General features: G+C 37.6%; 1 protein-coding gene across 3 annotated transcripts; it reads right to left on the bottom strand.

Annotated features, from left to right (window-relative positions):
- Positions 1 to 33059: 33059 nt before the first annotated feature.
- On the bottom strand, positions 33060 to 69783 carry FHL5 (four and a half LIM domains 5). Of its 3 annotated transcripts, XM_029224117.1 has the most exons (7): positions 69061 to 69226; positions 59249 to 59256; positions 45806 to 45966; positions 44772 to 44943; positions 42599 to 42768; positions 37971 to 38157; positions 33060 to 33384 (listed from the first exon to the last, which is right to left on the bottom strand). In XM_029224117.1, exons 3-7 carry the CDS (start codon positions 45959 to 45961, stop codon positions 33221 to 33223), a joined length of 849 nt encoding a protein of 282 aa, XP_029079950.1. In that variant the 5' UTR covers positions 45962 to 45966; positions 59249 to 59256; positions 69061 to 69226; the 3' UTR covers positions 33060 to 33220. The 3 variants fall into 3 exon arrangements, with proteins under 3 accessions (XP_029079950.1, XP_029079949.1, XP_029079948.1); XM_029224116.1 differs by lacking the exons at positions 59249 to 59256; positions 69061 to 69226 and adding an exon at positions 69637 to 69783 and having other exon boundaries at positions 33158 to 33384; positions 45806 to 45973; XM_029224115.1 differs by lacking the exon at positions 59249 to 59256 and having other exon boundaries at positions 33158 to 33384; positions 45806 to 45973; positions 69061 to 69303.
- Between the last annotated feature and the right edge of the window lie 2306 nt (positions 69784 to 72089).

Genomic DNA, 72089 nt, shown 5'->3' with positions numbered 1-72089 from the left:
TTGTCCTCCGTCCTGAATGTGAGAATGTGCTCCATCTTCCCAAGGTACTAAATCTGGCTGTGGGGGTGTGGTTCCTGCTCTGGCTCTGGCTGAGCCAGTGGGCAGGTACCAGGAGCCTGTGCTCACCTCCTGTGCAGCAGGCAACACCTCAGGCTGTTGCAAAGGCCATGGGCCTATTGATATTTTAAGTGTGTGTTTATATAGGTGCGTAATTGGCTGTACGCCTGAAACTAACACAACATTGTAAATCAACTGTACTCCAATAAACAATAAAAATTAAATTTAAAAAATAGAGTGAAAATGGCAGGAAGGAAATGATAACACATGAAATGCAAGAATGTATTTTATAATTGAGAAATATAAATATCCAGATTTAAAGGATTTACCAATTCGCCACTACCAAGAATGAAAATGACTCACGCTAGGACACTTCATAATGAAATTTCAGAGCACAGATAAAGAAAATTTCAGAACACTGATATAAATATCTCCTAAGTATTAGAAAAGACCACATGTAAAGGACTGGGTATCAGCATAGAATCAGATATCTCAAGTCTGGAAACAACAAGACAAAAGAAGATGGCTTTCAAAATTCTGAAGGAAAGTCTATCTACCTACTTGTTAGCTATCATCTATCTCCATCTATCTTTCTGAGAACTTTTACTCGTACTGCCAACGAAAAGTAGGGAAGATGAAGACCTATTCAGAAGGTTTGCCTTCTATGCAAACTTTCTTAAGCTATTAGTGGAGGATGTGTTCCAGCAAAATGAGGGAATACATCAAGAAAGAGGAAAATATAGAATCTAGGAAACCATGTCTCTAACAAAGGAGAGTAACAAGGAGATGTGCCAGGATAAAAGCTGTTCAGCAAGCTGAAAGAACAACCAGTCTTGTTTGGAGTAGGAGAAATGGAGGCCTTAATGATGGAGCAATCCAGAAAAAAAAAAAGTAGACCCAGTAGGTTGCATGAAATTGTAGATAGCAAATTAGAGATAAAGTATTAAAGATATTTACATGGAAATTATGTAAGAAAATTGTCACAATAATAAACTCCATAAGATAGGAAATAAAGTCTTGATAATCCTTTTCTGTATAGAAAATTATATTTCCTAAATCATATTAATGAATTGATTCAACTAGTAGCTTTTAACTATATTCAAATAATAGGAGAGGGGAAGTGGAGGTATAAGAAAATGCACATATATCATATATGGAAATCAGTAATATATAAACTGTTGACATAATGTGTAAACTGCCATAAATCTAGATATAGAAGTATGAGCATATGTAGCAGAGACTTCTAGTTGTCACCCAGTAGCCTGTCTGCCCTTCTTCAATAGGAAGAGTTGACACACGACTGGCCAGTGCAAGCCCTACGTCTCCATCCTCACTGTGGCTTGGATGACGTTTTGTTTAAGGAGATGTATAGACACATTTTAAGCGACAGCCACCTGGAATGTCTCATAAGGGAGAATATGCTCACGTGCCCTCATGTGCCCTTTGCTCCCTCTTTGCTTCTTTCTCCCTCTTGCTTCCTGAAACATGGACTCTACCTCAGACCAGGAGAACAAAGGCCATATTCTAATGGTGGTGGAATGTGAGCTGGGAAGATTCTGGGTCCCTATACTGCAAATCTTTTAAGTGAGAGAAAAGCAAACAAAACTCCCTTTGCACTTATTTGAGGGGCTGCTTTGAGCTTTGAAGAGCCAAACCTAACACTATTTTAGTGTGTGATGAGAAATATGGAGTTAACATCCAGAAGAATCAACTGAAAGGATGAAGAGTGGTTGTCTTTGGGGAGGAGGCCTGGAGCTAGGGAGGGACAAAGCGAGGAACTACAGTTTTCCATTACAGGTTTCAGTAATAATAGGTTGAAAATGAAATTGCCACTTTTGTATACTAGAATTGGTTGAACATCAGCAACTTCATATAGTTCAATCGAATAGATTTTTGTCAAGCTAGATGCATGTATTGGTATGATTAAAACATTTGAAATGACAAAAAAGAAAGATGAGACTGGGAAGGTAGACAGGAGTCCTCTTGAAGGGCCTTGTATATTGTGGCAAGGAGTTTGTAGTTGAATGTGATCAGATTGGTAGTGTGGAGATGACTCCCACATGGAGAGGAGAGCTGAAAGGGCAAGAATCAGCAGCTATAACAAAAATGAAAGAGGCTTTTATGGTAATCACGTGACAGATAATGAAGACTAAACCAAGGCTAAAGAAGAGAGCATCAGCTCAAGAAATATTAGAGTTAGACCCAACAGAGCTGCACTACCAACCACAAGAGGGTGGGAGATGGAGGAGAGGTAGTACCACTAAGTGGTTCAGACCCTGTACCTGGAGTCCTTCCATCTGTGGCTGTCGCTCCATGTTTCACTTCTTTTTTCTTTGAGAATATTTTTATTTATTTATTTTTAATTGGAGTATCATGTTGTGTTAGTTTCTGCTGTAGAACAAAGTGAATCAGCTACATGTATACATATCTCCCCTCCCTCCTGAGCCTCCCTGCCACACCCCCGCATCCCACCCATCTAGGTCACCACAGAGCACCAAGCTGAGCTCCCTGTGCTCTACAGCAGCTTCCCACTAACTGTTTTACACGTGGTAGGGTATATGTGTCAATGCTACTCTCTCAATTCGTCCCACCCTCCCCTTCCCCCCTTGTGTCCACAAGTCTGTTCTTTATGTCTGCATCTCTTTTCCTGCCCTGCAAATAGGTTCATCAGTACCCTTTTTCTAGATTCCATATACATGCTTTGATATTCGATATTTCTTTTTCTCTTTCTGACTTACTTCACTCTGTGTGACAGACTCTAGGTTCATCCCCATCACTCTCCATGTTTGACCTTGACAAGATTCTGCAAAGATTCTATGCTTCCCGTTCCCCCTCTGTAAAATGGATATAATAGGAGTACCTTTTCTTGGAGTTGTGGGGAAGGTTACATGCAAGAGCACATGTGGAGCATTTAGCACACTGCCTGGTGCAGACTGAGTGTTGAATAAATGTCAGCTGCTGTTGTTACTGCAGGTTGATCTATTTACAGCGGGGAAGCACAGAGCAGGCTCAGACTGGGGAGTGGGAAGATCTTGAACTCTATTCTGGAATGTGGAGTTTGAGGTCCTGACTATCCAAGCGGTCTGTCCACTGAAGAGGATTTACAGGAGAAAAGTTGGACTACACACAGGAGTCATGGGTATCTAGGTAGAATTTGAAACTATGGGAACTAATTAATTCTACATCTGAGAGCCGTGTGCAGAGTGAGTAGAACATAAAGGAAGGAAGGAAAGAAAGGAAAGAAAGAAGGAAAACCAATATTTACAGGGAAGGGAGGCTTAAAAGAAATTAAGAAGGAGACATCAGCAATTTGGGAGGGGAACATAGGGGAAGAAACACTTTCAAATAGTCTTTGAGCATGCTCAAACACAAGGCTTTGGGCATGTCCATTGGCTTTAGTACCAAGGGGGTTGATGCAAACCTTGTGTTCCAAGGAGCACAAAGCCAGAGGGCAGAAAGCAGAGGCACTGTAGCATGAAGGAGGCAAACCGAGCCCCTGGGCTTTGACTACTCTTTCTAGAAGCTTGTCTGGGAATGAAATAACTGGGAGAGATTTGAGAATGTGTACACATGCAAATAAATATCAGAAAAGAGGAAAAAAATATGGGAAAGAGTACACATGAGAGGGCAGGGTCCCTGAGGATCTGTTCTCTGATTCTTCTGTTTTGCTTTCTCAGATAAGTAGGATTTGTAAATTCAGAAAGATGAATCATTATTTTTGGCACTTACTTACATAAGATCTCTCTTAAAGCCCTCATGGGAGCACATGTTTCGTCCTGTTATATATCCTTTTTCTGTATCGTTTCTTAAAATAAATAACATATTCAAAGGAACAGTGAGAGAGAAATCAATCTGCAGTGACATCACATGACCAGGGATTATTCTCTGTGTACAAACAGAAATAGCTCTTTTTAATAGCTTTTCCTATTAACATGCCACCTCTTGGAAGAAAAAGAAAGTGCTGTGCCTCACAGTTGGAAAACTGTTTTCTATTTTAACTTCCCCAAAAAGGTAATTGAGTGATTTCATCTGTCTATAAAAGCAGCAGGTGTGTGTGTGTGTTTAAGAGACTTGGGAGTTGAACTTAAAAGTCTTTCTGTAATTAAAGATATTTTTAAACTGTCAGTGAAAACAATCATAAATATATTTGATCTCAGGACGTGACAGAGGCATTTCTAGTAACAAAGAGTGCGTGCCTGCAGCCCCTGGGAGGGGCTCCTATGCTGAGCTCTGCCCCTGCAGCCCTGCTTCAGAGCCACTATAAATAGAGACAGTGCACACGGGAGAACCAATATACTTTTCTGTATCAGCTTCTGATTGATCCCAGGAAATGAACTGCTATTAAAGCTGATGACGAGAACTGGATGATTATTTTCAAATTATTTTAAATAGGTTTTCAACGCATACGCTGCTTGACATGTGAGGAAAATGTTATTTACATATATATAACTTTGAGAGAACTGAGGAAAAGCTCAGTGAGAGATAGCCTTCATGATTACCAAGCCCATGTCCTTCTAGGCCAGATTACTGCCATGTGTGTTCCTCATGTGAGTTCTGATTATTTGCCAGACACCGTGCTATGCACTTTAAAAGCGTTTACAATTGTTAACATTACAGTCCTATGCCATAGATACCAGTATCACCCCATTTAGCAGAGGAGGAATTCGAACCTCAGTTAAATGACTTTCCCACTTTTTGAGATTGGTATGTGGGATTCAGAGCTACTAGTGGGGAGACCAGTCTTCCTAACAGTTTGAAAATTGAGTGATATTTTGGGGCAAAACAACCAAGATTAAAGAAAATATCCTCATTTTATGAAATTGGTATATTGCTCAAAAGTTGTGGGCCTGGATGTATATATAAATTTTATAAATGTCTACAGCTCTATTTGAAAGGGGCCCTGCTGTGAACACTGAGTAGTGTTCTATAAGCAAAGAGTATAAATGATTATTTCCCAAATAAACGCACTCGTATGGAACTAACTGCACAAATGGGGACCTCATTGCTTCAAACCGTGTGGCTAAGATGTGGACTCCTGTCAGTTGAGTGTCACGGCACCTGGTGGCCACTAGAGATGGGGCCATGCGCCACCAAGGGCATGGAGCTGGCCTGGGCCTGCGAGCAGCACGCCATCTCCTGTGCCCTTCTTGGTAAGGGTGTCTAGCGAGGACTCCTATAATTCCTGCTATGTTTCCATGATTCCAAATCTTTTTTGAAATATTTTTGTAAACATCCCATAGTTTCCTAAGAAAATGTTATGTGCTCCTATTATTTCTTGTTATTTTTATATTATTTCAGATTTATAGAAATATGAGAATAGTTCAAAGAACTATGTCCATACCTTTAACCAGATACACCAATTGCTTACATTTCCCCCATTTTCTCTATCATTTTCTCTCACTCTCTCTAAATGCTTATTTTTTATTCTGAAACACTTAAGAATAAATCTCAGACATCATGCCCCTTTGTCCTAAAGATTTTAATGTGTATATCCTAGGAACAAAGATATTCTTCTACCTAACCCACATAACTGCGATTATAAAATCAGGACACTTAGGCTTCCCTGGTGGCTCAGTGGTTGAGAGTCCGCCTGCCGATGCAGGGGACGTGGGTTCATGCCCCGGTCCGGGAAGATCCTGCATGCCGCGGAGCGGCTGGGCCCGTGAGCCATGGCCGCTGAGCCTGCGCGTCCGGAGCCTGTGCTCTGAAACGGGAGAGGCCACAGCAGTGACAGGCCCGCGTACCACAAAAAAAAAAAAAAAAAAAAAAAATCAGGACACGTAACACTGATACATTCCTATTATCTAATGGTGTATATTCAAATTTTATCAGTTGTCCCAATTATGTTCTTTATAGTTATTTTTTTCCCAGTCTAGGGTCCAATCCAGGACCATGCATTGTATTATGTCTCTTTCATCTGGAACTGTTGCTCAGTCTTTCTGTGTCATTCATGATTTTGACAATCTAGAAAAGTACAGGCAAGCTCCTTGATGGAATGTCCCTCAGTTTGGGCGTGTTTGATATTAACTCATAATTGGACATTAGACCATGTGTTGTTAGCAAGAATTCCAAAGAAGTGACGTATCTTTCTTGGTGTTTCACAGCAGGTAGCACAAGATTCATTTAGTCCCATTACTGATGACCTTGATTTTCACCACTTAGTAACATGGTATCTACCAAGTCTCTCCTCTGTAAAGTTATCTTTTCTCTCTTTGTCATTAATAAATAATTTGTGGGATCATCCATTGACGATTCTTGGCTCAATGAATTATTACTGTGGTATTCCAAAGTGGTTACTTTCTAAATTTTCTTGCATAGCAAAGAATTTTATCCCCTGTTATGTATTTATTCACTTATTTATATCAGTTTACATGAGTTTGGACTCATGGACTTTATTTTGTTCAATAGGATGCAGTATTTCATTATCATTATATGAGGTGATGGGTGTGTTAATTAACTTGATGCGGGAACCCCTTCACATAGTATATCAAATCATCACATTATACACTTTAAAATCTTACAGTTTTTCTGATCAATGATGCTTCAATAAAGGTGAAAACAATACATTCTCATAGCATGGAATTTGATTCTAATATATACAAAATCAATTATGAATAGTGAGTGATCTTAAAGAGTGGTATCTTTGTTTTAATCAGTGTGCCACTTCTCAAACAATCTACTCATATTTCTCTTTTTTAAGCTAGTATAAAGTTCACCACTATCAGTAGGGTGATTCTCCCTTTTAGATTTTAGGTTCTGCTAGATTCACATTAGTCACACCTTCTGTAAGATTTTTCTATTTTCTTTGCTCAGGTACCCTCTTAACCTCAAAGAACAGCTTGAGAGGTCAGGAATGGATTAAAATATATGTTGATAATAGTTGCTTCTAATAATTATTCATTTCTCTGTGTACTTCAGTCCAATAAGTATTATGCATTTGGTCTCTTAACAGCCTGTTTTGTTTGGGATGTCTTCTGGTCAGTCTCTCTTTACAAATCCTATATTGTAGAATTCTCAAAATTAGATCTTATTTGCATGCGTAGAAATCTACAAACTTATGACCAAAAGTGAAATGGCATAAACTTACGTGTGTATCTGTTGATTACCATTGCTTCTAATATTGTCATTGAACAGGAGAGGCGCGGAATGGTTTAACTGAAATTACACCAGGGAAACTCTGTGTACCATGTTCAGAGGCTAAAGAACAAGGAATCTAATAATTGTGAAACTTCATGGAGAAAAATTACCTGGCAGAAAATTAGAGTTTGGAAGGATTTCAAGTTTAGATCATAAGTTTGGAAAACATATGTAGTGCCTTTTTGACTAGGCCTCTTCTTGGACTTAGGAAAACAAGTAGGGTAGTAGGGTAGTTAGGAGTGAAGAAAGGAGTCTGCTGGTTGAGTGGCATTGAACTAGGACTAAATTTTCCATTTTGCATGTTATTTAGGGTTTGTATTCGTTTTGTGCCTAGCCCAAATAAGGCATTCTGTTTCTTGGGGAAGTATTTTCTCTTCTGTAGATATTCTAAGAAGTCTTTATTTTGTTCTGTGATAATTTTAGAAAATAGCCTTGACTCTCCATTAGAGGGAGGTTTACTTGAGTTTGCAAGTTGTTATTTTAGATGGTGAAAGCCACACAGATGTACATCACTGTAAATATGGTCTTAAGTAGCACTTAATCATACTTAGCTACGTCTAATAGAAAAACAGTTTTTGTTTTCTTTTAATTTTAGAGGAATGGTATTTGTTCCCCTGTGGCCTATCTGAAATGGTATTGGTGGAAACACAGCATTCTGTAGCAGGTTCACGTTTATTTGACAGAATGGCTGATCCAGAAGTTTAAATACCTCTGTGCTTCCTACAGCAGTATATAGAAAATGAGTTCAGATGGCTTTCATCTATCTCCAGATGCTGTGCTTCCATTGGTCCTGCATTGATACAGACAACCTAAAAAATAAGTCAAACTGTAGCCATTGACAGCTGCCACTCTGGTCTGTGGGTACATAATGGCTTTCCCGCTCAACCCTGCAAAGCTGGCTGCAGCTCAGTGATTACACATCAGCTCTGAGGCAGAGAGCTTCCGTGTGGAGATGATGCATCACCCAAATTCAGCGGTGCATTGCGCACGCTCATTTTAATCGTTGCCTGTATACTATTGCTGTCATCCTTTTTCTCTTCACAAGAATATGAGTATTTACTTACAAATTTTTAGTTAGAAACAAAGCATCAGGTAAGCAGGGGACTGTTTATTGTTATAGACTGTGAGTCAATTATTTCCTCATTTTTATGAGCAACTGATGACTAGTTTCAAGTTAGAAGCAAATGTTGACTGATGATAATATCTATTAAGCACATGCAAATGGTAAATGCAGTATAAAACCTAGGAAAGCCATAATTCCTGTTATCTAACATTGCATAATCTAAGACTGAAAGATAGTCATATGTTCAGCCTCTGCCTTCCTTACCCACCGGATCCAAAGGAGGCTGGCAGTGAGGCTGTGAGTGAAACAGTCTTCCCTAGTCATTCTTAATTAAGTCAGCTTTTTATTGAGTAGATGCTATCTGAGAATTTTTTGGGGGAGGGGCGGCTTATTACAAGTGGGCCCAAGGGAACTTTTTGGGTGATGGAAACGTCCTATATGTTGATTGTGCTGGTAGCTACATGAGTGAGTACATTTGTCAAAACACATCAAACTATATATTCAAAATGGATGAATTTTAATATATTTAAATCATACCTGGCTCCTAATTCATAAAGCAATCCTGGAAATTAATGTAAAGTCCAACTAACTGATAGAATATTCTTCAAAGGATATGAAAAATCGATTCACAGAAAAGGAAATACAAATGACTCTGAAGAAAATATACTGGTACTAGACTCCTCTCAAAATAAGGAAAGGCAATTTAAAATAACATAATGTAGTTTTTTTTTTTTACATGTAAGTTTGAGGAAAATTATTGATAACAAACACATTGTGTAAGAAAACAGGTGCTATCAAAAGGACAGCATGAAGAATCCTTGTGATGATGGAAGTGTTCTATATCCAGGCTGGATCAATGTCAACATCTGGCTGTCATATTGTGCTATAGTTTTGCAAGATGTTACCATCAGGGGAAACTGGGTAAAGGATACACAGGATCTCTCTGAAGTTATTTCTTAAAACTGCAAGTGACTCTGCGATTACCTCAAACTAAAAAGTTGAATTAAAAAGAGCCCATGTACAGATTAGCATGGGTAATATGCTACTTTGTATATAAAAATTGTGAGAAACAATCTATAATTGTTTTATTGTAAATAAATAATGGAATGCTAGCAAAATTCTTAAGAAATTTAAAAATGTGGGAGGGAGGGATGGAGGGAAAATGATGGGGGGACATGAATAGAAAGGAGACTTTTCACTGTATGTTCTTTTAAATTTCCAATTTATATATGCTTCTGTTTTAGATTATAAAGTCCCATAGGCCAAGTATATGTGTTTTCTTGATACATACCTGTACACTTCTCCATGCTATTAGTTATTTAATAATTTGTTGCACGCTTGCTAACTGATTTATAAACGTGAGTTAGGAGATTTGCCAAGAGGACAAATCTAGTTGAATAAAAATGTAAAACGTGGAGAATGGATTAAATAAAGCTGGAAGCTGAGTGGTGAAGTAGAAGATAGTAAGAAATACGAGAAATAGACACACTTGTGCACACTTACCAAATGTAATTAACTTTTTTCCATCCTCATTTTCTTTATTTGGTATGAACTCGTCATTATGAAGCTGTCAGCTCTGGCTGTCGGGTAACTAAACTTTCTAATTCTTGGGTCAGTGTTCATTTAGTCTATTTACTTCATTGACTCAACCCTTATCTTGATACTGCATGAGTGTGCATGTGTGTGTGTGGGGGGGGGCGGAGAGGTAGTAAGAGAGAAGGAGAAATGGCACATCCTACAGTTTAGTCTTCAGGTTTCTAGTCATTTCTCAATTCACTTTCTATCCCAAAGAGCCCACACGTATAAAACAGATGCCAGGCACCATGTAAGCACTTTCTGCACTTACTAATGTAATACTTGTAACAACGCTATGACGCAAGTTGTATTATTATCATACTCGGTATTATCATACTTTATTTTTCTCACCTATAAAATAGGTGAAGTGAACAACTTTCCAACATCATATAGCTAGTAAGTAATGGAACCAAGATTCAATGCAGGTCTGTCTTATACCAAAGTGTATGCTCTTTGCTGCCCTGCTTATATCTGAATGAGGAGTAATCAGGTGAGCAGAGCAGAGGTGGTGCCGTGATGAACGACATGCAGCATATCTATCTCCAGAAGAGTTCATGGGGAGAGAGGCCAGAATTGGGTAACTCCTTGACCGGATTATAGTAGTCTGTATAATGAAATGCCTGCGATATCATAGATGCTTGGGTCATCATGAAGGAAATGTATACTTTATAGAAAGTATGAAAAACATTTTGTCAAAAAATGGAACGTGGGAGAAAAGAGCAAAACATTTGATGTCCTGTCCTGGGGAAAAGGACATGGTGGTGCCTTTTACTAGTGAAAATTGGTAGTAGAGTTATCTTGGTTAATTAAAAAAGACAGGGAAATACTTCTGTTGCCCGGTTCTGCTGTATGTGTTAGGATGTTATTCAGACAGGGAATGAGGACTGGCTATCCGACAGGAGGGCAGAGTGATGTGAAGTGTATGAGGAGGTCGTGACTCAAGACAGTTAGGATGGCTAAGCTTGTTTTGATGGCATACTTGGAAGGAAAAGGACAGGGCCAGTACAAAGATGAAGAAAACCAGACTCCTAAATTAGAGAAAACGAGGAGGAAAGAGAGAGACCATGAATTGGTTCAATGATAGATTGATAGATTTGAAATAGATCTTTGAAAGAATCAGATGCGTTTGTGTAACGGTTGAAGGTAGAACGTTTCACTGTGCTGAACAATATCAGGGTATAATTTTCAGGTAATTTTAGGCTGGTAGAAATATCACTTTCGTGGAGCCTGCTGTATTTCCCTTCTCCTCACGTCTGGATTTCTGCTGATGGAAGTGCACTCCAGGCACCAGTGCCGTAACCAAGTGCCAAGTCCCATTCCAACTCTAAAATTAACCACAGTGGCCCTTTGGGAACCTCAAGGATAGAGAGACTACAAGTTTAAATTGTCTCCTTTCCTTCCTGCACCTTTTCACTTGGTTAGGCCAGAATTTACACCTGACTCTCTCAGATAATTGTTGGGTGGCTGCCAATCCTAGTAGGGACAGTGGTTTAGAAAAATCCTCTCTCACTGATTTCAGGGAGTTTGCACATACCATGGGGGAAATACGCCTTGCTATAGCCCACCCCTCTGGGAATTCATGGACCAGTGACTGCACATAATGAAGCTCTACCTGGGGAGAGAGCCTCCGTGATAATCTAGTGACCTTCAAGAGAGAAAGTCTGAGCCCAAGGAGCTGCTCTCAAGGTTATGTCCTTGTGGAGAGTCCTTCCTTTTAAAAGTCAGCCTCCTTCCATCGCACTGTCCAGTTGCAATGGGAGTTTCTCCACAGCTTAAAAATTATCATCCGACCCACAGTTTGGGGGATGTGCAGTAGACTTCCAGGGTTCGTTAAATTGCCGTAGCCTAGTATCTCACACAACATGTGCTACTGGCATTTAACCCAGAAGAAACAATTTTTTTTCTAAAAGTAAATGGTTACTAAGGAGATTACAACTATTTGGCAGGAACCAAACATAGTCTAAAGTTTGGACAAAGTGCTAGGGGAAAAAAAGGTAAATTGTGGTGCAGTGCTGAGGCCCTTTATATTCCTCCTGATTAAAATTCGCCTGATAAATTACTTTCTGGAAACAAAATGTAATTCCTCAATGCTAACCTTTAATTCTTAAGAACCTAGGTAATAAATAATGGGACCTAGATAAAATGAGTTCTAAAAATGTAATTTTTACTTTATCTGATAAATTATATTTTCTTAAAAAGAGCCTCTTTAGAGATTCATACTAAAATATTTACAGATGAGGTAGTATGATGTCTGGGATCTGCTTCAAAATAATCCATGTGTGAGGGGAAAGGAATAGGTAGAAGTATAGAAAAAAGAAGACTGGCCAAGAGTTAATAATTAATCGAATTTAGGTGATGGGTACATGAGTGTTCATTGTGCTACCCACTGTACTTTTGCATATGTTTTCCATCATGAAAAGCTGGAAAATGACAGCACGTAATGGTCAATCTTAGAGGCATTTAATTCTTGTGAATTTGACTACTTTCCTCAAGACAGATCATCCAAACTTTCATAGCAACTGTACATCACGCTTACTACTTAGCTCTGCCCCCAGGTCTTTATTTAGCACGAAATGTTGGCACAAAGTATGGATATATTTTCAAGGAGGAAGCTCCAAGGAATTCAGCTTGATTAAGCCAAGTGTGGAGGAATCTATATCATATCCACCTGCGTTTCTAAGGAAGAGCTCTCTGCTGGGTCAAGAGACCTACAAGCTCAGGTGCCAGAAAAAAGTGAGGTTCTAAAAAGAGTGGACAGAGTGTGGATAGAATTCAGTTGTTTTTTTTTTCACACACACTGTATTTTATTTTTACAAGAGATAAATAAACTGACACCAAGCATTGTAAATGGATGACCACAACAAAAGCAACAATGTTTGCAATTACCAAACACAAAACACGCTCATACTGTCATAATATTGACATTCAGTCCAGTAATCCTCCACTGTAACAGCTCCTTGACTTTGCAGTGAAAATTGATTTGTATATTTTTTGCCTCTGAGTCCTTGTGGGATTTTTTTTTTATTCAAAGTCAAAAAGATTATAATCATCCTCATCAGTTCACTCAGTCCCATGTAATTAATTTTTTTTTCATCTTGATCTTTTGTTAGCACTTGTATGAATTCATCAGTTTTCCATTTGAGTTTGGAAAATGCTTATTCATTCAGTTCAGCAGTATAGTCAGTTACCAGAAACGTGTACTTGTCAGAGTCTTTTCCATGAATTCCTAGACGATGAAACCCTTTTATAGGAACATTTTTGCGAAAGCATCAGAGTACCCCCAGAACTGTCTGTAAATGACAAAAGACTTAAAAATGACCACGGTTAAAGATTTGATGAAAGTTCGTAATAATGCAGTTGACAAGGAAATTCAGTTATTTCTGAGATATACATTTTAAAGTAATAACTAGAATTATGACTTATAACATTATACCAGAACATATAAGACTTTTAGAAATTCATGTAATGTCTGAAACATTTATATTCACATATTTCCATACAAATAACCCAAAGAAAGTTTAGTATTAGTTGTTTTTTGTTTGTTTTTTTTTTTTATACTGCAGGTTCTTATTAGTCTTCAATTTTATACACATCAGTGTATACATGTCAATCCCAATTGCCCAGTTCAGCACACCACCATCCCCACCCCACTGTGGTTTCCCCCCCTTGGTGTCCATATGTTTGTTCTCTATATCTGTGTCTCAACTTCTGCCCAGCAAACTGGTTCATCTGTACCATTTTTCTAGGTTCCACATACATGCATAAATATACGATATTTGTTTTTCTCTTTCTGACTTCACTCTGTATGACAGTCTCTAGATCCATCCACGTCTCAACAAACGACTCAATTTCGTTCCTTTTTATGGCTGAGTGATATTCCATTGTATATATATGTACCACAACTTCTTTATCCATTCATCTGTCGATGGGCATTTAGGTTGCTTCCATGACCTGGCTATTGTAAATAGTGCTGCAATGAACATTGGGGTGCATGTGTCTTTTTGAATGATGGTTTTCTCTGGGTATATGCCCAGCAGTGGGATTGCTGTATCATATGGTAATTCTATTTTTAGTTTTTTAAGGAACCTCCATACTGTTCTCCATAGTGGCTGTTATCAATTTACATTCCCACCAACAGTGCAAGAGGGTTCCCTTTTCTCCACACCCTCTCCAGCATCTGTTATTTGTAAATTTTCTGATGATGCCCATTCTAACTGGTGTGAGGTGATACCTCACTGTAGTTTTGATTTGCATTTCTCTAATAATTAGTGTGTTGATCAGCTTTTCATATGCTTCTTGGCCATCTGTATGTCTTCTTTGGAGAAATGTCTATTTAGGTATTCTGCCCATTTTTGGATTGGGTTGTTTGTTTTTTTAATATTTAGCTGCATGAGCTGTTTATATATTTTGGAGTTTAATCCTTTGTCTGTTGATTCGTTTGTGAATACTTGCTCCCATTCTGAGGGTTGTCTTTTCGTCTTGTTTATGGTTTCCTTGGCTGTGCAAAAACTTTGAAGTTTCCTTAGGTCCCATTTGTTTATTTTTATTTCCATTACTCTAGGAGGTGGATCAAAAAAGATCTTGCTGTGATTTATGTCAAAGAGTGTTCTTCATATGTTTTCCTCTAAGAGTTTTATAGTGTCCGGTCTTACATTTAGGTCTCGAGTCCATTTTGAGTTTATTTTTGTGTATGGTGTTAGGGAGTGTTCTAATTTCATTCTTTTATGTGTAGCTGTCCAGTTTTCCCAGCACCACTTATTGAAGAGACTGCCTTTTTTCCGTTGTATATCTTTGCCTCCTTTGTCATAGGTTAGTTGACCATAGGAGCATGGGTTTATCTCTGGGCTTTCTATCTTGTTCCATTGAACTAGGTTTCTGTTTTTGTGCCAGTCCCATACTGTCTTGATTACTGTAGCTTCGTCGTATAGTCTGAAGTCAGGGAGTCTGATTCCTCCAGCTCCATTTTTTTCCTTCAAGACTGCTTTGGCTATTCGGGGTCTTTTGTGTCTCCATACAGATTTTAAGATGATTTGTTCTAGTTCCGTAAAAAATGCCATTGGTAATTTGATAGGGATTGCATTGAATCTGTAAATTGTTTTGGGAAGTTCATCATTTTCAAAACACTGATTTCTTCCAATCCAAGAACATGGTATATCTCTCCATCTGTTTGTGTCATCTTTGATTTCTTTCATCATTGTCTTATGGTTTTCTGCATACAGGTCTTTTGTTTCCCTAGGTAGGTTTATTCCTAGGTATTTTATTCTTTTTGTTGCAATGGTAATTGGGAGTGTTTCCATAATTTCTCTTTCAGATTTTTCATCATTAGTGTATAGGAATGCAAGAGATTTCTGTGCAATAATTTTGTATCCTGCAACTTTACCAAATTCATTGATTAGCTCTAGTAGTTCTCTGGTGGCATCTTTAGGATTCTCTATGTATAGTAACATGTCATCTGCAAACAGTGACAGTTTTACTTCTTCTTTTCCAATTTGTATTCCTTTTATTTCTTTTTCTTCTCTGTTTGCCGTGGCTAGGACTTCCAAAACTATGTTGAATAATAGCGGTGAGAGTGCACATCCTTGTCTCATTCCTGATCTTAGAGGAAATTCTTTCAGTTTTTCATCATTTCACAGAATGATGTTTGCTGTGGGTTTGTCATATATGGCCTTTATTATGTTGAGGTAGGTTCCCTCTGTGCCCACTTTCTGGAGAGTTTTTATCATAAATGGGTGTTGAATTTTGTCAAAAGCTTTTTCTGCATCTGTGGAGATGATCATATGGTTTTTATTCTTCAGTTTGTTAATATGGTGTATCACATTGATTGATTTGCATATACTGAAGAAACCTTCCATCCCTGGGATAAACCCCACTTGATCATGGTGTATGATCCTTTTAATGTGTTGTTGGATTCTGTTTGCTAGTATTTTGTTGAGGATTTTTGCATTTATATTCATCAGTGATATTGGTCTGTAATTTTTTTTTTTTGCCATATCTTTGTCTTGTTTTAGTATCAGGGTGATGGTGGCCTCCTAGAATGAGTTTGGGAGTGTTCCTTTCTCTGCAATTTTTTGGAAGACTTTGAGAAGGATGGGTGTTAGCTCTTCTCTAAATGTTTGATAGAATTCACCTGTGAAGCCATCTGGTCCTGGACTTTTGTTTGTTGGAAGATTTTTAATCACAGTTTCAATTTCATTACTTGTGATTGGTCTGTTCATATTTTCTGTTTCTTCCTGGTTCAGTCTTGGAAGGTTATACCTTTCTAAGAATTTGTCCATTTCTTGCAACTTGTCCATTTTATTGGCATAGAGTTGTTTGTAATAGTTCCTTAGGATGCTTTGTATTTCTGCAGTGTCTGTTGTAACTTCTCCTTTTTCATTTCTAGTTTTATTGATTTGAGTCCTCTCCCTCTTTTTCTTGATGAGTCTGGCTAATGGTTTATCAGTTTTGTTTATCTTCTCAAAGAACCAGCTCTTAGTTTTATTGATCTTTGCTATTGTTTTCTTTGTTTCTATTTCATTTATTTCTGCTCTGATCTTTATGATTTCTTTCCTTCTGCTAACTTTGGGTTTTGTTTGTTCTTCTTTCTCTAGTTCCTTTAGGTGTAAGGTTAGATTGTTTACTTGAGATTTTTCTTGTTTCTTGAGGTAGGTTTGTATAGCTATAAACTTCCCTCTTAGAACTGCTTTTGCTGCATCTCATAGGTTTTGGATCATCGTGTTTTCATTGTCATTTGTCTCTAGGTATTTTTTGATTTCCTCTTTGATTTCTTCAGTGATCTCTTGGTTATTCAGTAACATATTGTTTAGCCTCCATGTGTTTGTGTCTCTTACGGTTTTTCCCCTGTAATTGATTTCTAACCTCATAGTGTTGTGGTCAGAAAAGATGCTTGATATGATCTCAGTTTTCTTAAATTTACTGAGGCTTGATTTGTGACCCAAGATGTGATCTATCCTGGAGAATGTTCCATGCGCACTTGAGATGAAAGTGTAATCTGTTTTTGGATGGAATATCCTATAAAATCAATTAAATCTATCTGGCATACTGTGTCATTTAAAGTTTGTGTTTCCTTATTAATTTTCTGTCTGGATGATCTGTCCATTGGTGTAAGTGAGGTGTTAAAGTCCCCCACTATTAGTGGGTTACTGTCAATTTCCTCTTTTATAGCTGTTAGTAGTTGCCTTATGTATTGAGGTGCTCCTATGTTGGGTGCATATATATTTATAATTGTTATATGTTCTTGGATTGATCCCTCGATCATTATGTAGTGTCCTTCCTTGTCTCTTGTAACATTCTTTATTTTAAAGTCTATTTTATCTGATATGAGTATTGCTACTCCAGCTTTCTTTTGATTTCCATTTGCATGGAATATCTTTTTCCATCCCATCACTTTCAGTCTGTATATGTCCCTAGGTCTGAAGTGGGTCTCTTGTAGGCAGCATATATATGGGTCTTGTTTTTGTATCCATTCAGCAAGCCTGTGTCTTTTTGTTGGAGCATTCAGTCCGTTCACATTTAAGGCAATTATCGATATGTATGTTCCTGTGACCATTTTCTTAATTGGTTTGGGTTTGTTTTTGTAGATCCTTTTCCTCTCTTGTGTTTCCCACTTAGAGAAGTTCCTTTAACATTTGTTGTAGAGCTGCTTTGGTGGTGCTGAATTCTCTTAGCTTTTGCTTGTCTGTAAAGCTTTTGATTTCTCCATCAAATCTGAATGAAATCCTTGCTGGGTAGAGTAATCTTTGTTGTGGGTTCTTCCCTTTCATCACTTTAAGTATATCATGCCACTCCTTTCTGACTTGTAGAGTTTCTGCTGAGAAATCAGTTGTTAACCTTATGGGAGTTCCCTTGTATGTTATTTGTCATTTTTCCCTTGCTGCTTTCAATAATTTTTCTTTGTCTTTAATTTTTGCCAATTTGATTATTATGTGTCTCGGCGTGTTTCTCCTTGGGTTTATCCTGTATGGGACTCTGCACTTCCTGGACTTAGGTGGCTATTTCCTTTCCCATATTAGGGAAGTTTTTGACTATAATCACTTCAAATATTTTCTCGGGTCCTTTCCTCTCTCTCTTCTCCTTCTGGGACCCTTGTAATGCGAATGTTGTTGACTTTAATGTTGTCCCAGAGGTCTCTTAGGTTGTCTTTATTTCTTTTCTTTCTTTTTTCTTTATTCTTTTCTTGCAGCAGTGAATTCCACCATTCTGTGTTCCAGGTCACTTATCCGTTCTTCTGCCTCAGTTATTCTGCTATTGATTCCTTCTCGTGTATTTTTCATTTCAGTTATTGTATTGTTCATCTCTGTTTGTTTGTTCTTTAATTCTTCTAGGTCTTTCTTAAACATTGCTTGTATCTTTTTGATCTTTGCCTCCATTGTTTTTCTGAGGTCCTGGATCATCTTCACTATCATTATTCTGAATTCTTTCTCTGGAAGGTTGCCTATCTCCGCTTTATTTAGTTGTTTTTCTGGGGTTTTCTCTTGTTCCTTCATCTGATACATAGCCCTCTGCCGTTTCATCTTGTCTGTCTTTCTGTGAGTGTGGTTTTTGTTCCACAGGATGCAGGATTGTATTTTTTCTTGCTTCCGCTCTCTGCCCTCTGGTGGATGAGCCTATCTAAGAGGCTTGATGGGAGGGACTGGTGGTGGGTAGAGCTGACTGTTGCTCAGGTGGGCAGAGCTCAGTAAAACTTTAATCCGCTTGACTGCTGATGTGTGGGGCTGTGTTCCCTCCCTGTTGGTTGTTTGGCCTGAGGCAACCCAACACTGGAGCCTACCTGGGCTCTTTGGTGGTGCTAATGACAGACTCTGGGAGGGCTCACGCCAAGGAGTACTTCCCAGAAGTTCTGCTGCCAGTGTCCTTGTCCCCATGGTGAGCCACAGCCACCATCTGCCTCTGCTGGAGACCCTCCATACTAGCAGGTAGGTCTGGTTCAGTCTCCCCGGGGGTCACAGCTCCTTACAGTGGGTCCCGCTGTGCACTCTACTTTGTGTGTGCCCTCCAAGAGTGGAGTCACTGTTTCCCCCACTCCTGTCGAAGTCCTGCAATCAATTTCCACTAGGCTTCAAAGTCTGATTCTCTAGGAATTCCTCCTCCCGTTGCTGGACCCCCAGGTTGGGAAGCCTGAGATGGGGCTCAGAACCTTCACTCCAGTGGGTGGACTTCTGTGGTATGAGTGTTCTCCTGTTTGTGAGTCACCCACCCAGCAGTTATGGGATTTGATTTTACTGTGATTGCACCCCTCCTACCGTCTCATTGAGGCTTCTCCTTTGTCTTTGGATGTGGGGTATCTTTCTTGGTGAGTTCCAGTGTCTTCCTGTCGATGATTGTCCAGCAGCTAGTTGTGATTCTGGTGTTCTCGCAAGAGGGAGTGAGAGCACGTCCTTCTACTCCGCCATCTTGGTTCCTCCCTAGAATTCAGTTTTTATTAGTCCCTATGAGCCTTGGCGTCAAATCCATGTCAGTGTATGTTTATAAAATTTATTCAATTAGAATTCTCCTCAAAAATTCTAAGGGCATGTCAAATTCTCTTGTTTTGCAAAATGCCATGGAGTAATAAGTTCAATTACAGCTTTCTGCAGAAAAGCAAGAGCACTCCCAATGCAGTGATATTTTTTTTTTTTAGAGTTAGTCATTGCTAAAGCACAGTTGCCAGATAGGTTATGTCAATTTTCCAACAAGGTCGGCAGCCCCAGCTTAGATAACAATGTTAGAACCTACTGTTAGTGCAGATGCATTTTTAGATATAGACAGAATAATAGAGAGATGGATGTTCATTCATTAATCATTTAGGAGGGAATTATGGCATAATGGTATATGCGTGGGCTCTGGAGCCAGATGCCAGCAAGAATCTCAACATTTCCTCTTACTGTGTGGCCTTGGGCAAGTTATGACACCTTTTTGTGTCTCATTTTTCCCCAACTCTTTCACAGTGTAGTGGTTTAACTAAGTTAATATTCATAGAGGCTCTAGAACAGAGTTAGCTTTTGCAGTCATGGAGCTTATAGTAAGATAGGCTGTTAAGACCTCAATCCTAGAATGTTGGAGCTTGAAAAAAGACTAGGAAGCCTAGTCTAATCCTCTTATTTTATAGCTTAGGAGGCGTGAACGCATACCAGTGTCCGGGTTCCACCATCAGAGAGCTGGCATCTGGGTTGGGCCCTCGGGTGAGTCTAATGTGCAACCAGGGGTGAGAACGGTGACTTGAAAGTTACAGAAAACTGTTCTACTGGAGGTTTTTCTGCTTAATCTTACTATCTGACATCTGGATGGAACATTCTATGAGGGCTCTCAGCCTTTCACCCAACGTCTGTGCATCCATTCCCACTATGTTAAAGCAAACAACAGAAACATATAATTAGTGTGCTCATACCTAATGTTTATTACTGTGAAAACCTCTGATTTTTCTTTCCCAGCTTAAAAATAGTTGTTTGCTTTAAAATGCCAAGCGTGACAAGAGGGAGGGGATATGGGGATATATGTATAGCTGATTCACTTTATTTTACAGCAGAAACCAACACACCATTGTAAAGCAATTATACCCCAATAAAGATGTTAAAAAAAACAAAACGCCACGTGTGACAAGGCCAGCGTTGCTAAGGGTAGATGTGAAGGCAATTTGCCTAAATCTGAAGCTTTAGGACTAGCCCAGTAATGTCACTTGAGACAGTAACAATTTTCTGCCACCTAGTGGATACTTCAAAGAATAAACCATATTTTTATTTTTAAAAAACTCAACATTATCACAAAGCAATGACTTCTAAGGGTCCTGCTACCAGAAGGAAACGTTTTGGGGTTAGTGAGACAAATAGTTTTCCACACGCTATGTCTGAAATGCAGTCTTCCATTTTTATTCATTTACTGACTTATTTTTTCAATGGAAAAAATTCATTTTCCCATCACTTCTCTTAATATTGCTAAAAAAAATAGTAGATACGCAAAATATAAATCCAAATATGCTAAATTCCTAAAAGTTTACATACTTATCGGCCTGTGGTATAGATATATATGTTTATATTTGGCTCTTTTAAAAATTTCTCCTACTGGAAGAAATTAAAATATTGTCTACACAGAGACTCTAAAGGAGTCTGCAAAAACGCTCTTAGGACCAATAAGGGGGTTTAGTAAAGTTGCAGATAAAAGGTCAACACAAAAAAATCAACTGTATTCCTGCAAGCAAGTAATGTGCAATGGAGAATCAAAGTTTAAAAAAAAATCCCATTTACAAAAGCTCCAAAATAACTAAAGTATTTAGGTATAAATCTAACAAAATTTGTATAGGATCTGTATGCTTAAAATTACAACTAAAAACCTACTGGCAGACAAAGAACTATTCTGCAATTCAGGGAATTATGTACCAGCCAAAATATAAATAAGGCTTAATAAAAGTTCGATAACAAACTAATATTCAGAGTAATAAACACATTGCTTTACTTAAAAAAAATTCTCCTTTCCAATGTTGGGGGCAGTAGTGTCCAAGTTTAAGAGCATGAACTCGAAAGCCAAACTTCCTGTTTAAAATTCGGGCTTTCTATTAACAGTGGGAACTTAGAGAACTTAACCTCTTTGCGCCTCGGTTTCCCCATGTGATAAGGATGGTACCTGCCTCACAGGGCTGCTGAGAATCCATGCAAAGTCCTTGGTGTCAATGTCATTAGTATTTTTAACTGTTGTTATTGTTTACGTGTGTATCAGTATTTACTAATTATGGGGAAGAAGTTCAGAAGTGGCTTGTACTGAGACCCAATTCAATTTAAAAAATTAACAAGCATTTATTTAGGCTTATTTTATACTCAACATTACAGGGAATACAAAACTGAATCAGACATTGCCCATTGAGTCAGTGTTCTCATAAACGAATGGGGGAGAATTAACTATAATTCAAAGCAAATAGATTGAGTGTGAGACTGGAAACGTACTGAGCGTGAGACCAGAGTTATAATCCAAGTGTAGAGGTGGAGAAAGGTGTTTGCAGTTGGAGAAGTTGACTTATGAGCTGTAACTTAAATAATGGATATATTTTAATGGAAATTGAATTGCCTAAGTGGAAATGGTAGGGAGGACTCCACAGGTACATATTTTAAGCAAAGGAATCAAATTGGGAAAAATCTAGGATTTATTTATTCTGGATGCAATAAGATCGGGCTGAAGCATAAGATTTCTTCATTCTTTCACCCAACACTTATTTGAGCATCTGCTCTGTGCCAGGCTCTGTCGAGGTATGTATATGATAGAGTAGACAAAGACTCCATCCTTAAGGATGCATATTCCAATGAGGAAGGAATGCTGGGAGAGGAAGTCTGGGAAGAGAGGGTGGGACTAGATTTTGGAGGAGCCCTAATGAGACAACAAAGGCTGCTGAGTAAGATGGAGCCATGATCAGGTGCTACTTGAGAAATATTTATGTGGTGGAGGAAGTGTGTGTGACAGATAAAAGGATGATGCTGTAGAGGCACAAAAACATACTTCAGTAGGCGGTAATGGAAGTCCAGGTGAGAGATAATGAAGCCTTGAACCATGGAAGCGAAAAGTAGGAAACTGACTTAGAAGACATCCAACGGGGAGCAGGACTTGGGCCAGCAGGACGAGAGTGGCATGGACATATATACACTACCAAACGTAAAAGAGATAGCTAGTGGGAAGCAGCCGCATAGCACAGGGAGATCAGCTCGGTGCTTTGTGACCACCTAGAGGGGTGGGATGGGGAGGGTGGGAGGGAGACACAAGAGGGAGGAGATATGGGAATATATGTATACGTATAGCTGATTTACTTTGTTATAAAGCAGAAACTAACACACCATTGTAAAGCAATTATACTCCAATAAAGATGTTAAAAAAAAAAGTGATGCAAGATGATGGCACGAGGCTTGCTGAGGAGAGGGGAGGCATAGTTATGTAGTGCGTCGTCAGCATTACTGGCACCATAGACGCTGGAGTCAGACCTATCTGTATCATGACTCAAGCCAATTATAGTGTCTCTTTAAACCACAGTTCCCTCATCAGCACAATGGGAATAAATAAAAGTACCACTTTATTAGATTGTTGTAGAAAATAAAGACAGGTCCTTCCCACATTACTGCAGACATGGTGGGCGCTCGGCCCTGGAGGCTGTTCTTGGAGGAAGTAAAGAAGGCTAAGCAGAGTCACTTACACCTGCCTGTATTTAGCATCAGATGTATTTGTAAGGGGGGGGGGTGTTGCTCTCACCTTACAGCTGACAGTTGTTCACAAAGAAGATAATTAGGCAAGGAGTTTTCAACAATTATTCCACATTAGAAAATGAATCACAGATTAAAGGACCTTAATTTTTTAAAAAATTTTGTTGGAGTATAGTTGATTTACAATGTTGTGTTAGTTTCAGGTGTACAGTAAAGTGAATCAGTTATCCATATACATGTATCCACTCTTTTTTAGATTCTTTTCCCATATAGGCCATGACAGAGTATTGAGTAGAGCTCCCTGTGCTATTCAGTAGGTCTTTATTAGTTACCTACTTTATATATAGCCGTGTGTGTATGTCAATCTCAATCTCCCAGTTTATCCCCGCCCCCTTACCCCCTGGTAACTATAAGTTTGTTTTCTATATCTGTGACTCTATTTCTGTTTTGTAAATAAGTTCATTTGTACCTTTTTTTTTCTTTTGAGATTTAAAGCAATTTATGTTGCATTTGGGAATCCAAGCAGTTGTGAATTTTGGTAGTATTCTCCTCATAAACTGGCATAGTCCTCATTTCAGCAGCTAGAAACATACCTCTTATGAGGGACAGAGATTTCGTGAAAAACCTAAGAATGAGAATTGGACTAAAGTTTCAATGGCCAGAGTGTTTTATTTCCCCCAATCTCAGGACCTGTCTCTGAACATTTGCCAGCTCAAGACTTTTATTATCCCATCGTTAGAAGCTACATATAGAGCATAATACCAGGAAGCAGAACTGTGGGTGCTGGTTAAGGACCAGGCACTATGGATCAAGAAGTGTGCCTAGGGCTTCCCTGGTGGCACAGTGGTTGAGAGTCCGCCTGTCGATGCAGGGGACACGGGTTCGTGCCCCGGTCCGGGAAGATCCCACATACCGCGGAGCGGCTGGGCCCGTGAGCCATGGCCGCTGGGCCTGCGCGTCCGGAGCCTGTGCTCTGCAACGAGAGAGGCCACAACAGTGAGAGGCCCGTGTACCGCAAAAAAAAAGAAGTGTGCCTAGATGTCTGTTTTCTGGAATTCCTTCCAAAATAATTAGGTGAATAGTCTGAATCTGTGTCCAGAGGGAATTAATGCACATTAACACAAAGAGGGCACTGAAATGGTCAAAGGGGAAGCTTAATAAGGAGGAACAAGAGAAACACTACCTGGGGAGGAATGAGGCAGCTCATGAATGCTGCTCTGGTACGATAAGAAAATTTAGGATGCCCAGAGCTACACATACTCAGCAACAGGTTAGAGTAAAATTGTCTTGCACTTTCTTTTTTTTTTTTTTTTGTGGTATGCGGGCCTCTCACTGTTGTGGCCTCTCCCGTTGCGGAGCACAGGCTCCAGACGCGCAGGCCCAGCGGCCATGGCTCACGGGCCCAGCCGCTCTGCGGCATGTGGGATCTTCCCGGACCAGGGCACGAACCCACATCCCCTGCATCGGCAGGCGGACTCTCAACCACTGCGCCACCAGGGAAGCCCTGTCTTGCATTTTTGAGAGACACAGAGAATGCACTTTGCAGTTTAAGCAAAGTAAGTACAGTTATATTTCTAGCTGTAAGTACATGAAACAGAACTTGTTTGGTTAGATTGACTCCAAATTTGGCAGGCGTATTTGGGATGGTATGGCTTAACATAAAAGCTACTCTGCATGCAAAATCTACTTTGAGGGCCCAAGAGGAAACTTCAAGTATAGGCAGTTATTCTCCAGGGCACCTGAAAATTAAGTGTCTGAAGAAACCCATGTGAATTCTGGTTGAAAGAAGCACACTCTACAGATCAGTAGTCACTGGGCAGAGGAAACAGTGACATCAAATTTAAAAAATTCAAAGCAGATGCTTGAAGATGCAGGTGTTGATTTGCAATCTAGCTGCTTCTCACATGGGCAACTTCATACAACACAATCAGGATGAGTAGCAAAAAAGATTTACATATTTATCATGGTTACTGACAGTCAACACAGGAAGAATGTTATTATAACAATGATAACACTTTCACAACTAAAATTTAATTCAGTAAGTATTTTTTGGTCATCTACCAAGTGGCAGACATTTTGCCAAGCTCTGGGTTTATAAAGATCAGTAAAAGCATAATCTAGGGGTGGAGTCAGGGTGGAAAAGAAGGTGAAGATAACTAACATTTAATAACTTTTTAATAAGTTAAATATGTTTTATGTAGATGGGAAGCAGTTTGCATCTATTTCATCTAATATTCAGAGCAGCTTTTTGAAGTTTATATTACAGATCCCCAATTAAAGATTGAAAAACCGAGGCTCCGAGAGTTTAGTAACTACCAAATGTCACACGCCAAGGGAAGTGGCTAGGCTGGGATCTGAACCCGGTTTATCTGGCTCCAAAGACCATCATCTTTTAATTAGATTTTCTCCCATTCTAACTGTAATATAAATTGAGTTATTTAAACTGCTCACAGAATTGTAAAAGAAGTTGAGGAAAATGATTAATTTTTTTCTAAGGGGTATCAATAAAGATTTGACATAGGAGGTAACTTTGATCTGGGCTTTAGAGGTTGATTAGTATTTTGACAGGCAGGAGACTCCTAGGCAGAGAAAGTGTAAAGGAATGAAATTTGAAAGAAAAAAAGTTTGCAAGGGAAAATTTTAAAAGTGTGGCTTTTCTTATAGGAATTAGGTGTAAAGGGACTGGGGAGAGCAGGGAACCAAGACAGATTTAAAAAAAAAAAAAAAACAACTTTATGAGATGTACTTTACATATCATACAATTCACTCATTTCAAGTATACAATTGAATGAGTTTTAGTAACTTTGCCAAGTGGTGCCACCATCACCATAAATCAGTTTTGGAATATTTTCATTCCCCTATTAAAGATCCCTCATGCCCATTTACATTATATCCCCATTCCCACTCCTAGCCCTAGGAAACCACAGATCTACTTTCTGTCTCTATAACTTTGCATTTTTGACATTTCATATAAATGGAATCATACATATGTGGCCATTTTTGTCTGGCATCTTCCATTTAGGATAATGTTTTCAAAGTTCATGTTGTGGCATGTTTCAGTACATCATTCTTTTTTATGGTTGACTAATATTCCATTGTATGGCTATACGATGCTTGTTTATCCATTCATCAGATGAATACTTGGGTGGTTCCACTTTTTGGCTATTAGGAATAATGCTGTTACGAACATTTATGCGGACATACGTTTTCATAGCTCTCGGGTAGATAGCTAGAAGTAGAATTGCTGGGCCGTTTGGTAGTTTTATATTGAACTGTTTGAGAAACTGCCAAACTGTTTTCCAAAGCGGCTGCATCACTTTACATTCCTGCCAGCAGTGTGTGAGGGCTCCTGTTTCTCTACATCTTAATAGCACTTGTTATTGTCTGACTTAATAAATCACAGTCATTCTAGTCTGTGTGAAATGGTATCTTGTGGTTTTAACTTGCATTTTCTTCATGACGAATGGTGTTGAGCATCTTTTCATGTGCCCAAGACAAAATCTAAAGGCTCTGTTGGGATGATGCATTTAAGATGCGGAACAAAAGAAAATAAGTGGAATTTGTAGGAAGGATAATAAAGTTGTGAGCTGCCCGCGTAATACTGATTTGCAGGTGTTCAGAAGGCAGAGAAAACTTGGGTCTGGAACTCAGAAGAGAATTGAAGGCAGGACACGTAGATTTGGGCTCAGTTACACAGAAAAGGCAATTGAAATCACGAAACTAGATGCGTTCATTGACTGGGAAAATGTGGAGCAAGAAGCTTGAGGAGAGAATGTTTAGGAATATCTGTTTTAAAGAAGTGGATAAAGGATAGTGTATAGGCAAGGGAGGCACAACTTTAGGTGACGTTAAGAGAGACAGGTGTCATGGATGCCATTGGAAGACAATCTTAAAATTTTGCTAATGTTGATATTTTATTGTACTTCTTTTCAGTGTTTTTCTTCACACCTAAATTAATAAATTAACATTGGAATATATCATACATGTTGTTTTATAACACTTTATTTCCACTCAACCTCAAGTCATGAACATTTTTTCATGTCACTAAGAGTCTTAAAAAGTTATTTTTTTCATGGCTGTTTTTAAAGTTATTTCATTATAAGTAGGTATCATAATTTATTCTCTTATTTTGGACCTTTACATTGGTTTCTTGTTTGGGGCTTTTTAAAGAACACTGCAGTAAACCTTCCAGTACAAAAATATTTGTGTGGCTCTCCAATGATTCCTCCAGTATAAGTTCTTAGAAATCAGAATTTCTTATTCAAAGCTTATGGAAAAAAATTTAAGGTTCTTTTTATATACGTTGACAAATTGCCTTCCAGAAGTACCTTTCTCTCCCCAGCTGTGTATAAAAATAACGAGCCAGATGTATTGAACACGAAAAGAATATCTCATAAACATAAGGACAATATTTAACATCATTACTATTTTAGAAGATCTGTTTCTGAGATTGCTGTGAGGACCTATTGATGGGAACTGCCTGGAGAATTTTTTAATTTTTTAATTTTTAAAATTATTTAAGGTGTACAGCATGGTAGTGTGATAAGTGTATACATAATGAAATGATTACTGTGGTCAGATTTTGAAGGAACAAGGGAACGCCAACAATAGCAAATACCTCACAGCAGCATTGGAAGGTGAATATTATTGACTTTGGCAACTATGTATCTGTTGGTGGCATCTTAGAGTAATTTTCCCTTGAGAGGGGGAGACAGATACCAAATTATAATTCTCAAAAATTTTATTAAAAATGTTCTTTTTCTTTGTCCATTTATTTTGCTTTCTTCAAATGCCTTGTGGTTTTGAAAATGTTTTATTATACTGTAGGAAAAAATGTTTTTAAAAATCAATTTAATTTTCTGTTTTTTTCAGGAATGTTAATGTTTTATTACCACTCTTTTTTTCTTCATTTCTTCTTTATCCATACTCCCTCATTTATTTCCTTGGGTTAGAGTTTTCAGATAAACAGCTTCATAAGTGATGCTACAGAAACAAATCAAGGATAGGCTGTCGTTTGTATAAAGAAAGAATAAGCCTTTGGGATTCAGTGTGTGGACTTCCATAAATGTCAAACCTAACTTTTGTTTTTGTATGTGGTGGGAATAGAATTTAACGTCACTGTCTGAGTCACTGAATGGGTGTCTGTTGAGCTCATTAATGTTCCCCATTCAGAGAACCCTTTATGGACATCCACTCCATAAGTTTATTACCATTTGTGGGAAAATATTTGACCCAAATACTCTTTGCTTCTCTGTGACATGGATCATAATTCTATCACAGTGAGCTGTTTCCTTTCTCAACCACAGAGATATAATCCAGGCATTCCAAATACACATAAACTCTGTTATTTCTTTTATAAACTCAAACTTGAGCATGAATCTCTTCTGTTTCTTTCCCCTCCTTTTTGATTCCCAATTTGAGAACTATCTTCTCCAACCCCACATTCAACAGGGTATCTGGTCCAAAAGCTGGTCATCTGGGGAAATTCAGAATTCTGAACCAGAACTTCTCTAATTCTCTCTGGATAATGCATTTTTAGGACCATCTAGGAAGCCACATGGATGATTGAGTGGATGGACTAATTTCTAATTTCTCTTGAGTTTGATGGTTCAGATGAAGACTCTTGGTATCCTTGCCCCTTGGTGTCCTTTTGTTATGTTGGCATAACACATCTAAACACAGTAACTTCCGAGAAGTTATAAGGTGAAATCCATCTTATAACATTTTACCAAAGTCTTGCTAGGTCTCCTTTACCTCTTCCTGGAAAGAGGACCTCAAAGTTCCCCAAACATTTCTTTACAGTTATCCCAGCTGACTCTTGGAATGTTTCTGATAGAATAATAAAGATTTAAAGGTCTGACGCTTCTGAGGGAAGAGGTTCATACTAAAGGTTATACCCCAGCAAGTATAGTTTCTAGTGATATTCTGTTTCATTGAAAAAACACCATTCTAGGACATAAAAGTTTATCTTTTGAGTACCCATTAGAATTTCATTATATTTCAAAGCCGTATGATTTTTAAAAATGCTCTAGAAATGTTTGAGAGATATTCTTCTGAATCTTTGTGGAACACGTTCTGACATTAAATGAATTAATCATCTAATGTAACTCTAGAGAGAACCTAATTGATGCTTGTAGTGTGGATTAGCAAAAGTTTCATGAAGTCTGTTACAGACACAGATTTTGCTTTAGATAAAACAAAAGATTAAAACCACTAAGAGTTTTAACAATTCCTCTTATATATAAATAGTATTCCTCCAATATATAAAAGAAATTAGCAGACGACTACCTCAGTCAAAACAGGAAAATCCAATTGAATGGGATATTTCTGATAGAACATTTTTAGAATCACAAATAATAATTAAGATAATTCTTTAGAATATTTTAAAATTTGATCACTAGGAAAGAACATAGATGTGGAGGCATTACTATTTGGGTCAGACAGAATTGAATTATGCTATCTTTATATTAATACGAAATGATATTTGGACATATGGTTAATTTAGGTGTTACAAAAATGAAGATAAAAGTCATTATGCCCACTTATGTAACAAAAGTAGAAACACTACAAAAGTTATTCCATACCTCTTTTGCTTACTGCACAGTTAATGTAAAAAATAAATATCTAAAAACAATTTGAGAAGTATGTACTATGCAATCTTATTCAGCATAAGAAACTTCTGAAAACCAGAATTTGTAAAACAAGTAAAAGCAGTATTATTGTAGTAATAAACATCTGTAAATGTATTTGAGAATAATTTATGTGCTCAATTAAATATATCTAAAACATACTGTAGCAATCATTTTCCTATTTGAAATATGAATTATTATCAATACGAAAGTAGGTTAAAAAGTAGTTTTTTCTTAAATTAAAAAATGGTGTTACTAACAATAGACATATATTTTTAGGCTGATTTTTCATTTGTAGTACTAAATTTTGCAGTGATATTTAACCAAGGCCATTTGTGACAGTGTTATGCATTTTCACAATGGTTGACCAATCTTTCACTCCAAAGTACAACTTAATGTTTTTTTTAAGTAAGTTTTGAACCCATGATTGTAGCGCTGTCACACTTCACTTAACCAATGGGCCTAGATTGTCCCAAAATAACGTTTATGGTTTTGTTAAGTGAAAACGGAACGGTTTGGTCACCCTTCCTGTTATCATGGAAGCAGAAATTCTTGTCTTCATTTTTCTTTTCCATCCCTAACCCAACATGACAACACAAAATATTTGATTCATTGACTTGTCTACTCATCTGTATCAACAAATCTAGCTCTTGGCTTGCATTACCTATTGCTGTTTCTCTCTTTTCACTTCTGTAGCCACTAACCAAATGTATTACTTCAGTCAGAGATCTTCACCTTCGGAACCTTGCCCTCTTCAGTTCTAGGCCACATGGGAGCATTAGCACAGTGTTCCTCACACACTGTCGTTAATGCTTTTTCTTCCCTATTTAAGAACAATTAGTAACTTTCTATTGCCTGTTCTATTAAGTGTAAACCTTTAATCCTAAGAGTTCATTATTCTCCCTTCATCTGACCCTTTCTCGTTTAGCAATCCCATTTCTTCTTGCTCTTTGGCACAGTTGTTCTGCTACTTCCAAGCCATCTGGCTGCTCTTAGCACACAGAATTTACTTCTAACTGCTTCCCTACCTGTGCAGATGTCACGCCTTGAATCACTGGAAGCCCGCTGCTTCCTGAGACAGCCCATTCCATCTTTGGATAGGTCACTTAGAGAGGTTTTTCTTTACTGAGCTAAATCAACTCTAGTATATTGTGTATGATTTTTACTTTTATCTTTGTGTGTCAGTCTAAGGGTGTCTTCCTTCTCAGTTGTTGTGTATATGTGTGTTATGTCTATAGTGGCACTTTTCATAAGCTCTCTGCATCCGGCTCTCCCATGCTTCCGTACCCTGATCTACCCGCCCACCAACCCAGAATCACAGTAGCTTGAGCTCTAACTGTGCACAGTAAATGTTTAATGCATGTTTGATGACTAAGCTACCTTCTAAATAGGGAATAAATACCTTCTAAAAATAGAAATAATTCTCTATTTAGAAGGTAGCTTAGTCATGTGAAAGTATATATACTTAACTACACTTATCAAAGGATCACAAAATCTCTGTCTTGGAAATGGTTCTGTGAATTTTTTAATTGTAAAGATTGAACACAAGCCTGATCACGTGCATACTCACACCCACCCCCCTATCCCACACAGCAAAATGCCTAGACAATACCAATTGTTTAGAAAAACCATTACATTTTGTATGTTTGTTTATAATTGACTAACTGAGACAGTATTACATGTTGTATATCTACACAGATTCAAAATGGCTTGGTTCTCTAAATATATGATACACTGTTATATTCTAGATCATAAAACAATTGGCATATTCAGTGTCACATGTGTAATTTCAAACAATGCAGGAAAAATATTGATATTTTTGCCTACATTTAACAATGTGAATAAGAGAAAATATCTTGGCATTGTTAATACCAAAAAAAAGGCAATTATATCTTTCAAATCGCCTATGAAGCCTGACCTTTTATTAGTATCTCTAAATTGCTAATCTCCAAATATCCTTGCATTTTAAACTATTTCAAAAAATGTGTTTCCATAACAATTTTAATTAAATCTCTTGGATATAATTGTAATCAGCCACAGCATATAATTAGACTTCAATCAGAACCTTTAATGCTATGCAGTAATCTGAGAGTGGACACTTTCAAAAATGTTATGTCAATGTGCGTTTCTTCTCGTGACCTCTCTCTGCTTCACCCAAGTGACACTATAACAAAGGGTGGTAACTGAGCATGGAGAGCAGAGGTTGATTTCCATTTATCCCACATAATGCGGAAAATTTTGTCCAGGGGCAGCTAGGTAGGGTCATCATGAGTAGATGTCTGGTATAAAGTTAAACACATGGTGATAGGCTTTTCACTAAGGCTGTGACCAGTAAACACTGGTTTATTTGTAGATTGGCTACCGAGGGTTGAGAGTGCCCCTCACAGCCATGCAAGAGCCTGAAGCTCTAGAACACCATTGGCATGGGTGAGGTGAGTTGCATGGGCATGGAGGAACAGTGGGGAGGGCTCATCTGTAGACCTTATTGCTCTGTTGTGCTGCTTTGCAGGTCCTGAATTATCAGCAGTGAATTATTCTTTTCCAGTTCTTCTTATTACTAGGTTTCTTGAAAGCCCACTTTTATGTCTTCCCATTAATCAACTATGTAATTTTGGAAGGCAAAATGCATGACGCTGAGAGCTAATTATGCATTCTATTATGCCTTTAGATATCTGGGTGAAAGTCAGGTTCCAACACTCAATCCCTTCCCTAAAACTCATTTCCAGAAGTGATGATTTAATGATCTATTTACTTTAAAGGTTTGCCTTTGGGGACTGATTATCTTAGTTAGCTCTTTTGAAAGAACAGACTTTTCTTTCATGGAATCTGTTAAGTATTTAGAAAAAAAATCTTTGTGGGCTTTGAAATGCATTTAATACAAAATGTGTTGGAACCTATGCTTTGACTATCCTTAGGGAGAAAGGACCCTTTTATATCTCTGCAGAGAATGAGAGGCATAGTGTCCAGAATTCTCAGATTCCATTGATTAAATATGGTAACCAACCAGCTGTGGAAGCAGGCTGGATGAGGGCAAATCGTAGCTTTGCTTTTTCGACTCTGAAGTCAGTACTTGTGAACAATAAAAGAATGATAAAATGACAAAGTACTTAAACGTGATGATTAGTAATCACTTCCTCCTGATCATTTCTGTCCTTCTACCATTCACAGCCAGTCATGTTATATATAACTAGCTAGTTAGGAATGCAAACATTAGTCTCATGTATGCCCTTCAATTTGATCTCTTATCTTCCTTTTTACTCTGCAGGTTTGAAAAACATCAGTTTTCAGTAATAACATCCATGACTTCTAGGTATAGATCATACACTTGATTACAATAAAGAAATATTTTCCTGTATTTCTAACAGCAGAGTGCAGTATTTTGCAAGGAAATGTGCCTTTGTGACTTAGTATATATTCATTTCTGTTAGTCTGTTGTTTTTTTTTTTGAGCTCTTATAGTTCAATCAGACTGTGTGCAAAAACTCTTCCGCTGTAAACTCTACATGAATGTTTTCTAAAAATTAAGTCAGAAATACAACATCGATCGAGTTCTGGATTTAGTGAGAACAAAAGCAAGGTGGATTTCAGGTGGGGAAGGACTGTCTCCGTCTACATGTCAGTGTCCACCCCAGAGCCACATTTGTGGCAGAAGATTTCCTTGTTGTGAGTCAGGAAGCCTTTCCCCACCAAGGTGACTGAGCACTTCCCACAGTTAAAGCATTCGCTGTGCCACTGGCGGTCTTGAAAGCAGATAAACTTGGTGTCTCTGAGACCTGTAAAGCAATTGGAGAAAAAGAGTAATCTATTCTTTCAACAAATAGATTGAGCATTCTCTCAGGGACTCTTCTGGGAACTGGAGATACAGCAGTGAGCAAGGCCATGTAGAGGCAAGTAACCTAAGAAAGGAGGCTTCCCCCACTGACCTGTGTCTATTTGGGAGAGTCGCCCATGGACAAGTTCTTTCTATGAGACCCAGCCAGATTCTCAGTCAAATTTTTCCATAATATACATAAGTAGGTAGAATCTGGGTATACAAAGCACATATTTTTTGAGACAGTTAAGGATTGCCTAAGACATAAGGAAATACAGGGTAGTGCAGTGAGAGGTATAGGTTTTGAAGTCAGACATATCTAAGTATGAATATTTTTTTCCTTCTTTGCGACCCTGTTTACTTAGAAGCAAAATTAAGATAAAATAAATGTATACTTCCCAGCCTGGTATTTGATATTTTAATGACTTTTAGTTCTCTTCTCTTCCCTCTTTTTTCATGTTTCATTTTATTCAGGATAAAGTCCCATGGTCGTATTGTGGTGTGGGACACAATTCCCAAAAGCCCTAAATAGAGAATTCCATCTATCCTGTAGCTAGCCTAATGTGATGACCTCATTACCTTGCCCAGAGGTGACTTCAGCACAGGCTTGCAGCAAAGATCTGTGAATCTGATCCCTCTGGCCACTGAGGCCATGCTACCCATTGATGGGTTTCTAAGAGGTGCTTTGTCAGCCTCTATCACTTCAACTTGGGCCTCACTTGAGCCATAGGGTTCCTAAGAAAGGTGTGAGAATTTGAGTTTTCAGTGAGACTCATCTCTATATCCCAAATATGAATCCGGCGTACAGTTCAAGGAACTGATTTTGAGGAGTCGTAAAAGAAAAGGTCTAAGGATTGGGAAGGGGTTGGGATGCCCTAGGCTTGAGTCTTTATTTGCCAATGATAATGAACTTTTGTGTTCATCCTGGAAACGTTTTTTGATGTCTTCACATAAATTTACTAGTTCAGGGATAAATTTACATCAAATTCTTGTACTTTTCTTGATTAAATTTATAGCTTATTTATGATGCTGTCATCACTACTTTCTAATAAGAGTAAATCAATAATGTACCAATTAATTCCCTTAATATTCAGAACATTAATAAGCTGACTGCAAGAATAATGTTCTGTATATACATAAATCATCTCTTTATAAAACTAATTATTATACATCCAGCATTTTGATGCACATGAGGTTTTCTTGATTTTATTATTAGGCCTTGTACAGGTGGCAAATGTAAAAATAATTCTTTCTAGAATTTTACAAAGAAGAATTAAAAAGAAGCATCTGGTAGCAGGAATATAAGAAAGTCCTGACTCAACATGTGAGCTGATTGTAAAGTTTTTTGATTTTGGACATGTTTACTCCCTCAGGTCAGAAGGGTCATTTGCAGTAAGAAAGTCAACAACAGGTCTCTGACACCTGTTTTATTTGGCTTCATTCATTCCTGAAAATTCTGTAGAATAAGAGCTAGCATTTGTTGAGAACTTGAAGATGAGCCAGTCACTGTTCTAAGCCCTTTACTTCATATAGCTCTCACCTCACCTTCATGGGGTAGATATTACCATCAACCCAACTTTGCAGACAGAAATTGTCGGACAGAGAGGTTCAGACTCTTGGCCAAATCACCCAGATGCTAAGTGGAAGATCTGGGATTCAATCCTAGGCCATCTGGTTTCAGAGCCTATGCTCCTAACTTCACCAAATTGTCTGAATTTTCTTTTTTAAAGAACATAACCAGGAACCTTAGCATCCCTTTCTGAAGAAATCAACATTTGAAACTCACTTTACTAAAAATAAACAGAAGTATAAGAAAGCAAACATGTGATCTTGTTCAATTCCTCATTTTGCAAATAAGGCAAATGAGGACCTTGGAGGTGAGTTTTGTACCCACGGGTCACACAGTAGTCAGGGGCAGAGGCAAGACCAAGGTCTTTTACTCCCTAGATCAGAGCTCTTCCTACTAGATCAAGCTGCTTCGTTTATCCCAGAAAGTTTGCAAGGTAAATCCTATCTTAGAGGAGGAGAAAAAATTGTAATTACATCTTGAGTTTGTTCCTTATAGATTTAGTTACTTTAAAATAGTGTTTTGAAAACATTCTAACATAGTTTCTTAGGATGACATATTGTTTGCATGAATGTACAACTTTCAGAAGATAAATATATGGTAGTATAGTTCCCTATGGTACGTTAGTTCAAATAGTTCAATTTTAAAGAAGCACTACTACAGGGCCTATATACATTTAAGAATCAGATCAAAACATATTAAAGTGAGCTGGAAGTTTTTGCAGGCATTTAGTTTCTGGTGTCTCTCAATCACAGAGCTAAAAGAAGGTTAAGATAATGACCAAAAGACTGTCCTAAATTAAATGCATATCCTGCATGTGGATTACTTTGGGGACAAATCATTGGTTTCTGATCATCCCTATGCTTCATGTGGAACAATATGGCTTTTCTGTCTGACCTAAAAAAAAAAAAAAAAAAGCTGTGCTCAGTGATTGACCTGTAACAACCCATCAGAAAAATCACATGAATCTGTGATGGGTCAGAAATGAAACTCATCAAGTTCAGGGCTTGTGTAGGCACTTTTGGATCAGTATTAGCCATTTGGGTCCCCAGAAAATTTTCAAACCATTTTGAGTTGTTTAATTTTCTCATTTCTTCACGGAACAGCCCCCCCCCCACCCCCAATTTTTTTTTCTGGCCAATTCAAGAAAAGTATTGTAGAATAAATTGACTAAATCCATTGGGCAGTGATTGCAGATTCTACTAAGATTTTGCTGCTCCAGTTACTGTTGCATTTATGGAAGTCCCATTTCTAACTAAAACCAGTAGAGATGGTGGCTTATTCTCTTGGCTTTAGGAGTCGCCAGATGTATAGAAGCAGGAGAGCAGAGTGGTTAAGAGCCCAAGATTTGGAGCCCTATAGTCTGGGATTGCCAGCGTAAGCCCTTGAAAGGGCTGGAGAGGTGACATAGCTGAGTGATAGAGACAAGGTGGAAGCAGCAAAGGGGCCATGCCCTACATAACGGGCCAGCCACTCAGCTCCATATGACCGTGACCCGGCCGGGAATGTGAGGGTAGTCTGCTCACCCTGGGCAGGCTCTTTGTTTACTTTTAGGCTACAGAGATGGATTTTACATTAGTTGTTTACAAACAAGTGCAGGCCAAACAAACCATGCTTGCTGGCCAGATCTAGCCTATAGGCCAGTGTGAGATTCTGAAAAACATGGTGCCTTCCTTGTATGGAGAGACAGAACTATGTTCTTTTCATCCAGGAAACTCCCTCCCTTGCAAGTAAGTGAAAGCCTGTCAAGCTGGGTTTGCAGCAAAACTCTTTATTTGAAGCTGAACAAATATTCAGTTTTACTCTGTGATATCTTTGAAGATAGAGGAGGAGGAAAAGGATAAAATAATCTTTAATTCTGTGTTATATAGACTGAGCTAAAAGTGAAATATGACCAAAGAGTACTAGGAATGGAGAACAGAAGTATAGTTCTGTTATTCGGTGACCATACATTGCCTAAAAGAATAGCTGTTGGATTTCTCAGGTGTGATGAGCTCTTCAGTTCCTTTACTACAGGATTAGCATTTTAGAAGTGTCTCTAAGGAAAACATAATGCTCTTTTTACCTTGAAAATCCATTTAACACAGATTGATTTACCATTTATGTTATTTTCAAATCATGTCATGTATATTTTGTTTCTTCAACAGAATGCTATCTTGTTTTTTTTTTTTTATCTCATCTATTCACAATTAAAACTTATTGTAGGGCTTCTCTGGTGGCGCAGTGGTTGAGAGTCCGCCTGCCGATGCAGGGGACACGGGTTCATGCCCCGGTCTGGGAAGATCCCGCGTGCCGCGTAGCGGCTGGGCCCGTGAGCCATGGCCGCTGAGCCTGTGCGTCTGGAGCCTGTGCTCCGCAACGGGAGAGGCCACAGCAGTGAGAGGCCCGCGTACCGCAAAAACAAACAAAAAACAAAAAAACTTATTGTAAGTGAATAGAAAGCAAAGAGAATAATATATTTGTTAGAAGCATCTTAAATTGAGGTTTAATTAATTCCTGACCTATGCTATCCTAATTATTATAGCCTCAGATTTTTGCACAGTACTTGCATTTAATTAAAACTTTATCTATTTTAAGGCCCTGTTACCCTTGTTTGGAATTCAGCAGCATTTTGTTTTATAAGTATCCCTTCCCCCACTCAACTCCTTAAAGTTCTGCCTCAGATCAGGCCTCCTTGTGAAGGTCTTCTCCGCTCATCTTATCCTCCTTCTTCCCTGAATTATTACTTTATGTAGAGTCAGTACCGTGAGGTTTAGTATTAATTACCCTCTACAGAGCATAGCTACCTTAATTACACTCTATACTTGCCTTGAGGGTTGTGCGTAATATTTATATTTATATATAGGTACCCATGTTTATTTCAAAAGGAAACATAAAGGAAAGATCATTCTTTTTTAAATTGCATTTCCTGAATTAAATACATAGCATTTACAGAGCCATACCTGTCTCATGGTAGGACCATATTAAACTGAATAACTCACCAGTAATAGGCTTGGTGCAGGTGGCACACTTTTTGGCATAAAGATGATTGTAGCAGTCCAAGCAGAATGCATAATCATCTCTGGACATAAAGTCTTCTTCACAGAGCTCTTTCCTACAGCCACTGCACAGAAAACACTCTTTATGCCATGGCTGGTCACAAAACATTATCCCACCTGAAGTAATCACCTGGCAAATGATCACAAAAAAGGCAATGACTGTGGAAGTTATTACAATTCAGACCTTTTGTGATTCTCTTCTGTGCCCACAAGTGGTACTTTGGGCTACTCTATCACATTGTGTCAGGATGTCTTTTCCCTGTGATTTTTTTGAATCTATGAGAAACAGAAGGCTACAGGGATTAAATAGGGCTGGTGATAAATGTCCTAATTTTTCTCCTACAATGGAACAGAAAGGAAGCAGGACCATAATGAACTCAGGAAGATGAAAAAGAAATAGGCCCTTGATTCCTTTGCTCATCTTTCTCTTTCTTGTTGTTTTTCAAAGATCTGTTTTTAGAGCTAAGATATTTTATATGCTATGTTCTTATGTCCATGTATAACTTTTAAAGATCCTAAGGAAAAAAAAAGCTATTTTTCTTCCTGAATGCTTTATTCCAGCAGTAGTAACCCTGAAAGGAATTGATCAACACCATAATCTGCTAATAATGAATAATATTTCTGAGGTGTTTTTTCAGTCTTCAACCCTGTTCTTAACTTCTTAACATTCTCGACATGCTGACACAGTAGGGACTATTATCTTTCTCCCTTTAGAGATGAGCAACTACTAAGAGTTGGAGTAGTTAAGTCACTTGCTAGGGTCACACAGAGCTAGCATTCAAACCTGCACAGCCTTATTCCGCAGCCCCTGTGCTTAACCATGAACACAGTACTGAGATTAGATTACTTTGCACTGATAAGCAGTTGACAAAGTCTTTGTTGAATGAATGAACAAACACTAAGGGAAAAAATGTTTGGAAAGCAACTCCAGTATTGTATCTAGCACAAATAGGGGTGCTCTGGGCAACGGTGTGAGTTTTCAGCATTAGGGCTCAAAGTCGTAAGTGCTGGTTGTACATTGAACCTTAATGTGTGGTATGCTAGGGTTTTGCAGAGATGCTTGTTATTCCTCCGTAAGATTTATTTTCTAAACCAGTTTAGTCTGGATTTTACTTTTTTAAAGGCTGAGATATCTTTATTTAAAAATCATCTGGAAAAATATTAGACAACTTTTCTTGTGTAGCAATTTTTAAGTCACAGCATCTTTCAAATCCACGGCTCTTGAGGTCCTGGGTTGTCCGGGGAACCTGGCATATGCTCATGGAAATGTCTTAAAATGACTGAAGCAGTGTGATATCTGAGATGCCGCCTGTAATCTTTGTATGCAAATTAAGTAGATATAGAAAAAGTAGTCTATTCTAAGCCATCCTATTGTGGCACCTAAGTATCCTATAGCCGTCCTATAGGATACTTGTCTATCCTATAGGCTTTTGAAAAGATGATTCTAAAAACAGTTTAAAATCTTACAATGACTATCTTAAAAATTAAAGACACTTGATAGAAAGTTATTTTTCACAAAGGAGGAAAAGTATACTATTCTAAATAAGTAAATAGGAAACATAATGGTGTGTGTGAGCTAAAGCAATTTAAAATGCCCCCCTACTGACTTCAGATGCCTTACAGAAGGCACAGCAGAGTTCCAGATTCCTTTGATTTGTTTGGTCAAATGATTAGCAGGCAATGCTTAAAAGATTCAAAACTTGAAAACTGTATTCACAGCAAAATAAAACTTGATGTACCCTCCAAAGATTGTTTCATTAGGGAGAAGAAACTCTGGAACATTAAAAATTGTTTGCTTGTGATTATATTCTTTTGAAGAGGCAGACGAGCTAAGATGAAGTCTAATATCCAAGCGTGGTTTTCGCTACTGATTGATCCCAGGATTTAGAACAAGTTTCTTCTCTGGCAAAGTGGAGGCAATAATGATTTTGCACCCAGTGGATGAAAGCTGGTGAATCACAGAATAGTCTATGTGAAACTTGAGGAGTTTGAATTCAGAGTACTACAGTTTGAGGTTACTTGCTTTTTGGTAGAAAATAGATTTTATTTTGTGAAACTAAAATGTATGAAAAAAGTTCTATGGGCCTGATGGTCAAGTAGTTTTTGCTTATTTTCTTTTGTTTTATATTTGGTCTTTGGCTTGGGTTGAAACAAATTGTTTTTCTTCAGCTTGGATCATCTTGATCCGAAACATTTATATCCAGCTTTACTTAAAGGACTTGTGGTTTTAAAAAATTAAATAGAAAATAATCTGGCATGTTGTGATCTGCCTACTACCCAATAGAAACATTTCATAAATTTTTCAGTGACTTCAAATCATGTCCTAAATATAGGGCAGGCTCCTCTAACCTGGGAAACGCCAGGGCTTTGGCCCCAGATAGTGCTCAGCTCTGATGATGTACTAGAGACGTTCTCTTGACTCTTTATGGCACTGAAAGAAACTTTATACTGTGTGCCCAACAAATGATTTTAAGATGAGTCTCACGAGTGTCATTAATATTTTAGTGTAAGTCCTTAAGAAACGTAGCCTAAAAATGGCCAACTTAGTTGTCCCGCAAAACAGTGAGATAAATATTTTATTTCCAGCATCCCTTTCTAAATGCATGTCATTGACTGATAATTTTTCGGAGCTTCATCTGTCACAGAGTCATAGGGTCTGACTGTTTCTTGTAAAGTCATTTTCTAAGTTGTTGGAAGTCTTCGGGTGTAAGGTGGTTTTGTAGCATGTTACTTTCAACTGTAATTTTCAGCCATCATGACAGTGTAATTTAATAATTATAACATAGGGGTTGATTGATGCCTCTTCAACTGCAGTACCAGTATTTTAAGTATATGTGGAAAATCGCTGAGTGTGTGTATGTTTGTACATGCATTTGTAGAAAGTGGCAATGACAATTCAGATGCAAGTATGCAAATGGTCTTAAGAGACCTGCCAGAGTAGCCTGTAGATCAAAAATGTTTAGAAACCACTGGACTTATCCAATATGTTTTCATGATTCAAGCTTTCTCATCACAAGTTATAGGGTTATTTGAAACTTATGATGCCTCACAGGTCAAGAATTTCTTTGAGAACACCGATATATATTTATGGAATACAGACAGACTTTATCAAGGTGATAGAGATGAGTGACTTTCATGTAAAAGCTTAGAGGATACAAAAAGAATTGGACCATGTTTACTTGAAAAAAAAAATGACTTTTTTTCCTATTGGAAAATATGTTTTGAATGGGTGTCCAAATTGAAAGGCCCTGCATGGAGCTCTGGAGCTGGAGGTGAAGGAAACCAGTTGCAGTTCTTAAGTCATCTTTCTGTCTTTCTGTCTAATGAATTTCCCTAAAGATCTTGTCAGTCTCTTGAGTGTCACTCTCTTATCTATCCACTCCTTTTTTTTTTTTCTAACATCTTTATTGGGGTATAATTGCTTTACAATGGTGTGTTAGTTTCTGCTGTATAACGAAATGAATCAGCTAGACATGTACATATATCCCCATATCCCCGCCCTCTTGAGCCTCCCTCCCGCCCTCCCTATCCCACCCCTCTAGGTGGTCACAAAGCACCAAGCTGATCTCCTGTGCTATGCGGCTGCTTCCCACTAGCTATCTATTTTACATTTGGTAGTGTGTACATGTCCATGCCACTCTATCTCTTTGTCCCAGCTTACCCTTCCCCCTCCCTGTGTCCTCAAGTCCATTCTCTATGTCTGTGTTTTTATTCCTGTCCTGCCCCTAGGTTCATCAGAACCATTTTTTTTAAGATTCCATATATATGTGTTAGCATACAGTATTCGTTTTTCTTTTTCTGACTTACTTCACTCTGTATGACAGACTCTGTGTCCATCCACCTCACTACAAATAACTCAATTTCGTTTCTTTTTATGGCTGAGTAATATTCCATTGTATATATGTGCCGTATCTTCTTTATCCATCCATCTGTTGATGGACACTTAGGTTGGTTCCATGTCATGGCTATTGTAAATAGTACTGCAATGAACACTGTGATACATGACTCTTTTTGAATTACGGTTCTCTCAGGGTATATGCCCAGTAGTGGGACTGCTGGGTCATATGGTAGTTCTGTTTTTTATCTACTCTTTAGAAATATAAAAGCTTCAAGCTTAGAAGACATTTATATTGCTTGGACATGATGTGAGGAGTGAAATATCCTGTTTAAATTGGTTCCCTTAGTCACTCTGTGAGACAAATCCATATCTCTCTGAAATTAAATGGATCAAAAATTTTCTAAGAAATATTTTGTATTCAAAGAGAGACGTGGGCCCTCTACCAGAATATGTGAAATCTTGCCTGAACAGCTGTGAATGGAACTGGAATATCAAATCACTTAAGCCTTTGGAACATTAAATTCATGTTCTGGGTGGAATTTTATGGTGATAAAAATAGATGGGCCTCCTCACTGTGACAGGTAGTGCTTTCGAACATGTTGGAATTCAAAATTAACATGAATGTGCAAAGATGGATATGACATGGTAGTATCAGTTCATTGCAAACATATAATGCCGCTACAAAGCGATGGTTTGGAAGATTTCACAAGCTTCATCCTCTTTAGATATTTACCTCCTTAAAAAAGCTGCAGTAGTGAGCAAACTCCATCTCAAAACACGGCACACAATAATTGCCACTCTCTGTGGAAATCAAAGGTTTAGCTCCTATTGGCTGTCGGCAATGCTCGCACACAAGGCAGGTTTCATGCCAGTAGTTTCCCTTAAATTTCATTTTCCGGGAACCTGTACCCACAAAGTAAGAACCTGTTAGTACAAATCAAGCATAATTGTTCTTTTAAGCAATAATATGTCAAATTACTTAAAATATATACTAAAGTTAAGGTGAAAAAAGCAATCATCCATATAGAAAAAATAGCGTTTACTGGTTTCCAAAACATTTATCTGAAAAAAGAGGTCAATAAATAGAGTTCAGCCTACGATGATGGTGAATCACTTTCGCTGGAAACTCTTGTGCTGTTTCACAATTTTGAGATGTGAAAGTACTATAAATGTAGACTCTGAAAGGCTGCACATGCTTCAGATAAACTGGGACATAGTAAGCATTACAGGGATATTAGGAATGCCCAAGGCACAAACTCCTGAGATTGATGTTGTGTAGTTATGGTCTCCTAGAAAATCTTTGAACCTATAATAAGAAAATGAGAGAGAATTGTTCGTATGCTGCTGTCCATAGGGATTGAGAAGAGGATCAAAACAGAGAATTAGTACTTGCCTAAAGGTGTAACAATTTACTTGGATCCTTGTTTTCCCTGAGAGAAAATAAAGATGACTGACCTTCACACCAGTTTGTGTTGAGCTACAAAATGATGATTGGTCCCATTGTCCTATGATGGCTTATGTTTTCTGATGCTATTGGTTCTGCCTAGGACAGGGTGTTTAGTGCAGTGTTAGTATAATTTATTGGTATAGATTTTATCTTTATTCCATGGCTCAGTTTCTGGTTCAAAATGTTTCTATGAATTAGGTTTATGAAAAAACACAAAGGACAGTACTTTGCCCATTGGAGACAGAAAGAATAATCTTTTCATATCTAAAGTACACTAAATGAGATAAAGAGATAGCAGAAATATGTCTTTCTGCAAAGCAGGGTTTTGTATAGTATAGTCCCCCCCTTTATCTGTGAGGGATACCTCCCACGACCCCCAGTGGACGTGTGACACTGCAGACAATACCGAACCCTATATATAAATACTATGTTTTTTTCCCATACATACAGAGCTATGTTAAAGTTTATTTATAAATTAGGCATTGCAAGAGATTAACAACAATAACATAATAAAATAGAACAGTTATAACAGTATACTGTAATAAAAGTTATGTGAATATGGTCTCTCTCTCAAAATATCTTATTGTACAAGTTTAATGCCTTTTCCATCTTAACCAAGCACCTATCATGCTCTGTGGCCGTAACTTTTGCAGTTGGAGGTGCAAAACTAGCACGAATTTCTTTTTCCTCCTTCACAATTTCATGGATGGAAAATTTGTTCTTACATTAGATCTTAGCAAACTCAGCATACAATTTCTTTCCTTATTGAGAACTTCCTTTTCATTTAAAGGAAGAACTTTATGGCTTTTCTTTGGCATACCTGAATGGCCAGCATCACTACTCTTGCACTTTGAGGCCATTATTAACTAAAATAAGGGTTTCTTGAACACAAGCAGTGCAATACAGCAACAGTCTGATCTAATAACTGAGATGGTTATTAAGTGACTACTGGCCAGGATGCTCTGGACAAAGAGATGATTCACGTCATGGGCAGGATGGAGGGTTATTTCATCACACTACTTAGAAGAGCACACAGTTTAAAACTTAAGAAACTTTTACTGTTGGAATTTTCCACTTAATATTTTCAGACTTAATATTTTTGGCCTCGGGTAATTTTTGTTTGTTTTTTTGCGGTACGTGGGCCTCTCACTGTTGTGGCCTCTCCCATTGCGGAGCACAGGCTGCGGACGCGCAGGCTCAGCGGCCATGGCTCACGGGCCCAGCCGCTCCGCAGCATGTGGGATCTTCCCGGACCGTGGCACGAATCCGTGTCCCCTGCATCGGCAGGCGGACTCTCAACCACTGCGCCACCGGAGAAGCCCTAGCCTTGGGCAATTTTAACCATGGAAAGTGAAACCGTGGATAAGGGGGGACTAATGTACTATACTCTTACTGTGCTTGGGTTTAATTCAAAGCATTGCAGGTTCAGTTATAGACCAGAAGTGCCTTGTGATCTTACCAGGCATGATGGTCTTCTTACAATGGAAGCACTTGGAGGAGCACTCGTTAGAATAGTACTCGGAGCACAGCAGGCACTCATCCTTGGCAGCAGAAGGCTTTTCCACCAAAGACTGACTGCGTTTGGCGTAATTGAAGCCTTCATGCCAGTGATGACCTTTGTAACAAAGATCCTTTGAGACAGTAAATAAAAGTTAATTAAGTATGTTTGTGACAAAACAGGCCATTTTATAAAACAATACTAAACACCCCTGGGACTCTGGTGCCAGGAGGTGGTGCTGGTAGCTTGAGGGCATGTTGTTATTGATACTGTTACCCATAGAGAGGAGACTCTCTGGGACAATTAAGAACTAGAGCCTGGGGCTTCCTTGGTTGGTCACAAAAGACAGATGGAAAATAAGTGTACTCTCCTGTTTCTTCAAATTTCCTTTACCTTCCTTTTATAAACTATAAGAAAAGATTTTCATGGAATGATTTTTATTTTTAGGTTGTAACATCCTATTACTGTTTGAGATTTACCTAAACAAAATCTCAACACTAGTTAACTAAAACAAAGACCTCCCCCGCTACCCCCCAAAAAAGGAGGAAAAAAATATAATAATGTGCATTCTGGGAGGAATGGGTGTATGTGTGAGAGGTATCAGCGCACAATGCTTTAATGAAGATGAGGCTAATGTGAAGTGAGAAGATACAGGTTTTTGAATCTTTACGGCTCCAATTATTTATATAGTTATTCACTTATACTCTTATCATTCTAGAAATAACATTTCAGCTGTGTAACTTTGGGCAAATAACTTCTTTAATCTTCAGCATCCTGAACTATCTCCCAAGATCATTGTAAGGATTAAAGTGTATCTTATGTGCCACAGTGCTGAGCATAGTGCCTGGAACTTGATTGATGATAGCTTTGAAAATCCTTATATCTAGTAGCAGAGCATTAGAGTATTAACAGTCAACACTAAAGAAAAACAGGCATTCCAAAGCACTTGTCTGCTGTTCTTATGCAATAATTCTGTGAACTGAGGTAAGGCCTACCTTGGAATCTGATTCGATTGGTTCTTTGCACTCCTCACAATAGTTAGAAAAGGTACGATCATAACAAGTAACACGGTATGGATCGTGATCCTTTAGTACATACTTCCCAAGAAGTGATGCCATGCAGTATTGACAATCAAATTGAGCAGTTGTCATTTTGGCTTAATCCTATGAATAAAAAAATAATTTACATATATAAAGGCAAATTTTTTTGATAAGATACATTATAAAGCCTCAATACAACATGAGTCAAGCACTTGAATAGATTTATATTTTCTTATATGAACACCCAGCAATTTAGGAAATATGCTGTAGTCATGGTGACACTTGGAGTGATTTAGAAGAGGCTACTCTCCCATCTTGGCAGTTCTGTGTGTTTTACTAGCAAAATGCATTAAACCAGCAGCCAGAGTGTGGAAAAAACATCTTGTATTCCTCATTCACTAATGTGGAATTCAATGAGAATGTAATGTGTGTTGAAATAGGACGGTTTCACCTGAAGGGTATAAATATGAACTGTCGATAGAGCTTTCACTAACTGTCATCACTTACTGTCTTGTTGGAGAGTGCTGGAGGTGGAGTTCCATGGGGATAACAAGAGTCTTTTTTTTTGCTCTAACTGAAATAGAAATTACTGATCAAGTACCTTGTCATTTTCCCTGCCATCCTTTTATTTCCCAATTCTTTGTCGGGTACCTAGTGAGGGTTCTGCACATTAGTCCTAAGGTCTTCCTGTACCATAGACTCTCCCTTGGGATGTCCTCCTTACCTGTGGCTTCAACCTCCCTAAATATACTGTTGACTTAAATTTCTAGCTTTAGCCTGTTCTTCATTTGCTTCCTGGACATCTCCACTTAAATGCCCCACACTTAGCTGGTCAAATAAAACTCCTCAGCAGTGAGGATTCAGTCCAAGTGTTAGGTCTTTGTGACTGCCACTGAGCAGTTTTCCAGATGTGGACATGCAGTTAAAACCATCAGAGGTAGAAAAGAGCTATCAGATTCTTCAGGTTTTAGGGCTAAACTAACATGTACACAGAAGGAAGAATAACAGCAGCATTTTATAGAATGAAAAACATAAAGCCAAGGTCAGGATAAGAATTCTAGTTATTTTGTAAATTAAAAAACAAAACACATGGATTTCAAAAGGGTGTAATTAGGCATCGAACATAAGTTTTTCATTGTCACCAAAAATAGTACCACTGATTTTCTTGGAAAATAAATATATTGGGAACTATGAATATTTTCTAATTCTCCACATCAGAAATTTGTTTTTTAATTTTAGCAAAATCAGAAAATCAATTATTGTGATGATTTTTATAGCATTTTTCATGCCAGTTTTTATTTACTACATTCAAATTGCATTCTCACATATTTTGCCACCTTTTATTTTAATGATGAAGTTTCCAGCAGTGTCTTGCTGAATGTACATTATCATTAATTCTGTTTATAGCAGATCTTTACTAACAAAGAAAAGACTAAGGATTTAGAATATATGTGTCTTTTCCCAGGAAAGATGAAAATTCAGACTAGAAGTTCCCAGGGGAACATGGCAAAATTATCTGCAGGGAACACTGAATTCCCCATTTGATTAATTCCACAGAAATGTCCCTTTTTAGTGAATACAAACACACTAAAAGGATTGCTGAGAGCTTGGAAACTGGAGGAAATAGATCTAAATCCCCTGAAAGATTTAAAAATGCAAATTTTATTCACATTCACAGTGATCAAGTTTTTATCTCTTAATGGTGAAATATGGTATATACCTTTAACTTTCATCACTTAATATGGAAAAGACCATTTTCATTGTTAATATTTCTTTAGTTTTAGATGTATATAATAGCACCATGAAGCACAGCCTCTCAGGACTTAGGAACTCCCAGACTACTTCCATTTTGTGAGGCTTTTAGTATATTATAAAATGAAGAAACACCAAAGGTATCACAAAATTGGTAGAATTTCAAGTTTTTATTTTAAACAACACTCTAAATACAACATTATAATACCTGTACTTCATTTGGTGATCAGAAGTCTAAATATCTAAAATCTAAATAAATATTTATTTTATAATATAAATATTGATATAGAAATATATATCAGTGAATATAAATACTTGTCTAAATGTAAGTACAAGAAGATCCTGCCCCATCCCCATTCTAATCACATAATAGGCCTTGCTCCATAAAAATCCTTAACAAAATTGACCCTATTTTCTCCAGTTTTTTAAAGGAGAAAGTACATCTTATTCCATCTGTTTTTTAAAAGCAAAGTCAGGGAGTTGGGGAGGATGAGAAGAGTCAGTTCAATATCTCCGAACTATGTAATTTTGCATTTTATAGTTATACAGTGGGAGTAGGCATTTGGTCCAGGTCAACATGTGTTAAATGTCTACTCTGTAATAGTTGAAGTCCCTGCCCTCAAGAAGTCTGGATTCTCTTAGCTCTTACCTTGGTAATAGTGAATATAATTTGAGATAAGGAACAAACTGACCATTTGTGCTCTTTTTCTTAGTTGGGGAAAGTACACTAAGAAATTCAGTCCTCATTTTCATAAAGTCTATCATTTAACTATGGGTATATGAATACATCTATATAGAGTTTCTTAGAGGTGTTATAACCATAAATATGATACACATTCCACTAGAACCATATAGAATTCTTAGCAACTAATAGAAAGGGGTGAGGAGCTACAGTAAAGGGAGACCTTTCTAAGAATATTTGAAGGAAGTTAAGCTTTTGCAGGACTGGTAGGAAGGAAGGAAGGGAAGAAGGATCTTGATTAGCAGGGAAGGAAGGGGAAAAGACAAATGGGAGAATGGCAAAGGATTACATCTGAAGTTGGGGAATAGTGAGTCTTGCCAACAGATTTTCACCCGGGTCCATTCAGGATAAAGGAAGACCTTGAAACTATTTAAAGCTTTTCAAAGCTATTTGGACCTTTAATAAAAGCAGTTCTAAGTGGTGTGAGGGCAGGCAACAGAGGCAAGAGGATGAATTTTTCCAATTGGGTTACATTTTACCACCTCATTTGCTCCTAAACATCATTCTGCACTTTTTTTTTTGGCCTTTGTCTCTTTTTTCCCCCTCTTCTTTGTCCCTTACATTAATATTTTTGAATAATCAGAGAATAACTAGTGTCCTCAAGAGCAGACCAAATGGCTAGTTTTTAATCATTTTCTAACAGGTAAAAACTGTAGGAAAGGGGATAGGGACTATATGATTCTCAGGAGCCCCCATCTGAGGGTTAATTTGGCAAAGATATTGAAAAGCGTTTATTGAAAAATGTTTGCTTTCAAAGATTTAACATCCTTGAACAGAGCTGATTTATAATTATGAGTCATAAGAAATCTTAATAGTATCCCAATTGAATAGCATTTAACTTTTCCTGGCATGAACTTAGAAACATTAGTATCAATATCAATTAGACATTCTTGTCAAACTTTTCAAAAGGATTAGATTATATTCTTGCCAAACTTCTGTCAAAGTGATTCTGCAATTATGCAACAGTTTAAGCACAGAATTTTTATTGCACACTGGAGTTTTGGAAGACTGATTTAGAGGTACACCGATATATCAAAGAACCTATGAAGATAAGATAAATAGCTCAGAAGTCCAATGTCATGAACACACTTGGCTTTCTTTTTCCAATTATCTCCCTTAGATTTTAGATTTCTACCTAAAAGCATGTGAGTTTATTGGTCCTAACTTCTGTAGCTGAGAATGCTGTTTCTTACATGTTATTTTTAAAACCAGGAATAATCTTGTGTCAAGTTATGTTATATGGTGAGTTAATGATTAGAAGTTTAATGCTGTGAGCAATATACTCACTTATATTTTTATTATGCTGAACAGATTCCCAAAAAGTATAGTTGAGAGAATATCAAGCAGGAGAGAGGCAAGGACTTGAGGCTATGCAGGGTATCTTTAATATGCTTTGGTTTGCAAGGCATCACACACCATTCATTCATTCTATAAACAGGTAAATATGTTTTTTTTTTTTTCACAGTAATCTGCTAGAAGTTATGAAGGGCATAAAAATAGACTAGACTCAAATCCCATCCTCAGAGAGCTTATAATCCAGTAGGAAGAGTATGGACATTTTATAAATAACTAAACAAAGGTTTGGACGTGATAAGGAGAAATGAAAGGTTATAATAATTTAGAGCAATGGTTCTAAACACAATGCATGTTAGAATTTTTTAAATTTCCAAAATGCACTCCTATTTGAAACCAATTAAGTTGGGATTTCTGGGGGTAGAGAATGAGAATAAGGATTTTTCAGCTCCCAGAAGGTTCTAATGTCCAGTGATAATTAAAAACCACCAGTTAAGGGAAAGAGGAAGGAAATTACTTTCAGCTGGGAAAAATTCCGGAACAGCTTAGAGAAAATAACATTTGAATGGATCGTGTGGTAGCTATCATGGGTTGGTTCTCCCAACCCTGGCTCTATCCTTCTCCTAGTTGGAGAGGTCAAGCAGCTAAAGACAACTCCTGGACCCTCTTACAGCTAGTGTTGAGGATGCAGATTTGGCTTTGCTAACTCCAAACAGGTGTGTGTACATTGGAAGGTGGGAGTGATGCGTTCCTGCTGCTGTTGCTGCTGGCAGGCTGGGTCGTAGAAATGTGAGTGGTTTCCGCCGTTCAGAATGCCTGGACTCAGGTTTTCCGGGGTCCAGGGACTTGTTTTCGGGTTGTGAGAGGTAGTCGTGGTAGTGGTATCAGCGGTGGCAGCAGGTTCCTGACCTCTGGATTACAGGGCAGAATGGGTGCTGTGGTGGGCAAAGAGCAGCCTCTACCATCCTTGAAGGAATTGTTAAAAATACTAACAGTGAGTTCTAATGCTCCCGTGTGTTTCCTGAGAGCCATGTACTGTGTTAACCACTTTGTGTAGATTCTCTCTCTTAATCCTCACAACAATCCTGTAGGATGGGTCTATTATTAATATCCCAATTTGACAGATGAAGAAGCTTAGAGAGGCCAAGATAACTTGGCTGATAAAAATGCCAAATCCAGGATTTTATCCTACACCTGTCAGAAACTGAAGCCCAGGATCTGAGCCTGTGTAAACCTCTCCTTTCCTGAAGATGTTGAGGGAGGGCACTTGAGACTGACCAGCAGAATTAGGAAAGATGTTTATACTTGAATACATGAGGACTGCGTGGAAAACAGCAAGTAATCTATTTGAAGTGGCTTGCAGGGCATGAGAAGGTACTAATTGGAGGACAAGTTTGGAAGAGTAGGCTGGGCAAGATCACCAATGGCCTAAGTTTCAAGCTAGAGATGAACATATGTTTTCTATAGAAAAGGTATACCACCGATGATTGAGAATAGATGAGTGAAGTGTTTTGAGCTGAGATTTGTGAAAATTAATGGAAATAGTGAGAGAAGGGATTGGAAGGTAGATATACCACAGACAGGAAATCGATAAGGAGTCTATTTTTTAATATTCCATTTAATCAACAAATATTATCATTAACCCCATATAAAAAGAGTTGTTTTATGTATTTTGGTGGGAATATGAGGAAGAATTCTTATTGAGGAAATAATGGCCAGTCTATTAAAACTGACAAAATACATCATGTTACAAATTTAAAAAACAAAACAAAAACCATGACCCTCACCCAGACTAAAAACACACAACCTAGGCACCTCTGGGTAAAACTACTAAAAATCAAAGATAAATAACATCTTAAAAGTAGGTTAAAAATATTACTTCCAGAGTAACAACATATTGAGAAGTTACCTACTTCTCAACAGAAAAAAATGGAAGGTAGACAATGGAAAGATAAAATGGCTGAAAGAAAATGGGAGCCAACCTAGAAGTCTATACTCAGGTAAAATATCTTCTGATAAAAAAGGTGAAGAAAAGATATTTTCAGACAATCAGAAACTGAATATATCAATAGCACACCCATATTAAAGTAAATACCAAGCAGTGTTCTTCAAGGAAAAGGACACTGAGCTCAGATTGAAGCTTAAAGGGGTGAAAAACAACAAAAATTATAAATATGTAGGTGAATCTGAATAAATATTAACAGAACAACTTTAAAGAACTTGAACACTTAGGCAAAATGGGAAGCTTCAAAAATAAGTAAAACGTTAAAACGGACACAAGAAGAAATATAAAATTTTAACTGGTTGGCAACTATTAGAGAAACTGAATTTGAAATTAAAAGCCTACATATAAAGTAAAATACAAGGCCACATGGCTTCTCCAGTGGATTTTACCAAGATTTAGGAAGAAATAACACCAATATTAACAAACTATACCAAATAATTAAAAACAAGAAACATGATCCACTTAATTTTGAACCCATTAAAACTTTGATTACCAAAATATAAAAACATTATGAGAAAAATTTATAGGCCAATCATACTCATAATAATAAATTTTGCAGTAAATACAAAAAATGTAGCACAGACAATAACTAATTGAATCCAGTGATATATGAAAAAGTTAATATCATGATAAGCTGAGTTTATCCCAGGAATACAATTTGGTTTAAAATTAAGAGAATCACTGTATTTTACCACATTTACCAAATAAAAGAGTAAGCCATATACTTAGCAGATGCAGAAAAAACTGATAATTTAAAAAATTGCTCATTGAAGGATACTATTAATAATGAAAAGCAAGCCACAAAATGACAGATTAATAGATGATATTTGCCACGTATATAACTGACAAAGGATTAAAATGCAGAATATATAAAACATCAATAAGAATTAAAAATAAACTAATGGAAATATGGGCAAAAGATATAAGAAAAATATTTTTCATTTTAAAATGACAGATATTTTAAAGGAAGCTCATTCAACTCAGTATGAAATAATTTGTACTCATGGTCAGAAAAAATTAACAAGTCTGACAATATGAAACGTTGGTGAGGATAAGGAGCAACTGGAACTCACACACTGAAATAAGAATGAAAGATGAATGGATAAACCACTCTGAAAAACAATTTTTCATTATATTGTAAAGTTGAATATGTATCCTTCATATGACTCAGTAATTTCTCCCCTAAATGTGTGACTCATAAAATCTTGCAAAGGTCACCTGAAAGAATGTTCGTGGCAACATAGTTTATAGTAGCCCTAGTAGCAGGAGACTCTGAATGTCTATCAGAGGGAAAATAGATAAATAAGTAGATGTATGGTCATATAACATACTGCTGTATGGCAATAAAACAGATGAATTACAGGTGCCCTTCTTAATGCAGATAAACCTCACTACTGAGTGAACTAAGTAAGTTATAAAATAGTAAATACACCATGATTGCATTTTTATAAAGTTAAAAAACAACCAAAATTGATTATTAGGAATTATGATAAATATATGGTAACATGTTATTAAACATAATAACTGTTATTAAAGCTGTTTAAAAAAGCATGATGATGATGATAAACACAAGAATTAGGATGCAATTGAAGATTATCTAACTTCTGGAGTTAGTTGGGATTAGGAAGTTGCAGAGGGTTTCAAATATGTGGAAAATATTTGATTCTTAAGCCAAATTATTTTTATACCTTGCATATATTAGAAACATTATTTTCTATATATGTAATGTTTTGTTTTTAATAGTTTAAAAAATGAGTGGGTGATAAATGAGTAGAAGTAGTATTGATATATATTAAACTGTTCTTTCCTTATGTTTGTCAACAGAGAAGTAATCCATATGGATGTAGTAATATCCTGAGAACATTTTTGTGTGCTAATGGTGGTCATGGAGTTTATTGTCCAAACAGCGAAGATATGGGGATAATTGTGGGCTGATTCAAAGGGTAAATTTCTCAGGGTGACCATTTCGGATGCAAAAGAGAGAAGGAGACAAAGTTTTCTCTCTTTCTTTCAATACTGTTACCATGAAAGTGTGCAAAGCCAAAACATGGTTCCAATATGTATGATCTTTGTCATATTACTTTACAATAAGACACGAACTGTGTCTTACTATCGTGTCAGAGATTACAAGTTTCAAAAATAAGAGAGGGCTTTTACTTTTTATGGTGAAATTGAAACATACTAGGATATAATTTGGGCCTTCTGGTTTCCAATAATGTCTCTATGTTGGTGTGGTTTTGAGGAATTTTATTTACTTGAGGGAGTTGAATTACCATATATCCTATATTCTAAGTATCAAATATAAGTTGTTACATTGAGTTGATTATAGCTTTCTTTGTTCCATGTGGAGGCAGGCAGTACTATATAAAACCATCAAATTGATTATGTGTCTTGATAAGAGGATATACAGTAAATGGTATTTAAGATTACTTCTATCTCTACTACATGATTTGTAAATTTTGCTAAATGGGTGAAAATAATGCCACAATCACTACTTTTGCACATACGTAAAAGTGCTCTATTCTTCAATTCAAAGTTTGTTGGGTTTTCTGGCTTAATTTTCATCTGGTTATTCAAAGTAGCCTCATTCAGCCTGTATAAATACATTGCTGTTCATCTGAGAGTGCTACATGACTATTTCAATTGCCCGTTCAGGTCTTTCACTGATTCTGTGAAGTAGATCTGTTTCTGCTTTTCTTTAGGAAAGAACTTGAAAGAATTGAAATCTAAAGGGCATAAGGAATATTAAAATGCTCTTGGGAAATGTTAGTTCAGAATGCTGACGTCTTTGAAACTTGTGTGATTGATGTACGGAACTTGGGTGAAGACGGAAAGTGGATGCAGAATCTTAACTTGAACTGTACCTAAGCGAATTTACCTGTGCTAGTTTTTCCATTTAGGATTTTAATTTGAACTCTTGCTGTGAGGGCAGATAGGGGCTGATGGCCAGTCAAGGGCACTTTGGAAGCCTCACTGATGAAAGTATATTGCTCTGTGCTCTATAAGGAGTTATAGAAACCATCTTCAGTGTGTGGTTATGCAATCCGCCTAGTCTGCCAAGGCAGTGGTTTCAATCGTTCTCCCCTCTCTCCCTGCCTGTACCCCCTACATATATTTACTGGGTACCATATCCTGTTGATTCCACTTCAGAAGCATACCTTAAATCTTTGTTTAGGCCCTCCTCGTATCTCTGATGGACCGTAGTGGCTTACATCGAACTGAAGATATTATTAAAAGTTTCTCCCTCTACTGAGGGGAACCAAGCACATTTCTACTCTATGAGTTTTGCTCTCTAAATAAGCTCAATTTCACTGGGAGTTCCAGAACATCTTCCACAATACTCAAGAAAAATCTCAGACTCATGAGCATCTCCCTTCCTTGGAGAAAAGCCTCCAACAGCTCTTCTTTGACTATAAAATGAAGTCCATTACTTAGCATAGAGACCCTTTGCTACTTTGTCTACTTTTCTCACTGTCTCTTCATCCCTTTCCTAACCCTGTACCATCTGATACACACACACCACACCTATGCTTTAGCCACTTCTCGTGACTCGCTATTCTTCAAATATACTATGTCTTTTTACACCTTTGAGCCTTCACATATGACTTTTCTTCTATCTCTAATGACTTTCCTCCTGTCACCACACCGCCCCCCCCCCCTTGACCACCTACTTCTCGGTCAAGGTCCAGCTAAAAATCTTTCTCTCTGCAGCTTTCTCAGATCTCTCTGGACACAAGTTGCTCCCATTAGTTCATACATATGTCTCTTTTTCTTTTGCCACATTTGGTAACAGTTATTTTGTACTGTGTGTGTCTCTCTCACTTCAACACACAGTTGACAATTTGGGTGGACTTAAATGAGATATATGAAAAAATATATCCTCCAAAGTCTGTGTAAACTAGGCCAGACAAAATAAGTATGTGTTGTACAGTGGGAAAATTTAGATTCACAGATTTAAAAATATCATGGAGTTGGAATAACTAGTAAAGTTCTACTCTTAGTTTTTTCCTTTTTTTCTTTTCCTAGTTCTGAGGGTGGAGTTGAACAGACCTGTGTGTACTTCCGTATCTGTTTTCTGCTTATAACCCAAGACATAACATACTGAGAAAAATATTGGGCTGGAAAGCAGAGGCTATAGATTTTTGCACTAGTTGCTTAAGCACGAGCATGGAAACTACTGCTATGGAAACCGTTTAATCTTTCTGGCACTTACTTTCCTTAACTATGAAATGAGAACATTATTAGCTGCTTATGATCCCACCCACAGATCAAGTGAGATTAGAATGGAAAAGTCATGAGTGAGTTGGCTGTAGGTGTACTTGACTTGATGGAAAGTGTAATTATAAGTGTAGTTCTCATTTTGAAGAAGGAGGCTATTTTCTAGACCCCTCAAACACTACTTTTGAAAACTAAACAATTTTAAAAATAACTAAAGCCATAACTTCAGGCCATCAATCAAAAATAACCTAAAACAAGCATCATAGAATTGTGGTGGAATGCTTGATATTAGTCTCTAGGGACATATTCACAAGCCCAGTTTGTTGGAAGCTGAATGTCTTGTGTAGAGAGGTCAAATGAGAATTCTCCTGAGACCTGATGGCACTGGTCTCCCATGAAACAGAACAGCTGACGAGAGCTTTCCATCTGGTTAATTTGTTCTGTGGATACTAACAAAGGAAAAATGTGCTTTGTATGGTTTTCTTGGAGGGATTACGTTCAGAATCATGTAATTATGGCAGTGATTACTGAAACAGGTACATTGTAGTTCATGGTAATACATAAGTGTAACCACATTTTATCAAACATTATATTCTTTACAAAATAAAAAAATAGGACTCTCAAAAAATATATAGGTTTAATACCATCTTTGATTTTTTTCCTCACTGAGATATAAGAAAAATTTTAAGACATAAAGAATACCACCTTTTAAGGTGCAACTGGATTATCTAGATCTCTGTCTATCCAGATACCAACTTCCTACTTTTAAACCCATCATTAGGCTTGCCTCAATTTTTACCCCAAAGGAACCACTATCATTTCAATAGATATAAGCTGTCATTCCTTCTACCCCCTGTAGCCTTGCTATTATTTCTGTAAAAGATGTTCTGGAAGAGCAAATACAGTTCCTAGGTTGCCTCAGGATCTCCTCAAAGTCTTGAATTCTCATGAAGTGCTGGGGTTTGGTATATACAAGGACTGAACTAAAAGGCGTGATTTATCTAAATGTATTTAGCACAGAGTCAGCACATGGTAGGGACAGGATGTTTCCTGCGTGTGAATCCCCCAAATCAACCTCATTTTCTGGAGATGGAGTCTAATCTAAATATCACTGCAGATCTAATATAAGTATCAGAGAGTATTCCCTCCACCCATCTCTAAGCTTTTTGAAAAATTCAACAAGTACTGTATGGAATACTACATGTAGTAGTTGTGTCCGTTTTTTTGTTCTGTTTTGTTTTGCTTTGTTTCATTGGTTTTCCTTTCTATTTGAAGATCACCTTCATCATGCGCATTAACTACTATCAGTATCTGAGCCCTAGTAGCTGTTTTCTCAGCAGTGGGAAGGGAGCTCATTGATTCATCTATTTAACACTGTTTCTACCTCCTTCCTCTTGCATCTATTGACAAATGCAAGCATATTTAGCAAGAAGTGTGATTTGCCATTGTAGAAACTAAGTCTCCTGTGGAAGGACTGAATCTCTAACACATGCTAGTCATATGAATCACCCCCACAGGGCCAGGTATTTGAGTTCACAAGATCACATGAAAACTTCGCTATGGTCTAGTGGAATGTACTTCATCAGACAGGAAATGCAATATCTTTTGTACCGTTTATTCCTTCAGTTTTTGAGTTCAATGTCATGTGTTATAAAGACGTTGTGACTGGATCACTGTAAAACCAAGACAGCTATTTTATTTTCCTGGGTGGTTTTTTTGTTTGTTTGCTTTTTTGGCCGCGTTGGGTCTTCATTGCTGCACACAGGCTTTCTCTAGTTGTGGCAAGCAGGGGCTACTCTTGTGGTGCGCAGGCTTCTCATCGTGGTGGCTTCTCTTGTTGAGGAACATGGGCTCTAGGCGCGTGGGCTTCAGTTGTTGCGGCACGTGGGCTCAGTAGTTGTGGCTTGCAGGCTCTAGAGCACAGGCTCAGTAGTTGTGGCACACGGGCTTAGTTGCTCCATGGCATGTGGGATCCTCCCAGACCAGGGATTGAACCCGTGTCCCCTGCATTGGCAGGCGGACTCCCAACCACTGTGCCACCAGGGAAGTCCCTTCCTGGGTGTTTTAAAATAAACTCTGATTTCCTTCCAAAATTAGTGATGAGAAAACTCTGTCTTTAATTAATTCACCTTAAGAAGATGGCAAACATATTCAATTTACACAGTGCCTGAGAGCAGATTAGGGTAATAACCATGGACCCAGGAATTTAGAGGAGCTGATCCAAGTGCTCCAATCCCCACAGGTGTCGATGCATCTTAAACCCATGTCATCTTGAAAACCTAAAAGTACGTGCTCCTTAGAACATAGAAGAACCAAGCAAAACATACTTTCCATGATTTTCTTTCCAGTAAATGTTTTTAAATATGAGAAATAAACCATTTCTATTCTGATGAAAGATAGTGTTAGAAACTGTCCAATGAAATGAAGAGCGTGCTTTATTTGGAAGGTGGCCAATATAAAATGATAGATATATTCTTTATCTAATAGAGCCTATAAAGTAGTTTTCTAAATCGAAAAATGGCTTAAAAATGACAACTCCAGTTAAACGAATTGGGAAGAATGTTCAGTCGTTTAAGAGCACGAAATAAGATTTCATAATCAATCACTTAATTCTGTCCTGAGAATAAGACAAGTCTGGCTATATAATATATTGGCTTTCATGTATCCTGGCATTAATGCGTATTATAGATTATGTTGGTTTATGACCTTCTTCAGCTTCATAAAACACAATGATGAAAGAGCTATTTCTGGGCCTTCCGAAACAGAGTCTGTCAAAAAGTTCTAAAGCTGCAGACATTTTTGAATTTTAGGGTATATGAGCTTGTATTATAAGGTATATATAAAGTATATGAGTTACATTTATGAGTTGTATTATGGTATGTTCAATGAAGCCCCTTTGTGTTTCTCTTAGATAATTCTTATATTCTAACTTGTATTATAAATTTTGGAAGGGGGGTTGTTGTATTCCTTATGACCATAATATAAGCTCACTGAGAGCACCGTATCTTACTCATTTCTATACTCCAAATGGAGCCTGGAAGTGCCCCCACACTTACTGGGTGATCTTTTAAAATGTTGCAGATAAAACTTATGGTAATTTTTAAAGGATTTCTACTTTATTGAAAGTGGTGATGGCTAAAGACCAAGAAAATAAGCTGAAGCACCTCCAGTTTTGAATTTTCTGTTGGGAGGCATCATTATGATTCCCTAGTGACTCTAAGTATGCTAGGTAAACATTCTTCTCTTGATTTATAGGGACAAGGCACCAGATACTCTTTTCCTCTGAACTTGTAAGGCAAGTCAGAGGATAACAAATGTCTTATGTCTTTCAAGTCTACCAGCAGTTTAATAAGTGGATACAGGTGTGGTGTAGATGTCTCTTTGAAACTTTTTATTCTGTTTTCAACAATAGTAGTCACTGCAGCCTTTAGACTCCTATGAGCCTGTAGCAGGAGCTCTCCCTAGCCCTTCACTGCCCGGGGATGGGGGTGGCAATCCCAGCAGCCTGCCTCTGAGGGCTGGCCATAAGGCATAAGTGCCCCTTGTCATATGCATACAATTTCCAATCATTCTCCAAATTCTTAACTCTCAGTTGATCATTTTCATGATTTTTGTGGGGACAGGTCATAGTAACAGTTTATAAAACTACTCCATTATCAGCATCCCATTTGGCATTTTGACAGCATCTAAATACGTATGTGGCAGAAAACATGACATTTATATTCTGCCTTATAAGGTAGAATGTTGTAAATCATACCCATAGATGGTGCTTTAGAGCAAATTAGATAATACATATCAAAATACCTTAAAAACAATTATGAGTTATGCAAAAATAAACCTTGCTGAGAATATATAGGAATTAAAGTAATGGTAGACAGAAAATTTTAAGACTATATATAATTTGTTACCCTAATAGTGGTGTAACATTTGGTACTGATCAAAACCAAACTTACCTTCTCATTAACCGACATTTAACTTAAAAATACCTAGTCACTCTTGAAGAAACCACAAAAACAGTGATGAAGAGACAGGGAAGGTAGTGAGATTTACTTTCCACTTGTATATAGCCTTTTGTACCCTTTGAATTTTGTACCAAATGGCGTATTTTAAAAATTAAATGAAATCCTAACACAAATCAAAAGACTAAACTTATTTCCCTTTGAATCACTTGTTCTTGACTATAGAACATAAGAACTAAAAAAGATAGATCCGTTTTAGCTCCTCATTTTACAGGGATAGAAACTAAATTCCAAAGAGGATATTTATAGAGCTAGTATTTCTTTCTAGAAAAATTAGGAAAAATGGAATATACCTTCCAAATTAATTTTTGTAAATACTTAAAAGGAAATACCCACAGTGCTAATCAAAGTGAATTTTAACAAGCTTCTTTTTTTGGCTGTTTAGAGCCAAACAGCCACTCCCCTCCCATTTTATAAATAGATGCTGACCCAGAGTCTTTAAATGACTGTCTTTAAATCACACTACTTTCAGTGACCCATTCCTGGTCCAAGCTCTTTAGCATTTCAGACCTTTCAAAATCTGGCATCTGCCTTGGCCTGGTTCTTTCAGTTTTAAACCCAACAATATCAAACAGCTCTCTGAACACAGTGAACGTTACTTCTGTAGGTTTCACAAAGAGCTCTTGAGTGCCAAAACAGTGCTTGGCAGTGAAGGTAAACCAGGTCTCTCCCTGTGAAAAGCCTCCACTCTGGCATGGGAGACAGGCTTACAAATAATTACTCTACCCCATCAGTCTTACCAGATCAGGGCCCTGGCTCTCCATACTTCAGCACACACTGTGCACTGTAGCCCTAGTTAATCGTCTTTCCTGCTCAACAGTAAGCTTCAGGCGGGACAAATGCTATATTACCCCCAAACTAACTGGTGTCTAGCATATTATCAGCATGTGCTGGGCACTCACTAAATATTGTGGATGAGAGGGAGTCGGGGGAGAAAGAAGAGAGGGCAGCTGGAAATGCTTGGACGTAGGCACAGGGTGCCCTGGAAATTTCAGGAACTTTGTAGAAAATGTCAGGTAACACTTCTAGAGCTGTAGCTTGAAGATGGAATAAAAGCTAGTCTCTAAGAAAAGGTGGGGAAGAGCAGTGGGGAATCCACACAGTTGTGGATGTGGGGAAGCAGCCCACTGGGAGTGTGGACCAGGCAGAGAGCATTGCTAGACCTGCTTGAGGGACCACACCTGGAGGGTGGCATTTTATCCATACCTGGATAGGCAAAAGGTCACTTACAAAATGAGATACTTTTACATGTCAGAGCTTTAAAAACTCAACTACACATTGCTATGAATATATATTTGCCCACTCTTCTCTTCTTGGCCACCTGAAGACCATACCCTTAAACACAGGTCTGGGATGTATGCTGTCAACTAGAAATCTCTCTTACTTGGCATTTTAACAGTTTACATTGATGACTTAAATTTATACTAAACTAAAATTAAACTTGCATTTATACAAAAAAGCAGGAATAGTTTTTTGAATTAAAAATCATATAAAAGAACCTCTCATTTCCCTCAGGTTTCTATACTGGTCATTTAAAGGAATTTCTCTCTTTTGAAAGTGTTGGGGGTAAAATGTTGGTTCCTTGGCTCACTGGTTCTGTTCTACCTGGGGAGCGACTTAATTGAGAAGCAACTGGGCAAAGGGGTCTGCTCAAGTGCCACTCACTTCCCTTCCCCTCCTTCCAGTGGGATTTGCCAGTGCACAGGCCTGAACTCTGCCCTCCTTCCTGGAGGGAGCCCACTATAGCTGCCCAGCCCCATGAGGGGGCACTGGGTTAGAGTTCTCTACCCCACTGCAAATAAGTTCAGTTCAGGATGGGAGGGGCAGTCTCAGGGAAAAGCTTTGTTTTCCAACCCAGCCTTAACAATAATAACATTGATAATAAATGGATTCATATATGACACTTGTGTCTATTTCACAATTGTCTTAGAACTCTGAAAGAAGAGGCTCGTGATTAAGTGGGACTTTCAAATCCACACATATATTACAATAAAGGTGGCTTTATTCCTAAGTCCTTTCGCTGTACTGCATGCGTATATGTATGTGGCAGGAGGGAAGAAAAGAGAGAATAATATATATACCAGTTTTTATTAACCAGGATGGTAAATTAGGATTCTCTAATTATGCTAGGTTTGTAGTTTAAAACTTAACAGAAACAAAATGAAGAAATGAATAGCATTATTTCTAAGTTCTTGGCTCAGTCAAAAACCAAACAAAATAATAAATATTCTAATTACCATCATCAGAATAACCAATAATTCTGTTTTAAATGTGTTTGGTAATTTAACCTGTTATCTAGTTGCTCTTTAGGTTACAGTTTATAAGATTTTTTGAGTTTGAGTATCAGTTTTTCAGGTGGAATTCTGATAATGGCATATATTTATTTTTATTAATCAATTTTTCAGATCATTTGGTGCCTAAGTGAAAAATATCCTAAGTGAAGTACCAATAGGTATTCTAATAATGATTTATGGTTTACAAAGTGCTTTCATGTATATTATCTAGAACAGTCTTTCTTAAACATTTTTAGGTTAAGAATTTTTTAGCACCTAATGAAAGCTATTTACCTCTTCTTAAAAATATATTCATATTCCTGCGTTCACAGAACTTTCTCAGACCTGATGAAGCCAGGGTTCTTGGAACCAGGCTGTAGAGTGGAGGTTGCCAACTACATCCCAAGAACCAAAATCTAGCCACAACCTGTGTTTGCATGGCTTGAGACCTAAACATAGCTTTTACTTTTTTAAGTGATCAAAAAAAAAATCAAAAGAAGGATATATTTTTTTTGACATCTGAAATTATATGACATTCAAGCTTCAGTATCTATAAAGTTTTACTGGAACACATCCTCAGTCCATGGCTACTTTTGAACTATTATGGCAGAGTTGCTTAGTTTTGAAACCTAAAATGTTTCCTGTCTGACTCTATAGAAAACATAAAATACATTTTGTGTTTTTTAGTCATATTTTGTTGCATGTTTGTTAAATTACACTTAACTAGGGTTTGAAAAGGACTTCTGCACACTGCTTAAAAGCATCTAAAATTATTTACTAAATGACTTTAAAAATAATACTAGAAATCATTAACATGGTGTTTGGAAAAGTACTTAATGATGTGGCAAAATGCTCCTGATATTGCTTTAAGTGAAAAAAAAAGTAGGAATTAAATAATCAGTGTGATCTCAACCACATAAATACGTTTGAAGAGTAGGAGACAAGTTTAGAAGAAAATATGCTTGATTAAAGTTATAGATTTTTAAAAAAGATTTTTACTCTTCATTACTTTCTAAATTGTACAATGCATAATGTATCACTTTGAAAATAAGGAAAAGTACTGAACAAAATTCGAGTGCATTCAGTTTAAAAAAAAAACTCAAAGATTAGAATCTTCTGTAATAGTATAACTGCAGAAATTTTCAACGGAACAAATTAATAGAATGAATGTAATTACAAGACCAGAAATCATTTTTAAATCTTACTTCCTTTAGGTGGCATTACAGCTTGGTGTCAGATGCTTTTTTTTTTTTTTTTCCCTGCATGCAAATTATACCCATGAATCTGTTAAAGAAGTGCTGAATTTTATGGCAAGAAAAAATTTTACGTAACATCAAAGCATTTTTCTATTCTGAGAAGCCTTTGGTCAAACTTTGATAGGCATCTCCTTGTTCACCCATGAAATTGTCATCAGCACAGTGCAAGGATTCATGATATAAGCAAAATTGAACAGCTTGACCAATGTTTCTGTAGATACTATACTGACTTGATCTACTTGGTGAATGAATGAGTGAATACATGAATGAATGAATTACCTGTATGTATGACTTTTTGGCCCTGTCAAAAAAATGATAAATAGTTTGATACCTTGACCGGGACAACTATTAATAGTCTTTTTAAAAGTATTAGGAATTACATGATTATGATATTTTACTTAAATTGTCTTATGAACAGTAAGGATCATTAAATATAAAGCATCGTTAAAAAGGACAGAATCAAGCTGGAAGACAAGAACCCCAGAAGCCCATTTCCCCACCATCTTCAGCGTGTACTATCATTAAAATTAAATTGAAAGTAAAACCCAAAGCGTATTCTTAAAGAGGGGAGAATCTGATACATCAAAATGATCTACTGAAAAATAAAACTCAGGGTCCATTGATGATACTGCTCTGGCAAAATGAATAAGCAAAGGAAAATCTCAAAGCTTTGCCAACAATCAAGTAAGATGGGTTTAAGGTCCAGTAGCAACAGAATTGTATGAGCAGAATTTGAGAAGAGATAAAAGCAAAAATGACTACTGATAGCATTACTCTAAAACAGAATTCTACAAAATGGGTGGTTTTATTCCATCTTTAAAGTAGTGAGGCAAACTGATGTGCCCGAGTTCACAGAAGACTCAACATGGACCAGACTTCAAAGCTTTGACTCTCTTCTCTGTCATTCTTGCACTGACTTTCTAGCCTTGCATATTTATTTAATGAATTAAGAAATGTTTTTCCTTTCCAGTGGGTTAACAGTCCAGCCCAGAGGCGGCAGTTGGAGAGAAGCTCATTCTATTATATCCAATATTTCCCTTTACTCCAACCAGATCTTAAATCTTTCTGTTCCCTGACTCCATGTCTCATTTTATGGGGCTTTAGAAATGTGTATATAAAATGCATTGATTCTTACTGATCATCTGAAGCCTGCAACAGTGTGTGGGATGCTAGAAATTCAGCGGTAATTGCCACAGTCCCTTCTCTAAAAGAGCATACAGTGTTGTAGGAGATACAGATAAATAAATGAGTTTACAATGTGAGCCCAAGAGGGCACATTGGTAGTATGAGGATATGCAGAAGTGGCACCAAACAGATTTGGGTGGAGGATGGTCTGTAAGTTCTTTCCAGAGAAGGGAGCACTTGAGGGTGACTAGGGTGAGTTAGGTCTGTATGCAGAGAGCTCTTCTTTGGGTATATAAATTGAGGGAGAGGTGGAGTTCATCTCTAGTTTCTGGCTTGAGCAGCTAGTTGTTGCCCATGGAGGCCTGGCAGAAGAGAGGCATTTGCTCAGTTCTTAATCTGCTGAAGGTCATTTGGTATGACTGAGCGGGAGAGAGAGAGAGGGAGGGAGAGAGAGAGAGAGAGAGAGAGAATGAGTGTGTGTGTGTGTGTGTGTGTGTGTGTGTGTGTGCGCACGCGCATGCGCGCATTGCGCACGCGCATGCACCTTTGTGCGCACAACAGTGCCGTAGTAAAAACTGTTTGGGAGAAGAATGTAGAGGCTAAATTATTCAGGGTCTTAACTAGTAATAATAACAACTTGCACTTAACACTTTTTCTATGCCAGACACTGTTGTAATTTTAATATAACACATTGATTCCTCATTTCAAACCTAAGAAACCTAAGAAAAAGTTATACCATCATGATCTCCATTTCATATACAAGGAAAATGACAGACACAGAGGCTGACTCCTCTAAGGTCCCAGATCTAGTAATACAGCTGAGACTTGAGCTCCAGCCAATCTAGCATGAAAAGTGTGGTCCATGAACTAGTATCATCAGCATCACCTGGGCCCTTGTTAGAAATGCAAAAACTCAGGCACTAACCCAGACCTACAGAACCAGAATCTACATTTTAACCAAGACCCAGAGGTGGTTCCTGAGCACTTTAAAGTTTGGGGACATCTGCTATAACCCACTAAATGCTACTGCTTCTCTTTACTTTGGGAGGGAATCTGGACATTATCCTAAGTCCAGTGGAAAGTCAGGAAAAGGTTTGAAGTAAGAGATTGACAAAATCAAATCTGGTTTTAGACCAGTAGTTTCAGTGGCTTCATTGTGGAGAATGCAGCAGAAGAGGGCAATTCTGGAGGCACAGAGACCCATGAAAGGGCCGCTGTTCACCAAGTAAAAGAAGATGGCAGTGACAAAGGAGAGAAGCTGGTGAATGTATGAGGTAGCATGGACAGAATCTGGAGACTCTTTGGGTATACAAGTTGAGGGAGAGGTGGAGTTAGTTCACCTCCAGTTTCTGGCTTGTATCATGATGTCATTTTCTGTATGAGAACATGGGGGAAGTAGGGTGGAAAGTAGGACAGGGGAATGATGAATTTACTTTTAGATTAAAATGAGATTTGAGAGGACTGTGGGAAAGCCAAGTAGAGCTGTTCAGCCAGGTCCAAAGACAGAGGGCAGAGAAACCACATACATTACTTGAACATTTTGAAATTCTATGTCAAAAAGTTTACCTGGCTTGCCCTTCAGGCCCCTTCCCTTACCGCGTTGTATTCACTGGGGTCCAAGCCTGCTCTGGGCAGTCCTGTATTCAGCAGATAATTGGACATAAAGCTCAGAAGCTCAGAAAAGATATCTTAGCTGGACATAAAGGTTTTGGACTCAGTCATGTAGAATAGATTGTAATTGAAGCAATGACATTTAGCTCAGAAAGAGAAAGGGAATCTAGGATGTGTAAGGAAGAGGAAGGGGAATCTGTGAAACAGACTGAGAATAGTGGTTGTAGAGGCGGGAGGAAAACCAGGAGTTGGATACCATGGAATCCCTGTGTAAAGAGTGTTTCCAGATGGGGAAAGTGGAGAATAAGGTAAAATGCTTCTGAGATACTAAGAAGATAATGAGAAATGTCTGCTGGATTTAGCAATACACTAGTGATCAGTCACCTCAGTGAGAGGCAGGGGAAACTGATAGGGACCAAAGCCAGACTGCAGTTGATTGAGAAGTGGGAGCTAAGAAAGTGGAGATTCTTTACAAGGTGTAGACAATACTTTCACGAGATTGAGCTATGAAGCTGAAGAGTGAGGTAAGTGGAGGAGCTCAGTAATGAAGGAGAAGCTTTTCAAGATGGGGAATTTGAACATGTTTAAATGTTGATAGGAGGAGTCGATAAAGAAGGAAAGAATAAAGATTGTGATCCCTGAAGCAGAGGGTATGAGATAATGGGCACTAGTTTAGATCTTCCCTTTCATGTTCCAATCTACCAATAGGCCGGTATGGGGATTGGGGAGAATGGCCAGAGAAACAGGAAGGTCCCACTGCAGTCACCTGTTCCACATTCTGGGGTCTCTAGAGGCTTAATCCTATCACCCTTCCATTCTAAGCCTTACTCTCCACGAAAGGAACTGATACTTGAACCTTCTACTTTTATTTCAGTGGACACATTGCCCAGAGCAAGTATGGCTACGAATTAACTATGTATCTGCTTTGAAAATTAACCCTTAATGTCATCTTCAGCTAAAATCCTTACCTTAACCTTACCTGTCCTCAGGTGAGGACAGTTGAGAGAGACAGTTTAGACATACTTCCACCGTAAGCCTTTTAAAGATTTGGTAAACCCACCAACCCCAGGGTTTGTCTGGAGCTGAAGTCTGTGGTTTCATGGAGAATAGTGGTTCATAATCAGGACCCCTCAAGAATACTCAAGGACAGGTTTCAAGAGTCTGTCAACCCCAGAAATGTCAAGGAAAAATCTATTTATAATGGGCTTTTTTTTTTTTAAATGGGAAGAGGGTCCATTGATTCTATCAGATTCTTAAGGGAATCTGTGACCCCAAAGTGGTCTAATGTGGAGATAGATAATGCTCAAGCTGATCATTTTGGAGGGACTCAAGGTGTTATGGCAGGAAGGAGTCTTCTACCTCCTCCTTCCCCTCCTTCTTTTCACAGCTCCTTCCAGGGTACCATAAGGTAACCAAGAAAAATGATGACAATGAGAGAGGAAAAAGGTAATTACAAGAACATGGAAATGTACGGTTGTTTAGCTGACATCTGATTCAGAACTTTCCATGTGAACCCAAGTATTTGGTTTTCAATTCTAAAGAGATCATGTTTCCTAGATTGAAAATGTGAAAAAACAAATCAAAGCTTCTCCAACATGTTCTAGATAAAATTTTATTTTCAATATTATAGTAGAAAGTTACTAGGCTTGCTTAAGGAACCCAAATTAATCCAGCTTTACTCAGAATGTTGTTGGCAAGTATAATAAAAATAAGAGGTAGACTTGTCCCTGAGGTAATGTTACATTAAAGCACAAATCTGCTGCTCTTGTTTAGGTAGAACAGCCCCAGGATTGGCAACTAATGATAACACATGGGAATAAATAGAACAAGTATAGAAAACAGACATCAGAGTTTACCTTCCCCACCAAGCAATTTGGATTATGGCTTTAGGCACATATCATAAATATGTTAAGAAATATCTTGTGTGATACATATATTTGCAATATTTGTGTTAAATTTTAATCCATATACATTACTAGTAAACATGCTGGAATTTATACACGATAGTATTGTGAATGTGAAATGAGGGCTAAAATGGCTTGAGGAATTTCTTACATTTTATTTATAAGAATTACACATTTTATTAATGATTGTTTTTAGTTCCTACATTTCCAAAACGAAAATTGACAAACTGAGGAGTTGCATTTGGTTTTCGAATGCATGACAGACACCAAAAAGGGTCTGATTAAAATAGTGAGGGAAAAAGCATAAACACATATGGGAAGCATACTTTTGCTTATGTTACGCTATCCCAGTTTCAAGAAGCAATGCTTTAGATTCATTCAGTGTATTACATATCTGTGTGGGTCAGAAACACAGACATTTTAATTCAATCTTAGAAAGCCTAAGATTAGGAATTGTCTTTATGCCTGCTTGTGAAAAATAGGCAGATTTGTTTTGTTTTTTTTAATAGCAGGAATCTCACTAACTCACTTAAAATCTGTAAATAACTTTAAATTGTGCTCTGGATATGTAAATCCAGCCATAAAATATCCTTAGTGATAGTCAGTCATCCAAATAAATTAAGCCAAATAAAACTCCAGTATGGAGTCATTCCTTTTTTATGAATACAATGAAGTTTATACCTCCAATTATAAAGACAATTTTCAGAACTAAGGAGGCAACTCAAAAGTTATCTGACTACAATGTTGCCTTAATACACATGGCACGGAAATGAGAAATCTGAAAAGCTCAGCATATAAAATTTGATAACTGTTGGCTCAAATGTTTAAAAAGTTTCTAAGAAACTTCTAGATATATACTTACTTGCTAAGTAAAAACAAATCACTACAAAGTTTCTTTTAAGCAGTCACTAGAAAGTTTATAAGAATCTCTTGTACTTAAAAAAAAAATTAAAGAAGCCAATAAAAACCACATTAAAAACACAAAGAAAACATTAAAGAAAACAAAACTTACTTCTTCTTAAAGCTGCTTCTTCCAGGGATTTAAACAATATGAAAGGAGAATATATGATGATTTACTTTCCCCTCCAACACATTCATATGTCAACTCCAAGAGGAACAGAATGGGCCACCAAAACTATCTGAGGGTCCCTCCCAGTTGCAGCTTTTTAAACTTTGTGGAAGACAATAGGAGGGTGTGTGAATTTCCTCCAAGTCTTGTGACATGTACATAGCTGATTCCTACTGGGCTGAAAAAGCACTCCTTGTCAGTTTTTACTTAAAATTATGAGTAACAAATTCTCTGCAGGACATCTTTAAAGGGAAATCCTGCCAGAATTAGTATCTGAAGTGTCTGGATAATCTCCAGAAAGTTTAAAATATAAAGTGCACATACAGACACATACACTCAAGAAATTCCCACTGCCTAGGCTAAATTGAGGGCATATTTAAATTAAAAAAATTTCTATAAAGGATGATGTATTTCCTGTTTTTTGTTTTGTTATTTCAGTGACTATCAGAACCCTTCTTAAAGGTTAATAGAGCTTTTCTTTTGAAATATCTGGAAAGAGATGTGGCCCCATGTTCTCACCTGTAGCATTTTTGGTAGCTTGAGAGATGAACTGTGGTTTGTGGCTTCTATCATTGCCTTCCTGGGAAATTTGCTAACTTTGAGCCTTGGACTTGACTAGGATAACTCAAAGTAGTTGCCTGCTTCCTGCACCAGTACCGTGGACCTGGCATTCCCTGCTGTTGCCTATTTCCCTATGAGCTGGCAACAATTGTTATGTCACGTCCACAGCTGTATGACTTCATTTAAGCACAGACTCAGATAGTCTTTTGAAATCTTAAGTCAAAACTTGAAAAGTGGCTAGATATTTCATGAGTTGGATCTAAAGAAATGTTTGAATATTGAACTAATCCACAACAGGAATTCTCAGTGGGTCAAATTGATCCATAAAGCAAGTGACATTTGCTCTTAAACTCTCCATCTGAGGCCATTTCTTCAGTTTGTAAAGGTGGGTGAGGGAGGAAATGTTCCGCCTTAACTCCATTTATGCTCAGACCAAACTTGAACTGTCCTTGTTCTAAGTGCCAAAGGAATGATATGTTAATATTTTCTGAGGACAAACTCAGTTACATACAATCCAAAAACCTGAACTAGGGAAATATAAAGCCAATCAACTCTGTGCGTTGTTATTCACCCGACTTTGATGATGAAGATATGGTGAAAATGAAAACATGGTGATTAGCAGCAAATTGTTCTTCTGTCCTTTCACTGAATCAATCTATTATAAAACAGTCAATCTAACATAAAGTATTATTAGTAATAGATTTTAATCCTCATGACACCATGGCTAGACAGGCATTATTTTTCTCCTTTTATAGGTGAGGAAGTGGAGTCGAGGAGGTATAAAATCGCCTATGTCCCCACCTAGCTATGGAACTATTACCCTCTTTATTAAACCTGTGCTTCCTGAGTGGGTAATCTACATTCATGTATCCAACCTATGACCTCCTGCTCCCTTCTCAAACTACTCCACCGAAGAAAAGCTTCATTAAGCTCAATAAAGATCTTAACACCCCAAAGAATCCGTGGGGTTCCTTATGAAAAAATTAATGATATGGCTCCTAAACCTGTATACTCAACTGGTATCACCCTGAGGTGCCAGACCTGTATCCTGTTGTCTACTAGCTGTCTTTGTCTAGAGGTCCCCAGGCATCTCAAACTCAGCAGTCCCCAAAACACCATCTCCTCCCGACTCCCCACTGTACAGAGAGTCCACTGTATTTCCTGTCTCAGGGCATGGCACAATCATCCAACACATCATACCTTGGACTCCTCACTTTTCTCATTTATTCTCCACCATCCCCATCATTCACCCCCAACCCCAACTTCTGTTGGTTTTACTTTGTTAAATATCTCTCAAATTTGTCATTATCCCTGCATTTCTGGTCCTCACATTTCTCACTTGGATTACTGTCATCAGTCATAAAACAACTGACATCTGTCTCAGTCTGGTCCCCTTCTATCATTTCTTTATATCACTATAAAACAATATTTATTTAAAGATATCAGTTTATTGAATTATACATGCTTCTTGCAGAAAGTCTGGAATAAGAATGAAAAAAATAGTTTAAAATGACTTGCAATCCAAGAGACAGAACTCAAAACGTCACCCAGATATTATTATGCATACATATAGCTATACAAGGGAATGTTTATGTAAATGTTTTCATGCAAATGTTTACACAGCTATAGTTAAATATATTTAATTAGAAAACCAAGATCACATTGCATATGGTATATCTATTATACTTAATATACTGTGAATGATTTTCCAAATCAATTAAATATTTTTAAAGTGGCTGTGAATAATGGCTGCAATATAATGAAATATGTGATGGAATAGTGCTTCCTCTTTTCTCTCTCTCTCTCTCTCTCTCTCTCTCTCTGATCTGTTTTCTTCAACACCAAAACTTAGCCTGAGCATTTATAAGGTATGAATCACAGGACTTTGACTTAGGTGGGAAAGAGGGAAGGAGAAAAATATAGAACACTCACTTTAAGTTCATTTACATTTACTAGACACTATTTAAACACTATATATTCTGTACTGTGTTTCATGCCTTCAAGGAATTATCTAACCTGTAAGTCTATATAATAAAGTTTAAGGCTGCATTTTAGGTGAGTAAAGACAAGTCTAGTAGGAAAACAATTTGATAAAGTGCTTTTTTTCTTCTTTACATTGAATAACAAGAAACACAAGAGAAAACCTGTGGGAATTTTAGATTGACTAGTTTAGTTTTAGCTTGACTAGTCAGAGAAAGGGTTTTTCTTCAGGAGACTAGCATGTGAATAAACAAAAATATTTCAGAGCCAGGAAGATTGCCTCCTTTCCTTGAAAGATACATTGTCTATGTTCCTCTTCTATCAGAGGATGGGAAAATTATTTGTACACATTTTTAAGTCCACATTTTACTTCTCAGAAGGGGAGACATTGATTTCACAAATAATGTATACTTCTTTTTTTCTCTCTGCAG

Source organism: Monodon monoceros, unplaced genomic scaffold (assembly GCF_005190385.1).
Source record: "Monodon monoceros isolate NGI ecotype Baffin Bay Population unplaced genomic scaffold, NGI_Narwhal_1 Super_Scaffold_15, whole genome shotgun sequence".
NCBI lineage: Eukaryota > Metazoa > Chordata > Mammalia > Artiodactyla > Monodontidae > Monodon > Monodon monoceros.
This window is presented reverse-complemented; position numbering and strand designations above follow the sequence as displayed.

Excerpts from the sequence above, each read along its gene's own strand:
- FHL5 (XM_029224116.1), bottom strand. The coding sequence starts at position 45,961 with ATGACAACTGCTCAATTTGATTGTCAATACTGCATGGCATCACTTCTT. Across the intron at positions 42,769-44,771 it reads TAAGAAGACCATCATGCCTG|GTTCCCGGAAAATGAAATTT; the intron begins GTAAGATCACAA and ends TTGTGGGTACAG. Across the intron at positions 38,158-42,598 it reads ACTGCAGCTTTTTTAAGGAG|GTGATTACTTCAGGTGGGAT; the intron begins GTAAATATCTAA and ends ATCATTTGCCAG.